A 71,867-nucleotide genomic window follows, 5' to 3' on the forward strand; every position below is an offset into this window, starting at 1 on the left:
TCCTATTGGACAAGCGGCGATACATTTCGTCGCGTAGATCAAAGAGGGAAGTGTTACCATGCAAACTTTCGAATCAAATTCAATATGCGATTATTTGATTCGCTAATTGAACGCTAAACGCCCATCTTTGCCGAATACCACGTGGTTGCGTAGTGACGTCAGAGAAGCGGTTGACATAACGGTCAGGTGTAATATATCCATCACTCCATCTTCTGCGTCCACGACGTCAAGGAGTGTGCGAACATCATCTGAAAATCAGAAGCAATGGAGTCCTTCCAAACTTTGAACTCCTTGTTTGATTTAATTGAGTACGATTTGCGTTGCCCTCCACCATCCAAATGGGAGGAATTTATAACCTCTCCTGCCCACGAACAGGTAAGAAACAAAAATAATTTGATATTGTAGTTGTAGCCAAAATTCCTGGAAAAAAAGAAAATATCTCACTTTTTGTGCCCAAAACTCCAGATGCCTTTAAAAAGAGTACAAGGAGACAGTTCATCTACTTGTTTTTTTTTTTTTTCCCAGTTATTGCTGATGCTCAGCATTGGAGTCTCGTTTTTTTTGTGAAAATGTAAAACGGTTCTCGGATTTGTGCTTTAATGTTTTCATAGCTGGCAGAATTGGTCAAATAAGTACCAGAAACATGAGAGTTTGCGCAAAAATAAAACCGGCATTAAAATATATTCATACATATGTAAGGAGTACACGCAGGTCCGTTGTGGAGCGTGGAAACCTCCCCGCCGATTCCTTCATGTAAGCACGCTAACGGCTGGGCCTTTGGGTTGAGCTTCTTGGCCCAGTGGTTACCGTCCTTGCCTGCCGAGTGGAAGCGTCGTGGCGCACGGTTTCGCGTCCCGGCCTGATCAGAGGGGGGAGCGGAACACGGGGCGGCGCTGCCACACCGGTTACACATATACTGTATATATGTATTAAGAAACCGTTTGCTCAAAAAACAAAGGATTTGAGCAACAGCTAATTCTGAATCATTCATCGACCCTTCGTCGGTTAATCATGGTAGCCTTATTTAGCAGACATTGTCCTTTCCCTCAATATGTGGCCCGTGTCAAGGGTGAGTTTGCCACCCCAGCAGTAGGTGAAACTTTCCACAATTTACAATATTTTTTGTTAAAATGTAGTCTTTGTAATATATGTGCCTTGGTTCCTAAATAGTTGGGAAACACTAGATGATATTAATTTTTCTGTTCTTTTTTTTTTTTTTTTAGCAGAATTTTGATGCTGGATCATGGACAGTGCTCCCAAATCCTGTTGGAGTGGACATGTAAGTAACATACTATTAACATTCAGACATACACGCTGCATTTCATTGCCTAATATTTGTTCTTTTTTTGTAGCCAGGGGCCTGTGATGCACATTACCCCAAAGTCCAACTATGGTGCAGGTCCTGAAGAAAAGTCCTCGCCAACCTTGTAAGATTCCTCCACAGTTCCCCACACATCTGCGCATTGGTAACGATGAGCTGACTGTTGTTTTGTTTCTATTTTTTTTTAAATAGGAAAACAAGGAAATCAGTGGAGCGGGGAAAAACCTATATTAAAAAGCCGCTGAATGCCTTTATGTTGTACGCAAAGGAGCAGCGCCCATTTGTAAAAATGATTTATGCCGATAAAGACAGCGGCACAGTCAACAAGCTCCTGGGACAGATGGTGAGATGGACCGTCGGCGCACTGCTGTTGTTTCTGTATGTGTATGTTTTTATGTGTTGACAGTCGTGTCATTTTGTCCACAGTGGCAAGCGCTCCAAGTCAGCGAAAAAGCAGTGTATTTTGAAGAGGCACAGCGACTGGAACGGGAGCACGTAATAAAATATCCAAACTGGTCGGCCAAAGACAACTATGTAAGTCTTTTTTTGCTAATACACTCATCCACCGTGGTGCTTTGAGGAACAAATGAGTTTTTTCAAAAGAGGTTGTCATTTTAGTCGATGTTTTAATGGCATTTCTATTCATTCAAATGGGGAAAAGACGATTTATGTGAAGTTCTGAGTAAAAGTGCACTGATTGATCGGGACAGATTTCATAAATTTTGGGGGATCAGTTGATTACAAAATATCTAATCGATCAAATCCACCCAACACGTCGAGAGTGAGTTAGCCACATTAGCCCACGAGCATTTGGTCACGGACATTCATGGTCAAATGAGCAATTAAATGAACTTGTTTGGCATGCTCATCCTTTCAGACCCTAACGTAATGTTTACAGTTGTGGAATCTGCTGCTTTTTACGATGAAAATGCATGAAACAGTGGGATTTTTATTGATGTTCCAAACCTTAAATCTCAAGGCACCACTGAATACTAGCATGCGTATTCTCACTAGAGCCTAGTTTTGATGTAATTTTTGTTTGTTTTTCCAGGGCAAATCAAAGAGGACAAAGCGTTCCAATGCAGCAAGTGAGTTCCTTTTTTAAAAATCTTTATTTATTTATTTATCTTAGTTTTGGAGTTGAATCTTTCCAAGAAAAGTCATTTGATCTGAGATAACAATTGGTACTTTAGTGTATTTGAGTGACACCCGATTAATTCTCTATAGGGCAAGTGACTCTGCTTGGTCATTTGCTAAAAAATAGTAACACAATCTCTTATCTTAATGTAGCAATGACAACAAAGCTATCCTATTCTATTATCAATTATTATTAAATGATTTCTTGTTTTTAGTGATAATGGTAATAACATATATTAATAATATAACAATAATGTTAATAGTATTCTATATAAGAATATAATTACAGTATTTTTTAAATAAAGATATTTTTCAATGTTTTGTTATCATTAAAAAAATATATATAAAAATGAATAGATGGTTTACTGTTGTTTCCTTTTTTTGTTTTTTGATTGAAAAAAAATAGAGAAAATATTTGTATAATGATACTAACAATAAATAAAGTTCAACACAGCTTTCAGAGCAAACTCAAAATTGTAAATAAAAAAGGAATCAATCTAAAATGGCTTCCAATAAAACTGTAGTTTCTTTTTCTCCCTCTTGTGATCAAATTGATTTGAAGTGTAGCGCCGTCAATGGCAGCCAGTGAGTTAAAACACTTGTCCTATAAAGGGTTAATCGAGTGAAACAAATTTTACCATTACAAAGGAAGAGGCATTTTTGTGACAACATTTGTATTTTTTTTAAGACTGGAGAATAAAGAAAGTCATATACTGTACTTGTGGGGACAAAATATTGCAATGTTGATGTTGTGAGAAGTAATCTGTGTTTCTTTTGTTCTCAGGTTGCACGAGCCATCACCCCACTGCCACTCTGGTCGCTGCCTATCCGGTGACTGCCACTCCGGCCGGTGCCTTTCCGATCGCTGCCTATCCGGTGGCTGGCTATCCGGTCGCTGGCTATCCGGTGGCTGCCCATCCGGTGGCTGGCTATCCGGTCGCTGGCTATCCGGTCGCTGGCTATCCGGTCGCTGGCTATCCGGTCGCTGGCTATCCGGTCGCTGGCTACCCGGCCGCTGCCTCTCCGGGCGCTGCCTCTCCGGGCGCTGCCTCTCCGGGCGCTGCTTATCCGGCCGCTGCTTATTCGGCCGCTGCCTTTGCTGTTGCTGCCAATCATGTCTCTGCCCCAGTCACCAATTCCCCTCCCTCCTCCTCGGACTTGGAAACAGAGCTCCCAATGCCGCCCAGCCTTGAGGAGGAATTGTCTGATTTTTTGGAAGACCTGGCAAATCAGCCACAGGATCAATGGCCAGATTTCCACTTTGATGCATCCCTCTTCGATTTGTAAATAGTCCTGTATATATTTTAAAATACTGAATTTTATTTGTGTCCTTTTTAGTGTTGTTTTTATCGTTTTTTTTCTTTTTTTTTTTTTTTTTTTTTTTTATGAAATAAATTTTTACTTTGTGAACTAAATTATAGAAGTGTTTTTTTTAGATGACATAAATTTGAATTACAGGAGTTTTTTTGGGGGGGGGGGGGGGGAGATGACACAAATTTTACATGTGTGAACTAAACCCGATTGTCGTACGAAATTTGATTGTGACTCTTCCTAATGGTCCAGTAACTTTGAATTCTTGTTTGCAGTCACCTTCCTCATATGTGTTTTAAATTACCACGTTCAAGATTTTTTTCAGTACTTGCAACAACAATTTTAACCAGCAGAGAGCAGGCGAAATGTTTGTATCACCCCAGTCAGCAAGTTGAAGGCATGAGTTGACGAACTATCAATCTTAAACCTGAGATAGTAGTCGGTAGGAGAGCTACTGCTATCGCTAATAGTCACTTGAGCTGCTTTATTAAAAAAGTAAAATTACTATAAACTCACCTAAAAAGGTTCCAGTAAGTTCTGCAGGGGACTACTCACGGAATCGAATTCTTTGGTGAGTTCCTTTTTTTACCTGTGCTATGCTAATGATGCTAAATTATGTTACCTAACTTCATGTCATTAATTAAATCAATTTGGGATTAATCAAACATTAAAACGGAATAAGTAAAGAACATTTGTCAATTTAGTAGTTCAACATTTGGGGTCCTCCAAAGAAACAATTTAAAAGCTGCTTGCTATCATTTTGCAAATGCCTTCATGTTCAATACGTCTCCACTCTAATGATGACATAAAATGTGTATTGATAAATTTAGATTCAAAAGTGCAAAAAAAAAAAAATATTAAAAAATTCAACACTTGTGGCCCAAAGAATGGCCTCTAGGTGATGCTGTCGTTCTGAAAACGGCAACCTTCAAGTTCACCATCATGCGTCTTTAAAAACAGTTTTACTGAATATAAAGCATCACTTCATATTTGTGTGACAGTGACAAATGTTACCAAATTATCCATTTAAATCGTCTCGGGATGTCCCCGATCCAATCATTCGATCGGAAATCTGGCACGATCAACTCATTTTCAGAGGATCGGTAGCCAGTAAAAAGGGATCAGGTTTCAGAAACGTTTTAATTAATTTTAATTTTTGAGTATTACCTCATTGGCTGCCATTGTCAGAGTTAAACATCCAATCCATTTTGACTGGGGGGGGGGGGGCTTGACGCGATCTTTCAATCGGTCACACATGGCTCACATGCAAAAATATTTGACTGGGACATCCGTAAACATCTATGAAGAATATAATTTTATGGTGCTTTTAAAGGTTTAATAATGGCTGCTGACATTTGTTGTTTTGTTTTCTTATCTTGGCAAGAGAGAATATGCAATGTCGCTTTAGCCTTTAAACGTCTGTGCTGAGTGATCATCACACACTAAATACATTAGTGCTGCAACGATGAACCGATTAACTTGAGTAATTCGATTAGAAAAAAAGCTTAGAATCAAAATTTTCTGCTTCCAGTATTCTTTTAATTAGAGTGCCATTGTAATGGCTTGTTTTGAAAGTGTTTGCATGTACCGTTATTTCCGGACTATAAAGGGCACCGGATTATAAATTGCACTGGCCAAATTTCACAATATTTTAGAAATAAATCCACATACAGTGGGGAGAACAAGTATTTGATACACAGTCAATGGGAAATCCATTGGCAGTGTATCAAATACTTGTTCTCCCCACTGTATATGCCGTAACAGACTATAAGCCGCAGGTGTCGATGTCCTAACATTCGATATCTACATTGATGTTACACAAAAAATTTTGATTGATCAAAAAATATTTATTAACTAAACACGCATCAACACGACCAATTCGTCTGAATGCTTATAAACAAACTAACTATAAAAACCAGCTCACCACAAAGATATATAATCCACTTGACCTTGCCTTCTAAACTTGAAGTGGATGAAATCCCCTTAAAAATGGTTAACGGCTAGCGTGAGGCCTCCTACAGCAGCTTTGTTGTAATATACTATGGAATAAAGTCCTCCAAGTGTCAGTTTAAAACGGCTAATCAACGCTACCATCGTGTTCTCTTGAGCTAGCAAATAGTGGATGCCCATCCATTTAAAATTGGTCTTTTGTAGCAGCATGTAGTATCAGATGGAGCCACATTCATCTGTAAAATCCTGAGTTTTTGAGTAAGTCTGACAAGTTTCTGGCAAGCTTTACTAGTGCATGTGTAGTGGCTGAGCGCTACAGTGTATCACAAAAGTGAGTACACCCCTCGCATTTCTGTAGATATTTAAGCATATCTTTTCATGGGACAACACTGACAAATGACACTTTGACACAATGAAAGGTAGTCTGTGTGCAGCTTAATAGAGTAGGAATAGAGTTAATTTATTTTCCCCTCAAAATATAGCCATTAATATCCCAACCCCTGGCAACAAAAGTGAGTACACCCCTTAGAAACTACGTACATCCCTACATTTCCAAATTGAGTACTGCTTGTCATTTTCCCTCCAAAATGTCATGTGACTCATTACAGGAGTGCTGTCAGCATTGCTGCAGAGATCGAAGAGGTGGGGGTCAGCCTGTTAGTGCTCAGACCATAAGCCACACTCTACATCAAATTGGTGTGCATGACTGTCACCCCAAGAGGAAGCCTCTTCTGAAGATGGTACACAAGAAAGCCCGCCCATCTCATCAGTCCATCCGACATGGTTCCAGTAATCCATGTGCTTCGTTGACATGTCTTCAGCAAACTGTTTGCGGGCTTTCTTGTGTACCATCTTCAGAAGAGGCTTCCTCCTGGGGTGACAGCCCTGCACACCAGTTTGATGTAGAGTGCGGCATATGGTCTGAGCACTAACAGGCTGACCCCCCACCTCTTCAATCTCCTGTCACGAGTCACATGACATTTTGGAGGGAAAATCAATTAACTCTATTATATAAGCTGCACACAGACTACTTTTTATTGTGTCAAAGTGTCATTTTGTCAGTGTTGTCCCATGAAAAGCTATACTTAAATATCTGCAGAAATGCGAGGGTTGTACTAACTTTTGTGATACACTGTATGTCATTACAAAATTTGGAAAGCCATTCATTTAAAATACGTATTTGCAATTTTTTATTTTTAACAAGAATATATGAAACTCGTTTGCCCCTCCCACCAGAAAAAAACAAAACAAACAACAAACAAACAAACAAACAAACAAACAAACAAACAAACAAACAAACAAACAAACAAACAAACAAACAAACCAACCAACCATTAGCCGCTTTCTAATAAAAAGCCGTAGGGTACAAATGGCGAGATAAAAGTAGTGGCTTATGTCCAAAAAATACAGTAGTTTTATTGATTTGGGTGGCTACACTGCTGTCTGGTAGCAAATTTTTTAATCCATTCGTAATTTAGTTTATAGGTATATTTAGCTGTTTATTGTGTTTGAACATTTTATTAAGAGCAGTGTAATAAAAAACGTTAGCATTTATAGCATTTAAGCTGGCGGACTTTTGCTATGCAAGTTAGTCAACTGTTCTTTTGTTGTACTTATATACTCATTTATTTCTTTTTTTTTTAGTACAGTTTGAGGCTAAGCTCAGATATTTTAATTTATTTTTAAATAAAAGTGCAATTCTTTATAGTTTGAACAAACTCAGGAATTCTATTTTGTATTCGCATTTAATGCTCTTTTGAAAGTGCAATCTTAGCAAGCCTTTGTTTTACATCTCCTAATTTTTTTTTCTGCAACGCATTAAATGTTCCTAATCTTATTACTCCATTATTCGAACTACCGTATTTTTCGGACTAAAGGTCGCAGTTTTTTTCATAGTTTGGCTGAGGGCGAAATTTATACTCTGGAGCGACTTATGTGTGAAATTATTAACACATTATGATATCATTTCACATATTATTTTGGTGTTTTGGAGTGACACTGATGGGTTGGTAAACTTTTTAGCATGTTCTTAATGCTATAGTTATCTGAATAACTCTTAATAGCTATGTTACGTTAACATACTGGCCACGTTCGCATTTTGTTGTTCATGCATCATATAACATTATTATACTTTACACTTATTCAGCATGTTGTTCCCCATTTTATTTTAATTTTAAATTGCCTTTCAAGATGACATATCTGTTCTATGTGTTGGATTTTATCAAGTATATTTTCCCCCAAAAAGCGACCTATACTACAGTGCGACTTATATATGTCTTTTTCCTCTTCGTTGGGCTTTTTATGGCTGGTGCGACATATACTCGGGTGCGACTTATAGTCCGAAAAATACGGTAACGAGTTGATAGATTAATTGACTACCAAAATAATCGATAGCTGCAGCCCTAAAATGCATCTAGTAGGGTTACTGTAATTTTCACGTTCACATTAGTAATTAGCGTGGTTAGCGTCTTAAACACTCAGACAACTTTTTTTTTTTTTTTGTACATACTGGTAGTTTGTAGCATCCAGGGAGGGATAATTAATTGGAAATAGTATACTGTTCCTTCTAAGTGTGTGTTATCATCACAAAGTTAGCGTTGTCCTTGTCAATGCTACAATATGTGCTCATCTGTCAATGTTCATTCAAAATTGTTTGAAACCTCTTTTAAGGGCAGGCATGTCCAAAGTGCGGCCCGGGGGCCAAATGCGGCCCGTGGTCAAATTTATTCTGGCTCCCAGCCTCTGTCATAAGATCAATAACGTCTGGCCCGCACACAAACTTAATAAATTGGTCAGCAGTACTACTACCAGCATATGAAGTAGCTTACACATTAAATGCTGATCCTCATTTACCCACTAAAAGGCAGCAGCCCTTCAAGCAACATTACCCCGTGTGACCCTTGACTTCCAATTTTCAAAAATGGCAACAATCAACGACAGCAACAAAAAAAGTTGACTGCGACGGCCGACGCTTCAAGGATAGGTGGAAATTGGACTATTTCTTCACTAAAATACGCAACAACTGTGTCTGCCTCATTTGCAGAGAAACCGTCGCTGTTTTTAAAGAGTTTAATGTGAGGCGATATTACCAAACAAGACACACTGACATGTACGACAAGATTACAGGGAAGATACGGAGCGAGAAATTGAAGAAACTTGAAGCTAGTTTAATTTCACAGCAGCAGTATTTCGCAAGATCCGGAGAATCGAGAGAGAACGCCACAAAGGCTAGTTGCGAGATTGTTGAAATAATTAATTAAAAAATAATAATAAAGCAAATGTGACACACAGAATGGCTTGCTAAAATTTGTTTAAATATATTGTTCTACATAAAGTACGTCAGCCGAGGTCGGCCCCCCATATTTTTACCACACCAGATCTGGCCCCCCATTGCAAAAAGTTTGGACACCCCTGATTTAGGGACTAAATCTATTGAATTTGACAGAAGTACACATATTGATTAATCGTCCACTAAAGCTAGACGAAAGTGACTAAGATTAAGAAGTATTTTCGTCCCCCAAAAATCAAAGGGCAGCCGCAAACGACACTGCTGCTGACAAATTTTCTTAACTGATGGTGATGTTAAAGGGATTGCTGACAAGGTGCAAAGTTTCTGCTGCTGCTGCTTGCTCCGCCCACTTGAGACCCTATAGGCGTTATTAGCACAGGAAGGAAGCTGTGGCACAGACTAGATACGCAATTTCTTAGCGGTTCACTTTCCTGGTGTGTTCTGGCCGTGCACCTTCATCTTCTCTATGTGTGCGTGCAAAGCAAAACCAAATGAGAAGAGTATCCAACTCAAAAATATACTTTAATTTTCGGACTATAAGCCGCTACTTTTTCCCCTCATTTTGAATCCTGCGGCTTATAGTCCAGTGTTGCTTATTGGTTGTTTTATTTGGGTTAACAGGTAACACTTTATTTGACGGCGGTGTCACAAGACTGCCATAAGATCATCGTAATTATAACTTGACACTACAATGGGCATGAATGAATGCTTATGACAGATGTCGTTAAGAATCATCTGACAAATATGATGTCACTAACTCCATTTATGTCAAGATCGGATGTTTTACATCTATTCAAAAGTGAGAATTTGCTACATGACACAAAATGACATCTATCATAAGCATTCATTAATGCTCATGGCAGTGTCATGTCATAGTTATGATGGTCTTATGACAGTCTTATGGTGTTTTTGTCAAATAAAGTATTACAAAATAACATAGCTAGCAATTAATGGAACAACTAGAACAGTAACTGAAGAAATAATTAGCACAGAACATGAATTTTGATTGTAATTTACATCTGTAGCGCTGCAATGCATGCTAGGAGACATGTTGGACGACAACAGTGTTGACTGCAGGTGACGGCAGTGGTTGACTGTCTCCCCCAAGGGAGAAGTGATGGACAAATAAAGATGATTGAAGCAATGAAGCTTTGCAGCCAATTGGTTCAAATGTGGTCTTAAAAGGTCTTAAATCTGGCTTGTTGAAACCTGCAGAGACCCTGGGGTCACATTCTGCTGTTTATGGCCACTTTCCAATTGTTACGAATCACTTTCTGTTAACTTTGGGACAATTCAACTTTTTTTTTCTTTCCAAAAATAATGACCACCAACTGATAAACACTAAAGGAGTAACATTTCATATGCTTTTTAAAAATGTATGTAGTATCGAATATGGCATTTTTTCGAGTATCGATGTCGAGTTCAAAATGTTCGTTTCGTGAAAACAGTAGTCACTATTAAATGGCAAATACTTTGAAGTGTTCATTTGCTGCCAACCTCCCAGTTCAAATGGATTGGACGCGTATTGCCGTCAGTGGCAGCCAATGAGTTCATACACAGCAGAAATCAAGAAAATGTTGTGTCTAGAGCCTGTCCATCTTGAATAAATAGAATGCTACACACATGAAATTAGTGTTAACAGTGTCTTTGACCACTGTGACATTCACTTGCGGTGTGTCCCTCAGATCTTGTAAAGTCCGAAAAAGTTGGCGTGGCTCGAGTGACTGAGAAATTCCGGGTGTGACACATTGACCAGCACGCTGTCGTTTTGTTGTAGGCTGAGCGCCGACGCCAAGTAGCTGTCGGCGGTCCAAGCGTGCCGTACGTTCTGGCGCTGAGAACAGAAGCCGACCCGGTTCGCCTCCAGCAGGGCGTTGTCGTGACCCGACGCCGACCGGACGAACACTGTGTGGAAGAAGGAGGACGTGGGCGAGCAGTCCTTGAAGATGAGCTCCACCCGTGAGTAAACGTGGTACAGTCCGCTCTGGTTGACGCGAAGGGCGCCGTTCGACACCTGGTAGGCCACGCCTCCGCCGGTGAACGCGCCGGTGATGTGCGAGTCCCAGCGAAGCATTTTGGGGAAGTTGCTCTTTTCAATTCTCCCTGTGATAGAAAGGAACATTTTAGGACTAAAATATAAGCAAAAACAAACTTTAAATTTTTTTTTTACCAAATTACAAAACGTGAAAACACTGCAAAATATTGTTTTTAAATAGATTCAACTTTCCATGCAAAAGTAATTTTTACAAAATGTATAAGAAAATACTAGAATAGAAAGATTTTTGTTTTGTATTTTCTAGTTTAAATTGGAAATGTTTTATAGATTTAAAAATACATATATATTTATATTTTATATATAGTGACCTTTGAAATGTGTAAAAAAGGAAATGGAATAGTTCCACCAAATGAGAAAATGTTTTTTTAAAAAACAAAAATGTTTTTTTTTCTACAAAAGATGCAACCATTTCACAAAATATTTTTTCCACAATTGTGATTTTTGTCTTAAAAAAATCTATACGTACACACACATACTAGTGCATACATACAATAGGAAATTGAATGATTTTTTTTTTTTTAACTTACAAACAATAAGTCCATTTCTCAAAATTACATTTTTTTCACAATTGTAAATTTTTAAACACCAAATTGATCTTGTATTTATTAATTTATTTTACCTGTCCTGTTCAGCTGCTTAGATCTTAGTACACTTATGCTATGAACAGTTTAAATGTATTACGGTACATGGGAGTTTGATATACAGTGATCCCTCCCGACTTCGCCCTTCAAACCTTGCGCCCTCAGTCCATCGTGGATTTTTTTTCAATTGAAAAAAAAAAACTGTCCCGAGCCGATCGCGTAGTTTCACTCCCGCTCCCTCCTTCCCTACCCTTGCTCTTTGATCGTCAGGCAGTGCACTGGAGTTGCTTATTAAAGTAACAATGACTGACAGATGCTTGGGTTTGAGCTTGCCAGACACGAGCTTCAAAGCGCCGCATGTGTCACTCATCGTTTAACTTGTTAAACCGCCGCTGTGGCACCTCATTGTGTGTAAGTGAGCAGCTTGAGTGGATTTGAGTGGACTCACTCATTGAAGTATTTAATAAAGCCAAGCATTTTTCTTCTACTTTATTCTTGCATTAAAATAATTCGGTGGGACAGTAACATGTCCAAAACATGTTTTTCACTTATCGCGGTGGGTTCTGGTCCCCATTGACCGTGAAAAACAAGGGTTCACAAGGGGTAATGGGGTGAGAAAAACAGGAGGAGAACAACCAACAACAAGAAGAAATTCATTATTACACGCCTATGCTACATAAAACACATTATAAAATTGGTACAAATGTAAAAAAAAAAAAAAAAAAAAAAGGTTTGAAGTATTTTAACAATTTAAGTAAAAAAAATGTGTGGAGTCTTCCTCAATACTTTGAAGAAATACTTTACCTATGACATGCGCTGCAGTCCTTTCGTCTTCTCTCTTCTTTTTTTCGTCTTTGTTCCGACCAGGTTCATCCTTTAAACCTTGAAGTCAATGCATTCTACCATCAATTGACACATGTGGCAACATTGCGGTGAAGGAGGTGACGTCAGCACGTACCGATTTGCTTCTGGGCTTTGCTGAACTCTTGCGCTTGCTTGAGCTCACGTGACATCTGCGAGAAACAAACCTGATGAATACCACAAAGTCGCATACGCTCTTTGAAATGATCCATTTGAGCATTGACCACACAAAGTCAACCTCACAGTTTTAATGTCGCACGGCAGATCTGCTTCATTTGAACATGTGTGGTTTGATGAAGTATGAAAAACATATTTACAAAATGTGTAAAAATTAAAATAGAACTAAAAATTTTAACTTACTCACTGCCAGCATAAGTATGCATTATGGGTAGCATTCACAGAGTATTTGTTGGGTTTGTTAACATAAGAGGAACATTTATATTAAAGCAACACGAGGTAACTTTTCAACCTTTATAAAATGTTTTCATAACAATTGTGATGATATGTCGACTGACAACTAGTTGAATGACGCCTCTTTCATATCTTGAGGGGGTCTTTCACCGACACTATTAACTTTGAGGAGGGTGGCAGGAAAACTACAAATGTGCTGACTGCTTTACGGCATATGTCATTTCCCCCTTCCCCCATTCGTTATTAAGGTGGAAGCCGCTGGAAACAGAAATGTTGTTTTAACTATCTGCAGGTGACCGGGAGATCAGGATTTTACAACACTGTGCGCTGGTCCTCATGGGAAACGCAGTCTTCCTTAAGGCAAAAAACTCCTGCTTTTGTCCACTTGCGTCGCTAAAATTGATCAAAACCGAAGTTACCTAGTGTTGCTTTAAAAGCACCTATTTACGGCAATAGCCGTCCAATCCATTTTGATTGGGAGAGGCTGCCAGCCCTCCCAGTCAAAATGGACTGGACATCTAATACTGTCAATGGCAGCCAATGAGTTCAGGCCAAAATGGAAAATGCTTTATTGTATATGAAAAGTTTTTTTAATTGATATTTTTTCACTTGTAGATGGTAAATCAAGTTTAAAAAAAAAAAAAAAGTTATGATTGAAATAGATAATAATTATGATAATAATAATAAATGATATCATACTAAACAAAAAGAAATAATAATAATAAATAACAATACATTTTAGGCATCAATGGGCTAAAAATAGAGACAATTTTCTACATTTTGATTTCTTCAAAATGTTAAAACCATGAGCTATATTTAAAAAATGTTAAATTATGTATCAAATTTGAAAACATTTGACATTTTGTCAGAGAATGTAATATAATGCATCTAATTTTTTTCAAATTTGAAAAAAGAAAAATATGAAAAATTCTCAAATATTATAAATTGTGATTTTTATATTTTTTACTAAATATGAATAATATTTAAAGCAAATTCACAACATTTCAACAGTGTACAAAGCCTGGAAAATCCTGGCGATTTTTTTTTTACAAAATGAATAAAATTATAAAGTAAACACACTAAAGCCAAACAAAGTTTAAACATTTTTTTGAAATGATACAATGATACAATGTGAAACATACAAAAGTAAAAACCGTACAAAATAAATATTGACATTTTGTCAAAACTTTACGAATTATAACAGAGATAATAAATAAAATGTGAAAAAAACGAAATGGCCAAAGTAGAAGTAAGAGAAGAAAATTTCATGTGAAACAAGTTGTATGGGGCGAGGAAGAACATCAACTGGTTGCATGCCCACAACATCTAATTTTTTTTCGCCGCCTCAATGCTGCCCATTATTGCTAATGTCTTGTTTCTTTTTGGCCAGGGGGTCCTTTGCACCACCTAGTGGCATCTTCAAGCATTTCAGAGATAGCATCAAAACAGCGAATAGGTGAGTTTCCACAACATATGGCCAAGTCCAGTGAGTTATTACTTTCTGTGATTAGCATATTAACTCTTAGAAGATATGCATCGGGGGTCCTTACCTTCCTCAAATCTTTCAGCTCCATCTGCATGTTGTACATTAGGTACCCGCCGAAGCCCAGTGCCGCAAACACCGTAAGAAAGAGCAGCAGGACCACAGTGGCCAACATGGGGATGCCACCGCCCACCTTTCGATCCTTCTGAGGCCAGACAGGTCCCAGCTGATGCTGCTGAAGTTGCCGCTGACCTCTGTCCACGAAGAACACTTGTTGGAAGGGGTAGCTCTGGTCACAGCTCATGATGCCGTTTCCTCCAAATGCGCCGCTTTGCATAGCATGTATTTGCCGTCGTGCATGTAACACAAGCACTCACAAATTCCTCCCTCTTGCACGTATGTCGTTGGTGTCTTCACACTCACGCTTTGAAAAAGCCTCAGGATATGAGTCACAATCACCTGTCCTAATTTGAGAGGACTGCGCCCCCCCCCCCCCTTTTTTTATCAGTCACGTGGTCACTAAGTGGGGGAGTAAAAAGATTGTTCTAAAGACTTTTAAAATGTGAAACAAAAGAACAAAAAAGATACTTTTACTAATACAAAACAAATTAGTGTTTTTTTTTAATTTTATTTTATTTTTTTTATTTTATCCAAACATAAGAAAGATGTGCTTCTTTTTCCTGTCAATTTAATTTATAAAATAAGAAAAAAGAAAAATACAACGTGTGTAAATATTGATTAATGGATTGCAACATATGAATCAATATTTAAAATTTGAACAAAATTACAAATGTAATTTTTTCTAAGAAAAATATGAAAGAAAGGACAAAAATAGAATAAAAAAAAAATACAATTTTAACCTTAATTGGAGCATGTCATAGACCTTTACACAAGAAAATTTTAAAAAAGCAAATATACAAAGTGTGAAAAATGTTTTAAAAAAAGTAAAAATGCACAAACTGTGTTCATGTATGTTTTTTTAAAGTCAATTAAAAAAAAAAATCTACAAAACTTAATAAATGCCTGAAATGTAAGAAGTTAGAGAACATAAAATTATAAAATAGTGGAAGATACAATTAAAAGACGTATTAAAAAGCTACTAAATGTGAAAAATTGTAAAAAGACATATAAAATGTGAAAAAATTTACAAATTTAGGGAAAGAAATTGAAAAACATTGAACAACTCTACAGCATTAGAAAAAAAAGTAAACTAAGTGTGGAAAAAATATACAAAAACAACCTTTTTTACAATATGATTACCAGGTAATCAAGTACAAAATTAACTACGAGCACAAGGCTCACACCCTAAACGTCTGATCATCCCAACATTATTAACACAACTAAAAAGCACACATGCCCTCTACCAGCTACCCCAAAATATCTTCAATTATTTTCATGTAATTAACCGATCTTCAGACAAAATAAAATAAAAAAATTGGGCTCCGGTTATTGATGCGAATAAATCCTTAGAATATATCTACCTAATAACGGAGGAATAGTAATTTCAGTTCATCTCCTCCCCAAGAAGAACAACGAGAACAAAGTAAGCGAGAACTTGAGAAGCGAGAACTCAAAACAAACAAAAGAGTGTATGTGTGTACAAAATAATAACCAGAATGTGAAAAATGTTTCTAATACAGTATTTTTTTTACATTGTTTCAGAATGTTGGTAAACATCTGATTAATGTTATGTAACTTTTGAGAGTCAGCCAGGCTGATGTCACAGCCACGTGATAAGCAAGATAGATACTCTGCATGAGATGTAACGGAAATACGAGTCTCTCTTTTTCTCAGTTTGCCTATCAAAAAAAAAAAAAAAAAAAAAAAAAAAAGAGGAACCACTTCCGGTGAGTTTCACTCCTACTCCTGATTCAAACTGAAAGTCACTCCCACAGGAGCTGTGGGAATGGCGAAAAATGTCTTCCTCTGCTTGAATCCCTAACGTATAAAAACCATCCTTTATAAGGCCAACCCTGACTCAAAATCTCACTTGAAATAAAAAAAATATAAATCTGAACATTCATCTTTATTTATTAAGAAGAAATATATATAGTGAGGACTGAGGAGCATAAGCATTTGCACCCCTTGTGAAGTTCAACCACTTAGAAAATAGGTCTGAAATTTCAATCATAGGTGCATTTCCACTCATAAGTATTTGTACCCCTGTAATTAGCAATAATTATGACATTAAAAGAGTTGTCAGTCTACCTTAAGAAAGTTCACCTTTACCCCATGAGTAACCACCCACCACCCGTTTGAGCTCAATATTGTCACCTGTGCACCCCACAGTCAGTCTTAATCCAACTGCTACCATGGGCAAGACCAGAGAGCTTTGGAAAGACACCAGAGAAAAAATTGTTGAGCTCCACAACCGCTATGGGACAATTGGAAAGCAGCTTGGTGAGAATAAAAAAAGTTGCAGCAACTGTTAGAAAATGCAAAAGGCTAAACATGACTGATAGTCTACCTCAGACTGGGGCACCATTTACAATCTCTCCTCGTGATGAGAAAAGTGAGGGCTCAGCCTAGAACTACAGCAGCTGGTCAATGACAAGAAGAGAGCTGGATGCACAGTTTCAAAGGCTACTGTTGGTAGAAGACTACGGTGCAATGGTTTAAAATCATGCATTGCTCGGGAGGTTCCTCTGTTGAAGCCAGTACATGTGAAGGCCCGTCTGAAGTTTGCCAGGGACCATCTGAATGATGCAGAGGGGTCATGGGAGAAAGTCATGTGGTCAGAAGAGACCAAAGTAGAGCTTTTTGGTGCAAACTTTACTCGTCGTGTGTGGAAGAAAAAGAGGGATGAATCCAAAGAACACCATCCCCACTGTGAAATATGGGGGTGGAAACCTCATGTTTTGAGGCGGTTTTTCGACAAAGGGGACAGGACGACTGTACTGTGTAAAGCAGAGGATGAATGGTGAAATGTATCGTCAGATTTTGAGGCACAACCTCCTTCCCCTCAATATTTCATCCGACCAATACACAAAAGTGTTTTTAATACAAAAAAAAGTCAACCTTCAATTAATTATATCAGCTATGCATGCACTACTTGGTCGGGAATCCTTTTGCAGAAATGACTGCTTCAATGCGGCGTGGCGTGGCAATCAGACTGTGGCACTGCTGAGGTGTTATGGAGGCCCAGGATGCTTCGATAGCGACCTTAAGCTCATCCACAGTGTTGGGTCTGGTGTCTCTCAACTTCCTCTTCACAATATCCCACAGATTCTCTATGGGGTCCAGGTCAGGAGAGTTGGCAGGCCAATTGAGTACAGTAATGCCATGGTCAGTTTCCCACCATTTACCAGTGGTTTTGGCACTGTGAGCAGGTGCCAGGTCGTGCTGAAAAATGAAATCTTCATCTCCATAAAGCTTTTCAGCAGATGGAAGCATGAAGTGCTCCAAAATCTCCTGATAGCTAGCTGCATTGACCCTGCCCTTGATAAAACACAGTAGACCAACACCAGAAGCTGAAATGGTAACCCAGACCATCACTGACTGTGGGTACTTGACACTGGACTTCAGGAATTTAGGCATTTCCTTCTCCCCAGTCTTCCTACAAACTCTGGCACCTGGATTTCCGAATGACATGCAAAATTTGCTTTCATTAGAAAAAAGTACTTTGGACCACTGAGCAACAGTCCAGTGCTGCTTCTATGTAGCCCAGGTCAGGCGCTTGTGCCGCTGTTTCAGGTTCAAAAGTGGCTTGACCTGATGAATGCGGCACCTGTAGCCCATTTCAAGCACACGCCTGTGCACGGTGGCTCTAGATGTTTCTACTCCAGACTCAGTCCACTGTTTCTGCAGGTGATTCAAGGTCTGGAATTGGCCCTTCTCCACAATCTTTCTCAGGGTGCGGTCACCTCTTCTGGTTGTGCAGTGTTTCCTGCCACATGTTTTTCTTCCCACAGACTTCCCACTGAGTTTGCCTCGATACAGCACTCTGGGAACAGCCTATTCACGCAGAAATTTCTTTCTGTGTCTTAGCCTCTTGCTTGAGGGTGTCAATGATGGCCTTCTGGACAGAAGCCAGGTTGGCAGTCTTGCCCATGATTGCGATTTTGAGTAATGAGCCAGGCTGGGAGTTTTTAAAAGCCTCAGGAATCTTTCGCAGGGGTTTTGAGTTAATTTGTTGATTCAGATGATGAGGTCAGTAGCTTCTTTACAGTACCTTTTCATGATATGCAAATTTTTTGAGATAGGGCTTTTTGTTTTTTCTTGACTTTTTTGCCAAAATCATAAATATTAAAACAATAAAAGTCTTGAACTACTTCAGTTGTGTGTAATGAATCTAAAATATATGAAAGTCTAATGTTTATCAGTAAATTACAGAAAATAATGAACTTTATCACAATATGCTAATGTTTTGAGAAGGACCAGTATATACATACACTATATATAGGTATATACTGTATATAGGTATATACTGTATTTATATATAATATATACGGTATATATATATATATATATATATATATATATATATATATATATATATATATATATATATATATATATATATATATATGTATAGTGCCGTGAAAAGTACACATAAATGTTACAGTCCATCAAACCAATTTTAATATCACAGAGACAGCCTAAGGAAATACAAAATGCATCTTTTAAATCAATATAAAAAAGAACACCAATCTAATCTTATCTGGCCCTATGTGAAAAAGTAATTGCCAACTTTAAATTAAATAAGGGTTGTGCCACCCTTGGCAGCACAAACTGAAATGAAGTGTTTACAAGAATTTGTGAGTCTTTTACAATGTTGTAGAACAATTGTAGCCCACTCTTCTATGCATAACTTTACAACACAGCAATAAGGTCACACCAAAGAATCTCAATTGGATTTTGGTCTGTGATTTGACTTAGCCACTTCACACCCTAATTTTTTTGGTTTTTCGTTAACCATTCAGAGCTGGATTTGCTGGTGTGTTTTGGACCGTTTTCCTGCTGAGTGATCCCAGGCATGAAAATGGGTCAGGGGTTAAAAAGGTGAGAAGGGTGTGGAGGAAATATGTTCCAGTACACTGTATTGTACACCCCAACAAAATATTGAGCTCTGTCGACCCACACTGTGTTTCAGCAGGGCCATGCAGAGACCGGTGGAGGGGTGGGTGCTCTAGATCAAAAGGGGCACATGAACAAGTATTTAATACACCTTAAAACAACATAACTTCAATTTTAACCAGCTTTAGATAATAATTGGCTGCGACTGTGACATACTTTAATTGGGAGGGGGCAACAGTGAATAGAAATCAAAACTGTCATCAACACTTTCTGGCTGTGACTCAGTCAGTCTGCCTCTTTTCTTCCTTCAACCTCTGCATCAAAACTTCCTTCCTCAACTTGTTCATCTGAGAACAAACCACATCAGATGGTCACTGAGCCACCAACAGCACAGTTTTCTTAAAACTATTATTTCATTATTATCCATACTTAACAACTCTAGCACCTAATGATTAATAAAGCAATGACATAAAAATCTTATAGAAAAATAACATTGTAATTGTGTTTATAATTGGATTTAATACCCGACTATCCTTGCAAACTTGTTCTTACCAGGTCTGCTATTCACCCAGCTGATGAGGTATCCACTGCCTTTAGCAGCCTCATCTAACTCCTTTTTTTATCCCTCAATCTCCCTTCCCTACGACGCATGTCTATGTAATGAAATATAAACAGTTAAAAAAAACAAACAGACTCCCCGGTGGCTTTTAGTTCTAAAACTTTCTTAATTTCTTTCTCACTCAATAACGATGGAGTTAGATTTGCGTTTTTATTATTCAATCAAAAAACAAAGTTACTTCTATCAAAAACAAAGTTGCTTCAATCAAAATACAGTATATACTTTTAATCCCAAAAAGTAGCTTCAAAAAAAAAAAAAAAAATGTTTTTGATTGCAATAATAAATTTGAGACAAAAAAAGCATTTGAAAACTATTTTTCTTGATTGAAACAAATTTTTCCATTTAAGTAATGTTTTGCGTTTGGGCCACATTTTGGCTAGGACATTTGTGCCTTTATTATTCAATCAAATAAGTTGCTTCAAACAAAAAAATATATATAAAAAGAAAAACTTTGCACATGTGCCAATCACCGTTCACCAAAGCCTGAGAGGGTTTGAGTAGACTCACTATGAAGCTTTTAATAAAGCCAAGCATTTTCTAACTACTTTATTCTTGTTTAAAAATAATTCGGTGGGGCAGTAACATGTTTAAAACTTATCATAATTCTTACATTTTGAAGTGCTTGAAAACCACTTATAAATGATACTTTAGTGAAAAAAGTGAAAAAACATGTCTTATATATATGTATCTTTTTTCCAATGTAAAATCTGAATAAATGCATTGAACACGCACAAAAAATGGGGGGGGGGGGGGGGGGGGGGGGGGGCTACTTCGCGGTTTTCACTTATTGCGGCGGGTTCTGGTCCCCATTAACCGCGAAAAACGAGGGATCCCTGTATTTCTGAAAAGCTTTAAGAAGCAGGACTCATTCCCACCACTCGTCGGGCCGCTGTTGTGCCGACACCGACCGTCAGCTCAAATCCAAGCCGAAAATAACGCGTCTCCGGCGGACGACGGGAGCGATGTGAGGCGCCCCCTCCATCCGAGAGAATGCCGCTTAATTTGACTCAACAGTGTGTTTCTTCGTTTATATTACCGCTAAATACACAAGCTTGACGCCAATTTAACGGGAGCTATTTTTTTTCATGGGAGATTTGGCTACCTCTGGCAGTGTTCAACGCAAGCTGCAACGAATGGCATTAACTTTTTTATATCGCAAAACGTGAAAACGATTGAAACCATTACTCACCAAATTCAATCTGCTGGCAAATACAGGCAAGTGTGTATGCTGCGCTCTGGTCTGCCCCGATGTGGATACGGCCTGCTTTTTAGCTTTGCAATGCAACCGAAGGCTCTCCGAGCACTCCATGTACACGCGTAAGGAGTGCGCGCGTTTGGAATCATGGAACGCAGCTTGGGCCGATGATTGGTTCTCGTCAGCGAAGCATCTAGAAGGATTTGCTGACTGTGTTCTTAAGTGCTCAGTTTACGTACTAAGTTAATCACATGATGATAATAATAATAATAATTAAATACAACCCCCCCCCCCCCCCCCAAAAAAAAGAATTTCTCCTCGGATCTACGCAATTCACGTAGGTCGCCCTTTTTGACTTCAAAACGGCGAATTTCGCCGAAAGGTGAGAGATTTTCATGCCTGTGAGTGATCCAAGAGTGCTTGAGTTTGAGGGCCCAAACGGATGGCCAAATGTTCTAGATGAAAATCTTCTGAACCGCTTATCCTCACAAGGGTTGCAAATTTTTAACTACTGTTTTTTGTTGTTGTTGTTTTTTTGTTTTCTTTTAACATTTATTACTATTTAAATAACTGATCTTTCTTGCCTAAATGGATGCCTCAATTCATTTGATTAGGTTTATCAAAAAATTACAATATTTTTATTTGCCATCGCAAAATACGTGTGGGCCACACCAATACTACAATTGGATGTCAAATTGGGGCGCAAAAATATTTTCCCATTGGCTGCAATTGGCCCCTGGGCAGCAAGTTTGAGATCCCTGTCCTTTGTGAAAGAAAATAAAAACATTTGGAAAACAAATTATTTGTCCATGACCAGTGTTGTTAATAACGGCGAGTATAACGGCGGTACTAACGGCGTTATTTTTTTCAGCAGTGAGTAATCTAATTAATTACCTTTTTCATCTTGGCAACGCCTTTACTGTTACTGAGGTTGTAAAGGCGTGCGTTACTATGCGTTACTACGTTGGTTGAATGACGCAAGAAAAGTGGGCGACGCAGACTCATGGAGAAAGCAGAGCGGGAGTGAGGAGGAAGAAAGGGAGTTCTGACGCCGTTGCAAACGCGAAGCTCGGTGGCTCCAATTATACCTGACTGTAGCCGATAGCCTACATACTACGCCCACATGATGCTAGATATCACGTTTATAGAACTAGATGTGAAATAACAGACATAGCGGCTGTAGCACATGTATAGAGAACTAGATGCGTTAGTAAACAGCCGCCATCTTAAAACAGTAGACTTCTCAGAAAGCCTCTGTTGTAGACAACCTTCCTAGCGAACCTAAGTAACTTTTTATCTAAAATACTCCTAAATCGGCAACATCTTGACTTGAATCTATCTTTAAATGATAAAACAGTTTTAAAACTTTCAAATGTCGAAAGTAGACAGACGGGAACTAATGCAATAATGGGAGCAATTTTAACAACTTTAACAACCTTAAGTAAAGTTACTTCCAAACATAGCAAAGGCTACTACATTTTTTTTTTTTTTGGAACGAAAAAACAAAACAAAACAAAACAAAACAAAACAAAACATTAAAGGTAACACCAGTTACTTTGCCAAGTAACTAATTACTCTTACATTCAGGTAAATGAGTTACTAACTCAATTACTTTTTGGGAGAAGTAATTTGTAACTGTAATTCATTCGTTTTTTAAAGTAACATTAACAACACTGTTCATTACAAGGATAAATCGCCAGAAATAGTCACTTGCCCTATAAAAGGTTAAAAATGTAAATCTATAGTAACACAAAACATTTTTTTCCTATTTCAACTTTGGTGCAACTAATATTGAGGTCATTGCAGTGCAATGCACAAAAAAAGGCATTGTATGAAAAGCTGAGACGCATTCACAGGCAGCATCGCATGCAAGCAACGTGTGAACACTTTTAAAGTCCTATTTACAATAACTGTCGAGACTTCCGCTGCAGCTCTTTGTGGTCTTTGAGTTGAGCCCCCTTGTCAACTCACTTCCTAGGGCACCTCAAACTTTATTCTCACACTCTATTTGCATTGGACATCCCAACTTGCATGTCTTAGTGCAAAACGTTCTAAACGTTGCTTTGTCTGACGTGTAATACTGAAACTGTTTTACACAGCTTGAAGGCCACAGTTAATCGGTCGAACCCCAGCGAGCATGTTGAGGCGCTTCGCGAGTAGACGGGGTTGATGAATCATGGCAGATTTCTGAAGGGCCTGTGGTCATGCTTAAGAAAATGATGACACGGAAAAAGGCGCCTTGACATTATTTCCACACCGATTCAGAGGTGCATGGAAAACAATGCAAATAAGGCACAATTGAGGAGTAACTTCCACAGTTTCATGAGAAGCGCAGATTAAAAAAAAAAGTCTAATGGAAACAGTCAAATTGCTAGTACAAATCTCTTCAAACGGCGCACGATTTGCCTTTAACAATAGAGTCTTTAATAAGAAAAGCGAAGAATCATATTCAAATAAATATACAAATAAAAGATCACCAGTAATCTAGTTAATAGAGATTTTGATACAGTTGATCATTTCATTTAAATGACCGGCTTACTTTGTTCAACTTTCATCTTGCGGTCAGCACAGTTAACCGCTACCCATCACTCATGGTCTCCACCAGCATGTGGCGTACCTCAAGGTTCAATTTTTGGCTTAATTTGACTTGAACACGCTGCCCGTTGGTCGAACAATGGAAAGTCTCTTTTCACTACTATGAAGATGGCACACTTGTGGGTATGAGCTACTGGATGGGACAAAACTTTCTCCAATGCAACATGAAATAAAAAATATAGAAAAAGGGGGCCTAAATCCGGGGTGTCAAACTCAGTTTTGATACGGGCCGCATCAAAATTATGGTTTCCTATGGACGACGAGTAATTAACAACTCATCAATTTCACTGGCCAACAATTGGTTTTTTTTGAGTTTCTGTTAAATTTGTTAAGCTGAATACATTCAATTTGGTCATTGATTTAAAATCTGTCATTAGTTTTTTTCTGTATGCTTTAGTTTTCATGCAGTCGGCATTTCCAAAATATTTTTTAATAAGTAGTACAGTTGTCCAATAATTAGTTTTTAACATAACCTGATATTGTCCAACTCCAAAAATGTGATACTAATACAAAACCTATACCAATATACGCCGTCATAGACTTAATATATTATGGCTAATTGTCTTGTGATGCTCCTCTCGATGCTTTACAAATGATTTATGTAACAACTTCAAAGTTCTCCAAATAAACGTTCTGTGAAAAATAAGAACAACTTCAACTGAAGTGATGGAAAAAATCCCTATATTGCACCACTATATTGTTGAAATCCAAATAGTGCCAACATCAGTTTTCTGGATGAAGTGCAAGTGCAAAGTGCCAATGAGGCACTTATTCTATTTTCAATATGTGTTTAGGTACACAAATCCACCGATGACAAACAAGTAAACTTGAATTGGTTTTACTGTTGTCATTTTTCTCTTGACAAGAGCACTGATACTTATTTGTAAAACTGAAAACAACAAAACATTGTGTCCATAATAAAATAAACAAAATAAAGTATACACCACGTGTCAATTTGAATAGCAACTAGTAGTACTACTAGTACAGCTTGCAATTAATGAAATAATGTAACCACATTTTACCACAAATGCAAACAAAATGAAAAATTCACATCACAGATATACTACATAACGCTCATGAATATAAAACAAATGAAGAATATAACTTGACACAAAGAATGTGGTGAGATGGGAAGAACTGCTATGGTACAATAGCTGCAGATGCTAGCTCGTCCATTTAGCTCTCTCGATTTGCAATAAGCTTGCATCAACATATGATTACATCAACACAAAGTGCTGGAACTTATCAAAACTAATTACATCAAAGCGCTAATAGGGGGCGACAAAACACTAGAAACACAGGCAGGCAATAAGTGAACATGACAGCACTGCCATATGCATATTGGCTGAAGTGAATGAATGAAAAACCTATGTCAATATTATTCAATACAATTTTAAAATGCTTTTGATCAATTCTAATTAGTAGTAGTTTATAAACAGGGGTGCACATAAGTGGTCCGCATGCGTGCATGCGTACCGGACGTAGACAAACGCGCTGGCCCTCAACGACTTCCATACGCTTTTGCGTACCGATGGCTGACCACCATATTTGCGGCGGACACGAGAAAATAACTTCTCAAAATGTCAAAGAGGCAGGCCACACTGAGTAATTACTTCCGTGTTCCCCCACCCCCGTCAAAAGACAGACAGACGACAGAGACGTCACCGGAGCTACCGAAAAAAAGGACTTTTGCTGAAAAGTAGGAGGTACCATGGCTAGAAGCAAATGATGCTCGCACGGAAATGCGGTACAAAATGTGCTGTGAGAATCCCAATGTCGCCGATAAGAGCAGCGCATTTCATGTAGGGTCAAAGAATTTCAGCCATCCAAACTTTGAAAAGCACGAAAAAAACAGAGAGCATGTGGCAATTAAGCAAACTATCGATGTCAAACAGGACCCAGCTCGCCCTATGGACAAGTGGCGGAATAAAGGTAATGAACAGCGACATGCACTGACAAACGTGTTTTTGCTCGCATTTTACAAAGCTAAACATGCACGTTCAATAAGGTCTTATGAGGAGGACATCCCACTTTTAAAAAGGCTTGGAGTTAATGTGGGAGCCGCATAATGCCCTTTATTTTGAATTGGTGCTTTTTATTTCTTTACATTTCAAAGTAATGGCAATTTTGTTGTGCCAGTTGATGTTAATCAAGCATTAATTGTTAATATAATTAATTAAAGTTAATTGGCTCTAAGTAAAGCTTGTCATAAATTTATCGCATCAGGCGGGTCGGCTCTCAAGCTCAATGAGGACCAAGTCACATCTCCAGGTCCTCCTCTGAGAACCTGGGCAAAAAAATTATGTGCACCCCTGTTTATAACGATTCTCTCTGTATTTTCACCCAATATCATTTGAACTTTTCATTATTTTGCATATTTATATGCAGTACCGTTTTCTGACTTTAGCTTGTCATAGTTGACTAATGATCACATATTGGAGCACTTTGGCAGCAGTGCAATACACCACATCGCATTGTCCCAATCGTTGGTCTCCTGTGTCTGTAGTTGTCTAAAACATGGCATAACGGGTATTGTTTTGCCTCATTTTGTTATAAATATCACATCGCAATAATTTTGCATTTCACAAAAAATGTAAATCTTGATTTGCAAAAAACATAACAAAAAAAAAACCACAGCTTAAAGAAAAAAACTAATGTCAGATAATGGATTTAGCACCCCAAAATTATGTAAAAACAAGTGATCAATGCAAAAAAATATACTTGTTGACCAGTTCATTAAAATAGCAACTATTTTGATTTTCAGATGTTGACTATAAAGTTGTCAAAACCCCCTTTTTTTATTTATTTTTTTAAAAAAAAGCCTTTTAATAGCAAATACTGTATTCTCTTACGGTTTTCATTTTTATATATTTTTAAATAGAAAACAAAATGTAGATTAAAAAAAAAAAAAAAATTCTTTTTATTAATTTAAAAAGGGAACAACTGTAAAATTCAAAGGTTTCAGTTAGTCCTCATTTTTATTAATTTACATTTTATTTATTTTTTTAGGAAAAGCGGCATCGAAAATGAATGAATGGATAAATGGTGAAAACAGTAAGTATTCAGATTTTTTTTTTAATAAAAAAAAAAAAAAAAGAATAAAATGTGAATATTCTCATATTTCTGTAGTTCATAGATGTTATTTTAGCGGGAAACATTAAGTCAATGCACATACTGGCCGAAAGTATTGGCAATTCTGTCATACTGCTCAATTTCTCCCAGAAAATGATTGCAATTACAATTGCTTTGGTAGTAATATCTTCATTTATTTTGCTTGCAATGAAAAACACAAAAGAGAATGGAATAAAAAATGAAATCATTATCATTTTACACAAAACTCCAAAAATGGTCCGGACAAAAGTATTGGCACTCTTTGAAAAATCATGGGATGCTTCTCTAATTTGTGTAGGTAACAGCACTTGTTACTTACCTGTGGCACATAACAGGTGGTGGCAATAACTAAATAAACCACACTTGCAGCCAGTTAAAATGGATTAAAGTTGACTCAACCTCTGTCCTTGTGTGTACCCCATTGAGCATGAAGAAAAGAAAGAAGACTAAAGAACTCTCTGAGGACTTGAGAAGCAAAATTGTGAGGACACATTGGCAATGTCAGAGCTACAAGTCCATCTCCAAAGACCTGAATGTTCCTGTTTCTACCGCGCGCAGTGTCATTAATAAGTGTAAAGCCCATGGCACTGTAGCTAACCTCCCTAGATGTGGACGGAAAAGAAAAATTGACGAGAGATTTCAACGAAATATTGTGCGGATGGTGGATAAAGAACCTCGACTAACATCCAAACAAGTTCAAGCTGTCCTGCAGTCCAAGGGTACAACAGTGTCAACTCGTACTATCCGTCGGCATCTGAATGAAAAGGGACTCTATGGAAGGATACCCAGGAATACCCCACTTCTGACCCAGAGACATAAAAAAGCCAGGCTGGAGTTTGCCAAAACTTTTTTGGATTTTTGTGTAAAATGATAATGATTAATTTTTCTTTCCATTCTCTTTTGTGTTTTTTTCATCTCAATGAAACTAAATGAAGATATTACTAACAAGCATTTGTAAATGCAATCATTTTCTGGTAGAAATTGAGCATTATCTGACAGAATTGCAGTGGTGCCAATACTTTTGGCCAGTACTGTAATTTACTTTTGTACTATAGATTAAGTCCTTCACTGCCATTTACAGTGATAGACATCAAATCCATTTAAACTGTGATGGCTGCGATTGAATGATCATGTTTCACTGCTACTGACGGCGGTAGAAGTCCAATCCATTTTGACTGGAAGGCGCTGGCACCGATCATTCGAAATGAGTTCATATGTGGACAACGTTAAAGCCTTTAGAACAGTAGAAAGGTTGTTAATCGCTTTCCTTAGTTTCGGTATTGAAAATGGGGATTTGACAACATTATTGTATGGTGAATGCAAAAATGGCTCCTTTATAAAGCTGTCACAATCAATGGCATTCAAAGAGTTAACTGCCAGCTTTTCCAGTCAAAAAAGATTGGATGTGGCTCGAGGAAAATGGCAGCAATTGAGTTCAGTAGAGGCATGTATAATTCTTATCAAAAATAACAAAAGTGTGCAAATGTCCAAAATGTAACAAACTATTCCTCAACATATTTTATGTCTTCTCCTTAGAAAATATGACATGTAATCAGCTGTAAAATCATGTGTCTGTCTCATCCTCAGAAGAATAATAACAGTCCAGCCCTAGCACATGTTCCATGGAGGATTTCCCGGCTGACTCACTCGCGGCATCTTTTTGCACGGCAACAGAACTCGAGTCTGCCGCTGCGTTACCCAGGTTAGGCAAGGAACGCTGAAGTATCCTCGCTAGGTTCTGTGTTTCTGAGACGCTCTGGTGATCTGGCACACCTCTAAATGCGGCAGCTGCCATCGCTAGGCGCATGCGGTCGAAAGCGAGTGGCTGGTCCTGGTCCGAGGTCACTTCTGTGGTCGGAATGGCAGCTGGCAAACTGCTCTCTGAGTGAATCAACCCTACGGTTGAGGCTTTTGACTTCTTGACTGTGACAAAAAACAAAAGAAGCAACTACAGTCATTTATGAGCAAGATAAAGCTAAGATGCAAAGACACTGACTCCCTCACCTAAAAATGTCATTAGTTTCCAATTCACTTAAGTTTTGTGCAATTTCTATAACAAATTGCTCCTAAAGTATTCATGTCACAGTCAGTGTGACTTTAATTCAGGGCTTGGAAAAAAAATGTGTGAAATGCATGACATTTATTTTGCGCTACAGAAAATCTTTGTTTTTAAAAATAGTTTTCTTAAACATTTATTTATCAATATATATTTGGTATAGTTAGCCTTTGGTTTGGATTTTTTAAAGGAAGAAGTTAAAATTTATGAAGTGAAAAAATTCAACATCCTAACATTCAATGTCCCGACTGTAGAAAAGTGGACCAGCTCTACACTCTTGGCAGGCTCCTTGATGGTGCATGGGAGTTTTCCCAACCGGTCTTCATGTGTTTTGTGGATTTGGAGAAGGCGTTCAACTGTGCCCCTCGGGGAGTCCTGTGGGGGGTGCTTCGGGAGTACGGGGTACCGAGCCCTTTAGTAAGGGCTGTTCGGTCCCTGTACGACCTGTGTCTAGAGTTAGGTCCGCATTGTTGTCAGTAAGTCGGATTCGTTCCCAGTGAGGGTTGGACTCCGCCAAGGTTGCTCTTTGTCACCGATTCTGCTCATACATTTTATGGACAGAATTTCTAGGCGCAGCAGAGGCGTTGAGAGGGTCCGGTTTGGTGGCCTCAGCATTGCATCTATGCTTTTTTCAGATGATGTGGTGCTGTTGGGAACTCTCACTGGAGCGGTTTGCTGCCGAGTGCGAAGCGGTTAGAATGAAGATCAGCACCTCCAAATCTGAGATGATGGTCTTCAGTCGGAAAAGGCTGGCGTGCCATCTCCGGGTCGGGGATGGGATCTTGCCCCAAGTGGAGCGTCTTGTTCACGAGTGAGGATAGGAGGGAGTGGGAGATCGACAGGGATCGGTGCAGCGATGTTGACTGTACCGGTCCGTTGTGGTGAAAAAGAAGCTGACCCAAAAGGCAGAGCTCTCGATTTACCAGTCGATATACGTTGCTCCCCTTACCTATGGTCATGAGCTGTGTGTCGTGACCAAAAGAACAAGATCCCGGATACAAGCGGCCAAAATGACTTTCCTTAGCAGGGTGTCTGGACTCTTTCTTAGAGATAGGGTGAGAATCTCGGTCCTCTGGGATGGACTTAGGGTCGAGCTGCTACTCCTCCGAGTTGAGAGCAGCCATCTTAGGTGGCTCGGGCATCTGGTTCAGATGCCTCCCTGGAGAGGTGTTCCAGGCATGGTACACCGGCGGGAGGCCCCGGGGTCGACCCAGGACATACTGGAGAGAGTATGACTCTCGGCTAGCCCGGGAACGCCTCAGGATCCCGCTGGAGGAACTGGTTGAAGTGGCTGGGGAGAGGGAAGTCTGCACTTGCCTGCTAAAGGTGCTGCCCCTGCGACCCGACCCCGGATTTAGCGGTAGCTGGATGGATTGACCTCAAGTAACATTCACAAAATAATTGAGAAAGATATTAGAGCATATGAATAAATTATAAGTATTTTGAAATACGGAGTTTGTTTTCAATCACCCTGTATTACAACAGTAGTTTTAAGTTAACTAGTGAATGCTAAAACTGCCATCAAATCATTCCTAATCGTGACACTATACTACTTTTTCTTATATTTCTCCTACACTGTAAAAAAAAAAAAATCATACTTCTTATTAGTCATGTTAACTTAGGATTTTAAGTGGACAAAAATCAAATTCTTAAGTTCTCTTCAGTAACTTGTTAGTTTGACTCAATTATCATGTTAATACCGTATTTTTTGGACTATAAGTTGCACCTGAGTATAAGTCGGACCAGCCATAAAATGCCCAACGAAGAGGAAAAAAACATATATAAGTCGCACCGGAGTATATGTCGCATTTGGGGGGAAATTTACTTGATAAAATCCAACACATGAAACAGATATGTCATCTTGAAAGGCAATTTAAAATAAAAATACAATAGAGAACAACATGCTGAATAGGGTACAGTATGATAATGTTACATGATGCATGAACAACAAAATGCGAACGTGGTCCGTATGTTAACGTAACATAGCTATTAAGAGTTATTCAGATAACTGTAGCATAAATAACATGCTAACAAGTTTACCAAACCATCAGTGGTACTCCAAAAAAACAAAATAACATGTGAAATGATATAATAATGTGTTAATAATTTCACACATAAGTCGCTCCAGAGTAGAAGTTGCACCCACAGCCAAACTATGAAAAACACTGCGACTTATAGTCCGAAAAATACGGTATTGTTTTTTTTTTTTTTTTAATAATTCTTTTTATTGTTTTCCAGTCACAAGTTAAATTTGACATACATTCCTCAGTAATGAAATCCAACTTACACACTATGTGACCTTGACGTATAAGCATACATACAAACCAAAAAACACATCCACACAAACAGCACCTCGTCATTTGTAAAATATACTATACAATAGGGCAATGTCTCCGCAGTTTAACAGCACCAGATAGCCCCACACAGTGAAAAAAAAAAATCAACATACAACAATGTATATATGAACTTTGGGTCCGGTGGGAGGAGCGGCCCCATACCTAAATACGGTATTGTGAACTTGAATTAGGCTACGTTCATACTACAGGTCTTAATGCACGAATCCGATTTTTTCGTGTTTTTCCGACTCGAGTGAGGCATTAACTTGACGGTCTGAACGTGACAAGTCGCATTTCAAATCCGATCTGGGTCACTTTCGTATGTGGTCTAAATCCGATCTGGGCTACATTTTTCCAGACTGTCGCGGCGGTCTGTACTGTCCAGTCCCGCAAATCGGATTTAATGCAGCAATTACGTCATCAAATAGTGAGAGAGTCGTTACCGTAGCGATGCAGCTGTGAGTTATTAGCGCCTAGCTTGCAGTGAACACGGCTTTTGGGGAAGGGCTGGGCTTTACAACAGTCATAAAAAATAAAAATGGGTTGAGGATAAGCCTGAGAATGTTCAGTTTTCTCTGTTCCAAGTGAGCAATATTTCAACATTGCCTACACGGCCGAGAGTCGGGGCAAACGTGTGTGTGACGTGCACGGACAGTGTGTGCATGCTATCGATCCATATAAACTTTGAATATAAGCCTAAACGGGGATTATTTATGTCTGTTATTTTTGTCCTCCTTTTGAAAAGCAAAATATGATATCCCTGGAATGACGGATGACGTGTGTCAATTGTTTTGATGCTTCTGCGCATGCCGGTCTTCTTGCTCAGCGCGTGTCAGACTGCGAATTAGTGCGCATGCGTAATACTTGAACGGTCTCAATGGACAAAGGCAGTCTGAACCGGCACGCCAAAAAAACGGATATGACAAAAAATCGGATTCGTGCATTAAGACCTGTAGTATGAACGTAGCCTTAGTTTGCATGATCAAGTTTGTGGGCCATAGTTAAATTTCGGAGTAAAATGAACATGAAATGATGACCTGTATGAAACGGTTGATGCCTCACTCCTGTTGCCTTCAAAAGTGTGTACTAGAATATGGATGTTTAGCTCAGTTGTCTGCGCGCACCACCAGCCAGCGGCTTGGGTTCGATCCAAATTACGGATGCAGCTATCGAATATTTTAGTAGTCGATTAATCGATGATGTAGTTAGTTCGAATAATCGAGTAATTGGATAAGGAACATACAAAATTAAAATACCTGAGCTGAGCCTCAAACAGTATAAAAAAATAAATAAATGAGGATCTATGTACAACAAAAGAATATTTGGCTAAAGTCTGCTAGCTTAAATGCTATAATATGCTAACATTTTTTTAAACAATGCTTTTAACAAATGGTCCAAACACGTATTCCCACAAAAAAACAAAAAAAAACAAACAAACACAGCCGAATATACCTATAAACTAAATAACGAATGCATAAAAAAAAACTTAAGCTCTAACAAAAACTTAGCTTATGTTGGTCTTAACAGGGAGCAGCTGGATTCAGCCACGTCAAATAAAGCAGACTAGAGGGCAGAGTATCCACCCAAATCAATAAAACTAAATGCAAACACTTTCAAAACAAATCATCACAACGCCACTTTAACTAAACAAATACTCGAAGCAGCAAAATTTAATTCGAATCTTTTTTTCTAATCGAATACTCGAGTTAATCGATTAATCGTTGCAGCACTAATCCAAATTATTATATATCTACTTAAACTGAAGACCAGTTTAATTAAAATATTGAGTTCAATTTCATGAAACTCATTTAACCTAAAATGTTAAATTGAAACTCCTTAGCTGAAGTCCAATTTATTTAGAATGTTCCAGTTACAAAGTTGGTATTTTCAGGTTCAAAGATTTTTTTTCACTTTCAGATCTTATTTTTTCCGTTATAATAAAAAAAAAAAAAAAAAAAAAAAAAAAAAAAAAATCAAATCTTTTTTTCGCTTTCAAATCTTTTTGCAGCGCCAGTTTGAGAACTTGAATCCTCACAATAGCGCTGCTGCGCTGCGTTTGTGTTCTCGCTTGGATTTCGGACACATCGTTTCTTTAGGTAAAGGTCAACAACCTGGCATATTTTCCAATTTTCATTAATCAAAACTGATCAAGAGTTGTCTAGAATGACTTACAAAAGTTCCCTCCCGCCCTTAGCATTACTTTAGCTACAGGTATCAAGAAAATTAAGTGGGGAGAGTGGGGAGTCATAATTCATCAAAGTACCCATGTTACTGAAGGCATCATCATTCGGGGTTGCTTTGATAGGCTGTCTCTCACAAGTCAACACGCCTCTCGTGGAGGCCGCGCCCCTCCGCGTTAATACACGGCCAAAAGTTTTGAAACTGAAAAAAAAAAAAGATCTGAAAGCGAAAAAAAGATTTGAAAGCGAAAAAAAGATTTGAATGTGAAAAAAAAAATTGAAACTGAAAAAAATCGAGCTGAAAGTGAAAAAAAAAATTTAAACAGAAAAAATAAGATCTGAAAGTGAAAAAAAAATCTTTGAACCTGAAAATACCAACTTTGTAACTGGAAAAAATAAAATGTTTTTTTCGCTTTTGAAAGTTTCAAGAATAAAACTTTAACATTCAGTTTCAAAAAAATTTTTTTCAATTGTTTCCTTTTTTCAGATTACAAAACTTTTGGCCTTGATTTAACACCATACGGAGCCCGAAGTGTAAACTTGTATGAATTCAGTGACAAAACATGAAACTGAATTCTTTATAGCTATTGATGCCACAAGATGGCGCCAGAACTATGTCTGGTCATGGACTCACGTAGAAGCTCAGGTGCTCTAAACTTATTGGCTGCCAATCCATTTTGACTGAGGTCGGGGGCTGCTCGCTGCCAGCCCCTCCGAGCCAAAATGGATTGAAGGTGAAGTCTAGCGCTGGAAGGGGCTCTGAAACATGAGCTTCACTGCCAATCCTCCCAGTTACAATAAATTGCACCTCTTACCGCTGTCAATGTTAACTAAATAACATTTGATTTTGGACCAAAGGCCACTGACCAATGCTCGTAGATCCTTGCACGTCTGCTCTCCTTTTACAATAAGCTCTAGGCGTCCACGGCTTGTGCTTGCAGGTGGGGTCAAGCACTCGTAACTTCGTGACAAAGCTTTTGTACTCTCTTTCCAAGGCCTCCAACTTAAGCTGGAACTCTGCTATTTTCCTCTCAGGGTAGTGTGTCAGTTGGGATTGCTGAAAGGGGGAAATGAACAATATAACAGATATTCTTCTACTTAAAAGAATTAACACGTAATTACCTGCAAATAATACTCCATGTCTGTCTTGATGCTTGGGATCCACTTTTTGACAGAGGATGTCGTGTTAAGTGTACACTAGGGAGGGATATTATAGTGAAAAAGTCAGGAAGTTGAAAAAGTAAAACTTTAAACAAGGTTCCACCTACAGGTTTCATCGACCGCAATTTAAGATTTTTTTGCCCCCTCCAATACCATCTAGAAAAGAATTTAATGCCAACTCTCCAAGAATGCAAGAACATGTCTCTGACACAATTTCATGATATGAAGCCCAACCTGACTAAAGGATTTTAGACGTATAAGTAAGGGCGTAGGTTTGGTCTCAATATTGGTCAGGACAATATAACAGCAGAATCTGCATGTACACTTTTTGCTGGGGACGGGACATATAATAAGACCAAACAAATTGGATGAACGGGGCTACGTCTCTCACCAGTATGAACCTAATAAATTTATAGGCTAAATGATTAATGAAAAATAAATCTGTATTGACATATTAACTTTCACACTGCAAATTTATAACATCAAAATCTGATATTTTTTCTTAAAACTAGTCAAATAATTTTCTCCAACTTGTTTTGAGTGTTAAAGGCTAGTTATCAGAGTAATGCGTCATATTCTTCCACTTACCGGTACTTTAAGTAAATATTACAATTTGTTTTTGTTAAGACCATACATCTAAAAGTTGGTCATTTTTCACCGAAAGCAAGAAAAAATGCTTTCAATTAATGTTTTGAACAATATCTATTCTTGAATTAAGAACGTTCGTTTGTGACAAACAAGTTTTTTTTTTTAAAGATTAAATATACTAACCTTTTGTTTAAAATAAGTCTGTTAAGCTTATTTTCAGCTAGTTATTTTTCTTATTTCTAGAAATCTGCGTAAAATTGACTATAAGCACTGGCAGATAGTTTCTCTTATTTCTAGTATATTTACACTGAAAACAAGGGAAGTTTTTTTTTTTTTCTCCCAGTTTTAAGGAAGTAGGTTTTTGTTTTTGCAGTGCATATGCATTGGTTCAGGTGATATACCGATTCGAACCTTTGATTTTAAAAACTACTACAGAAAATTTTTGAAAACTTCCAGAATAAATGTCTGGATTTTAATAGTAAATTTAAATTGCAATATTTGAACACAAATTATATTAACATACACAAGAAATACAAATTTATTAATTTCTTGACCATCCAGGAATGCAAAAAAATAAACATTTGTCTTAATACCACTCAAAATTGTCAGTGTAAATAAATTGAATATGACCCCCCCCAAAAAAAAAAAAAAAAAAAAAAAAACCCATCAACTTCTTAATCACTGAATAACAAAAATAAATAAAAATAGAGCTTCTTTCAGGTAAAACACTACTGCTTTTGTCCACAAGCACAGCCAAACTTAACAAAAAAACAAAGCTTAGGGCTGGTTTAAGACCACATAGATAAAATAAAAATGAAAATAGGGGGTAGCAGTGAGTAAACCTTGGTTCACTACATTTCTCGCAGTTTAACGCTTACAGTAGAAAACACATACAGGAGGATATTTCTCTCAAAGCAGCTTCTTCCTCGAATTCGAGAAACTGATGCAGGTTGGACATTCAGTAGCAAAATTAGTGGTGTGTTTTCCACCTCAACTACATTGACGTCTCTTAACATTACTTACAGTGGCTGCTGCTGACGAAAAAAAAAAAAAACGTCGAATATCCCTCGTCTGCGAAGGGGGTGGTGGAGGGGCACGTTGTATTTCTGTCGAGCTGTGAATGCGTGTGTGTGTGTGGCCGGTGTGGGTCAAGTGATCAGCCAATCAAACGTGCGTTTGAGGGACATTCAGCAAGTGAAAAGGGGTCAATGTAAGTCTGAACATAATGAAAGTAATGTACTTCATTTAATAATGGTAGGGTCAATTATATCCTGACAACATATGGGAAGACAATCTAAATTACCTATATATCTGAAGTCATTATGTAATGCAAATAAGGTTGTTTAAAAATTAGTGGGGACAATTTGAGCATCCTGAAAAGTTGCTAGTGTTATGTCCTTACCGTCCCAATGCAAACATGCGCCCTTGCTTATAAGGCTTAATTCAATATCTTAATCAAGATGAGTAAATTGAATACGTTTCAAGTCCCAAAGTAAATTCATTACCAGCTTGGGTCGTCTCTCCTGGACATCTTTTAGTCGACCCTCTGTCATGAAAATAGTGGAAAATAAATGCAATTCATTACGGTTTATGGCCGTTGTACACTAATTTCATCTTCCAAGTGCTCGTGTTTAATGTAAGCTACGTTACCTTCTCTCTCTTTCTGTAGCCAAAGTCTGTTTAAGCGTCCTTGTTGTTTTTCTTCGTTTCGAGCCATTTTTCAAAAGCGATTGATTCTCTCGCCGCAGAAAGCGACAAGGAAGTAAACAAAATCACGTGATGCAAAAGCCATGTGACCCTTGCGCGGCAGTATCGCGAGAATAGCATGAACATGTCAGGAAATGTGAGAGGGAAATGTAGGTTTCCTCATATTTTAAGTGCTTAAGGCTTCCTAAAAAGTATTATTAATACGCATGACTAATGTATAAATGCGTGTGCATAAATTTTGATTTTAAAAATGCCTGTCCGTACATAATAATTCGGAAAAGTACCATTAAATCAACCAATACATATCCAGTTCTGATGTTTTTTTTTTTTTTTTTTTTTTTTTTTTTTTGGAGTAGTGTTTGAGACATTTTATTAAGGAATAATTACAATTACAGCCCAGTGCTGCCATTAACACGATATAAAACCAATATTAAAAACTGACCAAGTATCAAGTAAAAACATAAACGGTAAATAATGAGGTAATGAATGTGTATTTTTCAGCAATAGGCAGAATTACGTTTATTAATTTACACGTTCTGTCCTGAATGTCAGCCTTTGACAAAGGTCTCGGGATTTACCGTATTTTGAGGAGATTACCAAAGTGGAGTCACTTCCCGTAAGTCACGCCCCCTTTTCGTGACGTTGACCGTCCGAGCGACCCCTCTCCATATATGGTAAAGCTAGGACATCATTTTCCGGAATGATGTCATCTGGTCCACGTTTCGGCAATCGGATCAGGATAATAATTAGACTGACGGATTAGAAAAAGATGCTTAAATGTGGATAAACTGCATGCGTACTGGTATTTTCTTTCATTTTGGTGTATTTAGATATCGAGAATAATTTAATAAAAACTGAACATTGACAGTCCTTTGGTAGGTGTTTTAGTTTAGTGGGCCTGTGTCGCCCTCTGGTGATTAATTGGGGGCACAGGCACGTCATAACTTTTTAAAACTACAGTTTAACCATATTCCCCTGCTGTTAATAATAAACATTATGGCGTTAAAACTAATGGAGGGATTTAATAGCTCATTTAGAAAATAGTTAACTGATTGATTGCCGTATACAGGAATACACGTCCAATTAATTTGAACTGGGAGAGGCTGGCAGCAAATTAAAGCATTCACCTGCTGTTAAATAAACTACAGTGTGAAAACTAAGATGAGGCATTGTAATAACTAATTTGACATATGAAACATTTACAGCAATAAACGTCCAATTAATTGGAATTGGGAGAAGCTGGCAGCCTTTCCAGTTCAAATGAGTTTATGTTAATGTTTGAATTAATTGCCACTTATTCTTTGTTGTGGATATTTTCATAACATTATTGGCAAAGTTTGTGATAGAATTGTCTCTTATACAAGTTAACAAAAACTAAAGAGGATAAAGTTCCTGTAAAATATAGTGTTTTTTTCTCGTCATTTCATGTAACTGTCTCTTTTTTTGTTTGTTTGTTTTTTTTTGTATTTGCATTACAAGGCAGGAAATAGTATGGAATGTGTGGTGCAATAACCTGAAGGCTTGCCTGTTCAATTCCACTTTTGTCAAATACCTGAGATGCCACAGATTTCATAACTGAGGCTGGCAACTTTTTTGTTTCAGTTCTCAACATGTGAAGTTCAAGTGAGCTTTCTTGGCCTGAAGAATACTTGGACTAATGGAATTTAACCAGCAGGTACTACACTTCACAGTTCTTGCGACATGTTGCAACATGCCTTATTGTTGTATGGCACACCCACAACCAAGAACACAGAGAGGCAGTAGATTCATTTTAGACAGTTTATTTTCTTAAATATGGATGACTTCCAAACATAAAAAAAAAAATTACACTTATTACAAATGGTAAACATAAGTACTCCGAGTTGATCTTATATACATATAGCAATGAGTGAAACCCCATTAAACAAAGTCAATCTTGAATTTTCTTTCTAACTTCTTACAATAAAGAAAAAGTTGTGTCAGAACTCAAGAAGTCAGACAACGTATCCCCCCCAAGAACTTGTGTCCAGATGCTTAGAATGAGCTGCAACAAGAAAACAAGTCATTTGCATGATTGCAGGTTCATATCAAGTCAGTAATACTGAATGTATTCTCCACAGATCCAAAGCAAGAAAAATAAGTCTCTTGTCCAGTTTGGCTACTAAACAGAATGGAATTCTGTTTTGTTGCCGTGTCCAGAGCAGCCCTCGCCGGGACCAACCTCATGGCACTGGGCTACTTTTTTTATGTGTTCTTTTTTGCACGGCCCTTCGGTCCTTCCTGCCAGTGTGCCGCCACTTCATCCCGAACCAGGATTTTTTGGGGTTCAATTCAAGTCTTCTTTCCTCCTCAGAAGGTCTGGAGCTGCTGCGTCAACATGAGTTGACATCCACTGTTGACGTGGTTCATCACTTTCTGCTTAAGTTGCGCCACCTGCTCTCGCAACATGTTAGCTGTAGACGCCAGTTCAGAGTTTTGCGACTTGAGGCTCTTGACTTTGTCCTCCAGCCGCGAGATGCGCTCCAGCTTCCTCTTGCGGCACTTGGAGGCGGCGATGCGGTTGCGCATGCGCTTGCGCTCGGCCTTGATGCGCTCCTGGCTCTCCATGTCGATGGGGGATAACGGAGGCGTCTCACCCGGCATCTCGGGCACTGTTTGCGGCTCCTCCTTGAGCGTGGCGAGCAGTGGCAGATGGGAGGAGGAAGTGGATGAAGAGGAGGAGGAAGAGGATGGCTGGGCGTAAATCGGGAAGGACGCGCTTGGGGCCGTGCTGCTATAGCTCAGAGCCGTGCTGGTGTAACTCGGGACCGATGTGGTGTAACTCGGAGACGACACGGTGCTGATAGCAGGCTGGAAAGTGTTTAAATCCTCATAAACCGGCGAGTCCGAGCGCATGCTGCCGCTATACACGGCCACCCCGGCTACGGACGGCGGCGCCGCCGAGGGGACGCTCACCCCAGGCATGTGCTGGTGGTGGAGCTCAGCCAGTGCGCGCACGAAGCCCTCGGCGAAGCCCTCCTGCTCGTCGGTGACGTTCTTGGGGCACAAGAACTGAGTCGGCGTCGGCGTGGTGGTGATCAGCCCGTTACTCGACTGGATGATGAGTCGCTCCAGCTCCGGAGAGGCTAGCTTCAGCAAGCCCACGTCCGGGGAGGTGAGCAGGTCGCTGGCCCGGGCCCGGAGGTGAGGCTTCAGGCTACCGGCGGGGTCGGACAAGTTCAGCGTCATGTTGTGTTTCAGCGCTTTGGAGCCGCTGTACCCGTAGCCGGCACCGTTGAGCGAATCGTCGTAGAAAGTAGTTTCCATCTTCGTATACATAGAAGTGAAACCGAAAAAAAGTTCAAATAAACGACTTCCTGGTTAACAGCTGACGTCCCAAAAAGTCCCAGCCAAAGTTTTCAAAACGCTCTTTCGATACGAGAATCAACACTGACTATTCACAGTGTTTTTGTTTCAGTCAGCTTCAAAGAAATATTTCCAACTCTTCTTTACAAGAATCCGGTGGGAGTGTTTGTCCACAATTTCTGTAGTTTCTCTGAGTGTTGGTGTTTCCCCAACGCGGGCATGTATATACTCTGTCTGGGACAAGCGTGGAGGCAAACCTTATGCCGCCGAAGCCTCTCCGAAAATAGCCATGATGTCACGAGAGGGCTCTCCCATTGGCTGGAGGGCGTGTCAGAAGGTGGAGCCACCACGCGTTGCCATAGGGACCCAATCCTACCCGCCCAGAAGTTTCTGATATTCGCGGTGCATTGTGGGATGAGGTAATATTGTGGAAGAGCGCCTGCGCGGTGCATTCTGGGATGACGTATTGTTTTTGAATATCTGGTTACCCGCCCTTGCTGTCAGTGGCGGGACGGCTAGCGTCCGTGATAGTAGCGGGATAGTTCTTCCATTTAAACACTTACTAACACATTAATAAACACTTGAATGCGCATTTAAAGTTTAACAAAACTACTGTACCGTCAATTTACGTCGGCAACACTGATTTGACATTTGGACACTACGTCAAAATAGTCCAGGAAAAAAAACACCTGGACTATTTTTGTTTTTTATTGTAGAATAAGATAATGCTTAAGTACATAAAATTGAAAAAGTTTGTTATTTTACTGCACTATGGAATAATCAATGAACAAACACAGAGCAAAACCACATTATAAATTGTCAGCACAAGTACATTTATTTCAACATAGGTTTTAATTTTATAGTTTGTAAACAATCCCGATATTGGTAGTTTGGATTTCAAGTTCATTCAAACTAGACCATATATCATAGACCATAGATACCAATCCTCTCCCTTTTCAAATCCAGACTCAAAACACACTTGTTTACTCTTTCTTACCTACCATGATCCTCGTCTCAGTTCTATCTTGACATCCTAATTTTTTAAATATACTATTATCCTGCTTTTTATTTGATTTTATGATCGTTTTGTTATTATGGTTGTTGAGCTACTGTGTTTCCATTTTTCTTGTGAAGCATCTTTGTGTGGCATGAAAACGCTTTAGAAATAAAATGTATTATCATTATTATTATTATTATAGATGGGAGATCAAAAGTTTAAAGTGAGATTTTAAGGGAAGAAATATGTGATTTTAAAAGTTATTGTGTCAACAAATCTAAAAAATGTTGGGACCAATAGCAATGAGAGGCTGGAAAAGTCAAGTACACATGTATAACAAGGATCTGAAAGACAAATGACTACTAATTAGGTCCAATTGCAATATGATTTGAGTATAAAAAGAGCTTCTCAAAATGGCAGTGTCTCCCGGAAACCAAGACGGCTAGAAGGTAATAATACATTTTAATAATAAATTTTATCTATAGAGCGCTTTTACCGATGCTCGAAGACGTTTTACAGTTGAAACAAAGAAAAGGCTCACACAATGTGAGCAGTACAAAACAACAGAGAAAAGAATTATAAATTAAAAGCTACTTTAAAAAGGTGAGTTTTTAACAACTTTTTAAATGTAGGAAGATCTGAACAGGTGCGGATGGGTTTAGGGAGTGAGTTCCAAAGGGAAGGGGCAGCAACAGAGAAGGCTCTGATCACCACTTCCCTCAATGTAATGTCAAAAGATAATTCGGCAATATCAGAGAGTTGTAGTGGAAAACTACTAAAGTTATCATCATCTACAGTGCATGACATCATCCAAAGATTAAGAAAATCTGAAACAATCTCTGTGTGTAAGGTTCGAGGCCGAAAAACCGTACTGGAGCCTGTGATTTTCGAGCCATTAATTGGCACTATACCACAAACAGGAATGCAGTGGAAAGGAAATCATAGAATGGGTTCAGAAAAACTTCCAGAAACCATTGTCGGTGAACACAATCCACTGTTCAATCCACTGCTGCCAACTGAAACTACATTGCAAAGAAGGAGCCATTTCTAAACAGAACACGGAAGTGCAGGCGTTTTCTCTTCGTCAGGGGTCATATAAAATGGAGTATGGCAAAGTAGCAAACTCTTCTGTGGTCAGACCAGTTACGATTCAGAATCAGGACCAGGACAAACCAAGTTGTTATCAGCGCTCAGTTCAAACGCCTGCATCTATGATGTTATGGGGTTGCGTGAATGCGTGTGGCATTAGCAGTTTGCACATTTGGAAAGACACCACCATTGCAGAAAAGTACAGTATATTCAGGTTTTAGAATAGGGGTTGGCAAACTGGATCGCTGTGCATCCTGGTGTTTGTCCCAACAGATCCAGCCCAGACAGTGTAAGTTTTCTGCAGAAACAAGAAGCACCTGACTGCAATCAACTGATTTAACTGATCAACTGCACTTATATGACACCAGATTGGTGAAAAGGTGTCCTCTTGATGGGTTGGAGCAAAAACTTGCACTTACTGTGACCCTTTGTGAAAAAGTTTGTCTATCCCTGTTCTAGAACAACATATGCTCCCATCCAGACGTTGTATCTTTCAGATAAGACCTTGCATTTTTCAATATGATAATGCCAGACCACACGGAGCATTAATTTCAACATCATGGCTGCGTAGGAACAGGTTCTGCGTATTGAAATGGCCAGCTTGGAGTACTTTCACTTATAGAGAACACATCATAAAGAGGAAGAAAGAAGGCCCAAAACAGTTGGACTGTTAGAAGCCTGTATTAGACAAGAATGGAGCAGCATTCCTATTTCTAAACTTGAGAAACTTGTCTCCTCGGTCCCTCGACATTTGAAGACTATTGTTGGAACAGAGAATTCCTATTTGTTGACACCAATGAATTTAAATTCACCATATTTCCCTCTAAAATGGTATTTGATCAACTTACAGTGCCTTGCAAAAGTATTCGGCCCCCTTGAATCTTGCAACCTTTCGCCACATTTCAGGCTTCAAACATAAAGATATGAAATTTAATTTTTTTGTCAAGAATCAACAACAAGTGGGACACAATCGTGAAGTGGAACAACATTATTTGGATAATTTAAACTTTTTAAACAAATAAAACACTGAAAAGTGGGGCGTGCAATATTATTCGGCCCCTTTACTTTCAGTGCAGCAAACTCACTCCAGAAGTTCAGTGAGGATCTCTGAATGATCCAATGTTGTCCTAAATGACCGATGATGATAAATAGAATCCACCTGTGTGTAATCAAGTCTCCGTATAAATGCACCTGCTCTGTGATAGTCTCAGGGTTCTGTTTAAAGTGCAGAGAGCATTATGAAAACCAAGGAACACACCAGGCAGGTCCGAGATACTGTTGTGGAGAAGTTTAAAGCCGGATTTGAATACAAAAAGATTTCCCAAGCTTTAAACATCTCAAGGAGCACTGTGCAAGCCATCATATTGAAATGGAAGGAGCATCAGACCACTGCAAATCTACCAAGACCCGGCCGTCCTTCCAAACTTTCTTCTCAAACAAGGAGAAAACTGATCAGAGATGCAGCCCAGAGGCCCATGATCACTCTGGATGAACTGCAGAGATCTACAGCTGAGGTGGGAGAGTCTGTCCATAGGACAACAATCAGTCGTACACAGCACAAATCTGGCCTTAATGGAAGAGTGGCAAGAAGAAAGCCATTTCTCAAAGATATCCATAAAAAGTCTCGTTTAACGTTTACCACAAGCCACCTGGGAGACACACCAAACATGTGGAAGAAGGTGCTCTGGTCAGATGAAACCAAATTTGAACTTTTTGGCCACAATGCAAAACGATATGTTTGGCGTAAAAGCAACACAGCTCATCACCCTGAACACACCATCCCCACTGTCAAACATGGTGGTGGTAGCATCATGGTTTGGACCTGCTTTTCTTCAGCAGGGACAGGGAAGATGGTTAAAGTTGACGGGAAGATGGATGCAGCCAAATACAGGAACATTCTGGAAGAAAACCTGTTGGTATCTGCACAAGACCTGGGACTGGGACGGAGATTTATTTTCCAACAGGACAATGATCCAAAACATAACGCCAAATCTACAATGGAATGGTTAAAAAATAAACGTATCCAGGTGTTAGAATGGCCAAGTCAAAGTCCAGATCTGAATCCAATCGAGAATCGGTGGAAAGAGCTGAAGACTGCTGTTCACAAACACTCTCCATCCAACCTCACTGAGCTCGAGCTGTTTTGTAAGGAAGAATGGGCAAGAATGTCAGTCTCTCGATGTGCAAAACTGATAGAAACATACCCCAAGCGACTTGCAGCTGTAATTGGAGCAAAAGGTGGCGCTACAAAGTATTAACGCAAGGGGGCCGAATAATATTGCACGCCCCACTTTTCAGTTTTTTATTTGTTAAAAAAGTTTAAATTATCCAATAAATTTTGTTCCACTTCACGATTGTGTCCCACTTGTTGTTGATTCTTGACAAAAAATTAAAATTTTATATCTTTATGTTTGAAGCCTGAAATGTGGCGAAAGGTTGCAAGGTTCAAGGGGGCCGAATACTTTTGCAAGGCACTGTAACTTTGAGATGTCATCTATGTTCTATTCTGAATAATTTCATTGCATACAATTTTCGTTCACAATATGTTTTGCGTCTTTTTTGGAATCTGATTTGTACTAGTAAGTGGAATTAAAGTAACATTAAATGATGCAGGTGAAAGTAAAATATAATATAGTATGTATATTAGTATGGCCATACGTATTGCTCTATGTAGGACAGTCCTTCATTTAAATGCTGTGTCTTGCACTGCCTCAAGCAGCCGCTTACCACGTTGCACTCAGTGGTACTTGTTGGTGCTGGACCTTTTTGTCTTTTGATCATCTTTGTAAAATGGTTTTATTCGCAATGTAAAAAATATATACAGTATATCTATATGGCAGAAAACACTCAGATGGCTTGAAGTTCCACTCTGAGACCCCGAATTTGGCCAGATTTCATAATTGTCCTATATGCATGTGTTACATCATTGGAAAACTTAAAATGTGAATTTTTGGGGGGAAGAAAAATTTTGATCAGGAGGGCATTTAAAAAAAAATGAATAAATAAAAATAAACCCCTAAACCCTAACTTGAGGTGAGAGCATTAGAGAGCATAATTAAAGACACTATGATTTTAACGAGATATTATCGCGTACTTACCTTAATTCGATCAAAAAACTGCTGTGAATGGCCACAGCTGGACTTTTGGGGGATTTTATGGTTGAAACACGTTAATATAACAAAGGGTCGTGATGCAGAAATCGCAGACATCAAGGAGTGGTTGAGATTTTCTTTTTCAAATATTTACCCTTTTAAACGTTTTTTTTTTCCAATTTCTCTTTGTTTGGATCGATTATTCATAATCTAAAATATTGGGGAAAATGCGACAGTAACAAGAAAAATACAATTAAGCGATAGTTATGAGGTAGATATCCGTGACCTATTTACAGTCACAATTTTTTTCATTTCTCAATTCTTAATTTTCTTAAAAGTTCAAAATATGCGAGTGAATAATTTCTTAAAGTTGTTGTTGTTTTTTTTAAGTAAATATTAGACATCAATTACCTGAGTTGAAACACAAGCGGTTTCTCGGTGTCTGTAAACGGGGGTCTCCAGGGTAAAACGGACAAATTAGAAATAGTTTGGGGGCTTAATGCGCCACGAAACTGCTATGGCAGCCTATAGACATGGTGTGACATTGGTGGTGCGTCCCCTCTTCTCATCCCTGACGGCCGGTTGATGGGAGGAGGGATGGGCTACGCTGCCCCCCCGCCCCCCCCCCCCCCCCCCCCCCCCGAGGGCTGGCTGGGTGCTGTGGCCCTGGGGTGGCGCGTTTCCGCATGTCTGCTTGGCTGTCGAGTGGTAGGGGTCGCATGCGGCTGGTTGTGATTGGGCGCACTTGGGTGGGGAATCCTGGTGCCGGGATTGGCTGCGGGTCGGTTGCCAATGGGCTTACACTCACAAAGGATTCACACGATTACTGGGTTCTAGATCACAGTGCTAATTTGTGTAAACTCTATCCCTCCCCTTATAGTCTCTCCCGACCCCCCTCCCCTTCTTTCTCGGGTCAACAGGCCCCCCCACATAGTGTCTACGGGAAATACATCTAGCTGACGATAGCACCAACATATTAATAGTTAGTGTAGACGTTCAATATGTTTCTTGTTGTTGCTTTTCTGTCTTTCTTTTCTTGTGTTTCTTTTTTTCTGTTCCCCCATAACCCTTTCCTGTTCGCTGCTTTGTCATAATAATGTTAAATATAATATAATGTTGAATGATCACGATGTTGAATGATCACAATAGGAGTATATCATACTCTCAATGTGAATCATTAAAACTGTTCAGACCAACCGGACACTTAGACTTCCATTCTCCGTGTCAAACAGCTGAACAGCACAGGTTTAAAAAAATAAAATAAATTACGTTATAAATATTTAACTTTTTTTTACTCTGTCTGAAATGGTTAAAAGGCATTTCAATTCATTTTGGTGGTGTGAGACGATGTGCTTGATCAGTGGTTTGTTTTTTGATTGATTAGAATTTATGGCTGCCCAACCAATTGATATATCAGTACATATATCATAAGGCCCCTAATATTTTACACATTTGTTGCCATTGACATCGATCGATGCCCAATCCATTTTGATTGCGATGCCTGGCAGCTGTCGTTAAAAGCGACTTACTTAAAACCCAGACAAAAACAACATCTTGCTGGACCGTAGTGTTCTGTGAGAGCATTTGGTTGGACTCACAAATGCCCATAAAATATATATTAGTCGTAAACTTTTATTAGATTTCAACATGATATTTTTTTTCATAAATTTCTTCTTGCCCCTCGTAGGAAGAAGCTTCTTCACCCCTGCTCTCATTCTGTACATTTTCGTTTAGGAGTAATAGAGTTACAGATATACTGTAAGCCCCCGCCTGTAAAGTGCAAGTACATCTGCTATTATCCGTGTCAGAGTGTGTAATTAGTGTAGTGCAGTCCATTGTCCCCCTGGCCCTTTGTCAGAAATCAGCGCTGGTTTAATGGCGGAAGGTTAACTCGTCCACTCCATCTGTCTGGGTCATCTTACCGGTCGCTATCTTCAGCGCGCCGCATCTAAATATGTCCTCCCTCGCCTCCTGGCTTGACGAGTAAATCAGTCCCCTGGCGCTGGCTGGCTCAGGGAGGCACCGAAAGAAGGATGAACCGGATCGTAAAAAAACAGCACTGCCGTCTGAATTTTTTTTTTTTTTTTTTTACGGCTGTTAATGTGGTCTTTACACGCCGCTGTACAATGTCATAGTTGCGATCAATAAAGTCAGGTATAGTCTGATCTAATAGTTTGGAAAGGCAATTATTATTACCACCGCCATAGTTTTGATTGCTCGTTGGTTGGTTAGTTGTATGATGGTACAAATTACATGAATTATAGCATGCATTCATTTTCTTTACTGCAGTATGGAGTAAAAGTGTCATTCTGGAGAGGACGGCAGTCCATTGAACTGAGGAATCAGAGCGAGGCAAATGACTTGGCACAAGTCCGTAAGTTACCTATTTTCTCTTGACTTTCACATTTGACTTTTTGTTGTAGCAGCATAATTTAACATTGACTGCCATTGACAGCAAAAGACGTCCAATCCGTTTGAACTGGGAGGGTGGCATCCCTCAACCTTCAAATGGATTGGACGTCTACGAGTGATAAACTCTTTTAAATTCACAGCAGAAGGATGAAAAGAGCCACATGATTGGACGTCCAGGAGTGGAAGAGTTAAGAATTAATGATTCCCTCTTGTCCTCATTCATCTATTCATGACTTCTTCACATATGAAATGGTTATGAGTGAATTAGGCTGTCATACAGTGCCCTAAATTCACCAACCAGCTTGGGTATACAAGTTATGATGTCATTTCAGGCCTGGCAACAATCATCAGTGTCTAATGCGGAGGCCTTTACGCTTCAATATGTGGTTATCCCTCTGAATGGCGGCCATGTTTAAAGTTACAGTAACAGCACAGTCGTTTGCCAAAAACATTTTGCTGTGTGGAGGTGCATGGGTAAAATTAGCTCGGGGGAGTCCGACAGATCTTTTTATTTAGAGCAGACTGTAGGTGTAAAAATAGGTTAATCTTTAAAGCAATAGTAATCATTCAGTGAATGACCTTCATGTGAAAAATGGTTGCTCAAATCATGAATTTCATAGAATTATGATAACAGAGAAAATAATGTTTTTAAACGCATAAAATTGGACAAAATGCATATTCTCCTTTTTATGCATCGTTTTTGTTTGAGCAAAATTAGTGTACCGGTATGTAAAAACCATAGAAGTGACGACTTGCATGAGACAACATTGACATCAGAATAGCCTGGGAAATTTTCGGTGTATCTGACGTCACGATTGATGTCGAACTGTCTGAAATAGCCACATTTTATTGGCTAAAACCATTCTGGCATCTAAAAATGGCTGCTCACTACAATTTTGCCCACTTCCTTGGCATTTCTCTCCACTATTAATTAGCAGGAAAATGAAAATCTGTTATTTTTTAAAAATTCTTAAACGAGATTCTTTCGGCTGTGATTTACTTAATCAATAAGATTACAATTCTTTTAATGTCAAAGGCTAAAAAGACTGCCTTGTTACTGAGCATGCCTCAAATTGTACAATCCCTAAGTCACCCCCATTTTCTTTTATTACAAGTTAAAAACATCGGAAATCTTTTTATGAGATTTTCATTGCAAGGCCGTATCACCCAGCCCTTTCTCTGGCCACCGGTTCACCCTGTAACCATAGCGACATAAATACACACATGGCGAGAGAAAGCAAGAAGCATCTGAGATTTCAGCGGCGAGAACTTTTTCAAAACAATACAAGTCGGCCCACAGCCTGTTTCCATCACGGGGGAAATCCGGCCGCCCTGACAGCCGCTGATAGGAGTAAGATGAGAGGTAGTGGAACGAGGGAGAAAAAAAGTGGAGGAGAGAGATAAGAGAAAGACAAAGTGTGTGTGTGTTGGGAGAGTGGGGGGAGTAGACTAAGGACAATACAGAGGGGAAAGTCATCATTGGGATGGAAGGAGGCAAGGAGAGTGCAGGGAGGAGGCAAGTGAGGGAGGGTCAAGATGAAAAAGTGAGTTCAGTGAGAGAGGCATGATGGGAGGAAAAGCTGCAGAGCAAATCAACTCGGGTCAGGATGCAGCTGAGCAGGAACGCAGAGTCTCGAAAGCAGGGGGTGGAAGTCTGTGTGTGTGTGTGTGTATGTGTGACAGTTAACTTCATCTCAGGAATGAACCAAACTGTAAAAGGTAAAAACTCTTCACACAAAAAGTGCATGTATTGAACAAACCCTATTAAACCCTAACCCCAAAAATAGGGGACTCCATTTTGAAACCCTAACCCTGAATTAAAATCCTACTTCCAAACCTAACACATTAAACCTCTCATCTCTTTCAGTGCCATTTACAATAATCAACGCCAAATCAGGGGCCTGCAAGCTGCGGCTCCAGAACCGCATGGGGCTTTTTTCTGCCTCCTGCAGTGATTTTTTAAAAATGACTTTGTCCCTACATAGGAGTCCAATCCATGTTCGTTTGAAGCATACAGTGGGACAAACAAGTATGTAGTCAACCACTAATTGTGCAAGTTCTCCCACTTGAAAATATTAGAGAGGCCTGTAATTGTCAACATGGTTAAACCTCAACCATGAGAGACAGACTGTGGAAAAAAACCCAGAAAATCACATTGTTTGATTTTTAAAGAATTTATTTGCAAATCATGGTGGAAAATAAGTATTTGGTCAATACCAAAATTTCATCTCAATACTTTGTTGTGTACCCTTTGTTGGCAATAATGGAGGCCAAGCGTTTTCTGTAACTCTACACAACCTTTTCACTCACTGTTGTTGGTATTTTGGCCCAATCCTCCATGCAGATCTCCTCTAGAGCAGTGATGTTTTGGGGCTCTCGTTGGGTAACACGGACTTTCAACTCCCTTTACAGATTTTCTATGAGGTTGAGATCTGGAGACTGGCTAGGCCACTCCAGGACCTTAAATTGCTTCTTACGAAGCCACTCCTTTGTTGCCCTGGCTGTGTGTTTGGGATCACTGTCATGCTGAAAGACCCAGCCACGTCTCATCTTCAATGCCCTTGCTGATGGAAGGTGGTTTTCACTCAAAATCTCTCGATACATCGCCCCATTCATTCTTTCCTTTACACCGGTCAGTCGTCCTGGTCCCTTTGCAGAAAAACAGCCCCAAAGCATGATGTTTCCACCCCCGTGCTTCACAGTGGGTATGGTGCAATTCAGTATTCTTTTTCCTCCAAGCAAGAGAACCTGTGTTTCTACCAAAAAGTTCTATTTTGGTTTCATCTAACCATAACACACTCTCCCAGTCCTCTTCTGGATCATCCAAATGTTCTCTAGTGAACCGCAGACGGGCTGACGTGTACTTTCTTCAAGGGGGACACGTCTGGCAGTGCAGGATTTGAGTCCCTGGTGGTGCATTGTGTTGCCTTTGTTACTGTGGTCCCAGCTCTCTGTAGGTCATTCACTAGGTCCCCCCGTGTGGTTCTGGGATTTTTGCTCCCCGTTGATGTTATCATTTTGACGCCACAGGATGAGGAGGGAGTTGAAAGTCCGTGTTGCCCAACGACAGCCCCAAAACATCACTGCTCTAGAGGAGATCTGCATGGAGGATTGGGCCAAAATACCAACAACAGTGAGTGAAAAGGTTGTGTAGAGTTACAGAAAACGCTTGGCCTCCATTATTGCCAACAAAGGGTACACAACAAAGTATTGAGATGAAATTTTGGTATTGACCAAATACTTATTTTCCACCATGATTTGCAAACAAATTCTTTAAAAATCAATGTGATTTTCCGTTTTTTTCCCCCACATTCTGTCTCTCGTGGTTGAGGTTTACCCATGTTGACAATTACAGGCCTCTCTAATATTTTCAAGTGGGAGAATTTACACAATTAGTGGTTGGCTAAATACTTATTTTTCCCACTGTAAAACAACATTTAAACACTAACCTTAGGTTGAAACTTGATTCTAAACCTACTTGAAACCCTAATCTGAACACCTACAAACCAAACTAGCCCACTTTCAAACAATAAATTTAAATTCTAACCATACTTAAAGACTGAGACTTCTAACTTGAAGTCCTAGCTTTGTCGTTTAACCCCAGTTTTCAAAACTGACTTTCCTGACAAGAAAATGCTGCCCTTAATCATGACTTAAAAAGTCATTCTGGAACCTTAAATTTAAGGTCCATCACTAAATGTGAAATAAAAAAAAAATCTCTAATCCCATTCATATTGAAGAGTCTGACCTGGGTGATCCAGATTTTTTCCGATACCGTTTTTTTTCATACACAACGGTATACACCTTTCAGATTCTAATCAAGCTTGTTTTATTCTAAAACATTGTACATCACCTTGAAACAAAACTGTTTTTTTTAACTTGCGCATTCAGTAGTTCTGTAAAAAAACAACAACTGAAAAGTAAAAAAACCCTCTAATTCCTAAATTTTTATACTAAAAATACAGCAATATTTTGCTTGAGAAATTGAAAAACACAAGGTTTAAAAAAAAAAAAAAAAAAAAAATTCTGGAGATGAGAACTACTAAATTATATCAGGTCTCCAAGTATGTTTTCACATCTTAATGTGAGCCAAATGTGAGCATTCACTAAACTTTCTGACTGTAGTCGCTTCCAAAAGAAGGACGGAGTGATTATCTTGTGGCAGCAAAACATTAAACACAATGACTACATGTATTGCCAATGCAATTTCCATTCCTTCCCACCTGAATGTGGCAAATAACAGCATACCTTACAATGGTAAACATGATCTTCTCACCGATCACTAATCCCCTTTATTTTGAAAAGCCGGACCTTGGTGATCCACATTTATGCAGATCCTGATTTTTTTCATACACTACAGCATAGACCTCTAATATTCTAATCAAGCTTGTTTTATTGTAAAAAATTGAACATAACCTTGAAAGAAGACTGTTTTTGTAACTACACATGCAGTCGCCCCCCCCCAAAATAACTGAAATATAAAAATAACTGAAATGTAAAAAAAAAAAAAAAAACTCTTTAATTTCTAAATCCTTTTACCAAAAATACAGCAATATTTTTCTTGAGAAATTGAAAATCACAAGGTTTAAAAAACAAAACAAAACAAAACAAAACAAAACAAAACAAAACAAAACAACATTTTCTGGAGACGAGAGCCACTAAATTACATCAAGTCTCTGAGTATGTTTTCGCATCTTAATGTGAGCCAAATGTGAGCCTTCACTAAACTATCTGACTGTAGTCACTTCCAAAAGAAGGACGGAGTGATTATCTTGTGGCCGCAAAACAAGAAACATGATGATTACATGGAATGCCAATGCAAATTCCACTCCTTCCCACCTGAAAGTTGCAAATAACAGCATATGTTTTGATGGTAAACATGATCTTGGGTTCACAAAACTATAAAAATACCAAAACAGTACAGTTATATTCATATTAATGACCATAAATGTCCGAGACCATATGCTAGCGGGCTAATGTTGTATAACTGACTCCAGTTGCAATCACCAAACAAGATAGTTATATTTTTAATGATCAACTGATCATCAATCCCCCAAAATTTATGAAATCGACCTCGATCAATCGGCCAACCCCAGTTTAAAACTCATAACCTGGACTGCAGACCCTCTTTTAAAGCCTTAACAACTGTAATTTTAAGTCCAAAGGGTGCACCTGACTATAAGCGGCACCCACCAAATTTAGCTGGGTCCAAAGCTTGGCATTTAGTTCACAAATTACAATAGCTAAACCCCTGATTTAAAACCCTAACTCTGACTTTAAAACCCTAACCCTGCTTTGAAGTCCTACCTTTCATTCCCCATTTATCCTCTTTGTTCGCTATCCTTCATTGCATTGTGTCTGCCCTTTAGACAGACTTTACTTGAATTTGAAATGAGACACACGCACACATTAACAAGACGTGCTAGCAGCCATTTTATAATGAAAAAGCCAAGGCACGGCCACATGACAAATGTCTGTCGTTACCTCCCAGATTTACTGTGATAGCCTAACGACGGGAATCGCTGTGTTTGATTATCACGTGCACACACATGAAGGGCTGATATCTTATTGTTCCGCCCTTCAGTACGAGTGAGCGACAATCGTTCAGTGCCCGGCGAGGTCCCTTCTTCTTCTTTTTAATTAATTAGCTCCATAAAAGGCGGCAGCTCCAAAGACTTTATTGGTGTTGGCGATTAATCGTCGCTAACTACCCAGACTAATCAAAATGGGGGATTTACGGGCGAGGATCACGTCGGAATATCGATTGGCCGCTTAGCCGCTCTGTTTGCTGTAACTCAATGGGGCTATGACATCACTAGGACCTGCTTTGACTGGCTTTTTTAAAGCTTTAAAAAACAGCTTCAATATTAGCTAAATTTTTAGAAATTAGAGTTATGGTAAAAGGTTATGATTTCAAATTGGGGTTATGAATGAGGCTGAAGGTTTTCAAAACATGGTTAGGTTTTTGCGTCATACAGGTTTAGGGATTCACATTAGTAAATAACCCTTTGTATGGCACTCATTTAAATCATTGGCTGTCTGGGAGGGGCGAATGGATGGATGGCACTGAAACATGAGCATTCAAAGCCTGTCCTCCCAGTTTACAGTTTTTCTCAATTGCTTTGGTACGTTTCTTAGATCGGAATTGAACTTCTCACAACTACGTACTTGTTCAATCCTCACAACATGTCACACACGCAGCAAAACAACATGGAATACCTGCAAAAGCCAGTTTTCTGTGCAAAATACGTCGCCTCTCGCTCAAAATTAAATTTCTGTGTCAATGAACATGTCACTGCTGTCAGAATGATAAGTCCTTGTTTCATGGTGTATGGACAAGACAGTCAAATGCTGAGTTATGCTCTCAATTGAACAGTTACTTAGGTCGAAGGCTCTGATGCTGAAGATGGTGTACGTAAGTTTTGATAAAAATCGCAAGTTACACCTTTGTGTGCGGGAGATTGATTGCAAGAGTTTGGACAATATTCAGTTTACACTTTTACTGTTCTTACAACCTTTACAGACCACGTCATTGCAATACTGAAAGCAAAAGACAGCATTGAGTATTACAAAGAAATAACATAAGAGCAAAATTATAAATGTGAACATAAGACAATCAGCACAACTATACTTCAAATGCTGTCAGGATTATTCACCCATTCTTTTTACACATCTTGGCATTTCTCTCTGTTTGGCCACAAATTTTCATCCACGTCACAACGGACGTCCCCTCTTACTATACAGCGTGGAGAGAATCTTCTTGAATGCTTTACCCAGCCTCTGCAGGCATCTGCTGTGATGTCATTGGATGCTGCATTCATGGCATCCAGGAGTCATCTGATTGTGGGGCTGGCGATCATAAACTTGCCATCTCCACGTGAAGCAGGCACGTGCAGAGAGGGGGGTGCGGAGGGTGCTTGAGCACCTGCCCCTTTGCCCGTACATGCCCAAAGTGCCCCTTTTGACTGGGCTTTTTTTGTGCGTATGTGTGTGCTGGCCGACTGTGCAGGCACACCACCGAGTACTTGAACACCAAAAACACCTTTAAAAAAAAAATTCTGTCTGTGTGCTGCTACGCATTGCAAGTCTGATCTGAGAAACGTATCAAAACATTTATGAAAAACTGTGAATGAATTGGATGTTGATTGCTGTAAATGACAGGCAAGGAAGTTGGCTTCAGACTGTACTTCTTTTACTTTGTAATGTACAATTTTTTGTGGTACCTTGACATACGATCGATTCGACACACGATCTTTTCGACATCCGACGTAAAATTTGACTCGCCATTTGTTTCTACATCTGATGACATGCTCGAAATACAACGATTTTTGACAGCACCGCAGTTTCTTTGTTTTGCCGGAAGACGGACGCACGGCTGATTTTCTTGTGAGAGAAATCAAAACTGGATCCAAAAAGGTTAGTGCAGGTGGAGAAAAAAAACAAAAGCAAAACCATTGAAATGAAGATATAAATGATAGCAAAATATAAGCATGGTGTGCTCATCCATGAACTGGGTCGACAATAGGGCTGTAGAATGTCGCCAGTCTTTATAAGTTAAGATGACAAGGTTCTTATTGTGGTAACATCCCCGAAGAAATCGCCAGCTTCGTCAGGTGTCTAATCAATTAATCCATCAATTTGTGCAACACAACGCCAGCATCAAAACAGAGAGTAAAATAGAACCCTGCTCTCTTAATCACCGTCACGTCAGCCCCATGGTGCTTTCAGGTACAGCAACAAAAGTCCACCACATTAGAACCCGATTCGTTACATTATTATTATTATTATTATTATTATTATTATTACTAGGGTTGTTCCGATCCTGATCGTTTTAGTTTGAGTATCTGCCGATCCCGATCTGATAACTTTTTTTTGCTCCCGATTCAATTCCAATTATTCCCGATAATTTTTCCCGATCATATACATTTTGGCAAGTCATTAAGAAAAAAATGAATAAAACTCGGACGAATATATACATTCAACATACATTACATAAGTACTGTATTTGTTTATTATGACAATAAATCCTCAAGATGGCATTTACATTATTAACATTCTTTTTGTGAGAGGGATCCATGGATAGAAAGACTTGTAATTCTTAAAGAATAAATGTGACTTTGTATATTGTGACTAAATATTGCCATCTAGTGTATTTGTTGAGGTTTCAGTAAATGATACTGCAGCCATTTAACTTCTGCCCAAATGCATGATGGGAAGTGCTACCATGACTGCGCGTCGGGGCACCAATTGATATATCTTCTATGCGTTGGGAAAGAACATAGGGTGTTAAGAAAATGATCAACTACTACCTTTCTTTCCCACATTGCCTCCCACGTTATTTTTAATTGCTGAGGGAGGTATTGTACGGCTTTAGCCACATAAAAAATGGCTCCAACAGCTATCAAAATTCTCTCTACTCATTATACGCTGCCTTTTAGCGCTATCTATAGATAAAACGGCGCCTTCATAGATTGAACGCGACAATGTGTGAGTGGATCGTGCAGTGCATGCGTTAATTATTTAACGTGATTAATTGAGAAAAATTCATTACCGCCATTAACGCTATAAATTCAATAGCCCTACTTTAAGCTAAAACTACTTTGGATGAGTGTAAGACATTTTGTCTGTAACGTTGAATACAATTAGAAAACGATTTAACAAAAAATAAAGAAAAATATATTAAAAAAAGGCATGTCCGATATTTTTTTGCCAATTCCGATACTTTGAAAATGACGTGATCGGACCCGATCGATGCCGATCGATCGGACAGCTTTCATTATTACTATTATAATACAAATTTGTATTCAAAATTTATTTGTTTTGCTCATTTTAATTGCTATTTGCAATAGTAACAGGAATATTAAAGATTTTGGGCTGTGGAACGAATTAATGGAATTATAATGTATTCTTATGGGGAAATCCTGCTCAAAATACGACCATTTCGACTTACAAACAAGGTCCTGGAACAAATTAACTTCGTATGTAGCGGTACCACTATATTTTGTTTTTTCAAAATTGCCCTAAATTTATCAGCTTTTAGTACTTGGTATCAGCGACTCCTCCAATGTAAGTCACTCGGTTGAAAAAAGTGCTATCTGATCATCCCCATTTCCCGTTCATCGCTGCTCACGGCTTTAACAATTATTATTGTAAATTAAATGTAACAGGAGACAGCTTTTCCCAAAGAGGGTAAAAGATGTTTTGAATCTATTTGTTGTCCCAGTGTCATTTAATCTGTCGGAGTGCGTCTGGGCCTCATTATGTAAATGAAATAAAAAACCAAAGGCTGTGAGCCATGCGTACTCACACATACATACACACACACAGGGTAAATGGCTTTTTTAGACTGCTGCACTTAAGACGCGCATGTGTGTGTGCATGCGTGAGTCCTCATCTGGTTGTAACAGGGCGGTAAGTGTGAGTGTGGCCATCGGGGGGAATGATCGATCGCTATTAAAACCCAGCGGTGCCTCGCTCCAGATGGAGGCCTTTTTTCTGTGTGTGCACGAGAGTTCTGTGTTTGGACAGGTGGGAGACTGTATGGCAGCAATGCTAACCTGTTCCACTCCATTTAGCTCTCCAAAGCTAGGGGGAACCTCCTCAACTCAGTTCACTCAATGTGTGTGCGAGCTTTTTTGTTTTGGCACACATGAGATGGGGGAGGGGGCTCGATGTGCGTTTGTGTTGTTTTGTGTGCGTGAAAAAAAGTGCGCCTGGCAGCTTGTCAGCATCTGTTTGGACTTGCTGGTTATTCCAGCCAGGCCTTTCGGAGGCAATCGAGAAGTCAAAGTTATGTGGAAGAAGAGGAGCGTAGAACCAAGTGAGGAAACGTAGTAGATTGTTCTTTGTAAGTTTTAAATGGACACCCGAAGCTGTTATAGTTTGACTTACAGTGGGGCAAATAAGTATTTAGTCAACCACCAATTGTGCAAGTTCTCCTACTTGAAAAGATTAGAGAGGCCTGTAATTGTCAACATGGGTAAACCTCAACCATGAGAGACAGAATGTGGGAAAAAAAACAGAAAATCACATTGTTTGATTTTTAAAGAATTTATTTCCAAATTAGAGTGGAAATAAGTATTTGGTCACCTACAAACAAGCAAGATTTCTGGCTGTCAAATAGGTCTAACTTCTTCTAACGAGGTCTAACGAGGCTCCACTCGTTACCTGTATTAATGGCACCTGTTTTAACTCATTATCGGTATAAAAGACACCTGTCCACAAACTCAGTCAGTCACACTCCAAACTCCACTATGGCCAAGACCAAAGAGCTGTCGAAGGACACCAGAGACAAAATTATAGACCTGCACCAGGCTGGGAAGACTGAATCTGCAATAGGTAAAATGCTTGGTGTAAAGAAATCAACTGTGGGAGCAATTATTAGAAAATGGAAGACATACAAGACCACTGATAATCTCCCTCGATCTGGGGGTCCATTGCAAGCTCTCACCCCGTGGCGTCAAAATGATAACAAGAACGGTGAGCAAAAATCCCAGAACCACACGGGGGGACCTACTGACTGACCTACAGAGAGCTGGGAGGTAACACAATGCGCCGCCAGGGACTCAAATTCTGCACTGCCAGACGTGTCCCCCTGCTGAAGAAAGTACACGTCCAGGCCCGTCTGCGGTTCACTAGAGAGCATTTGGATGATCCAGAAGAGTACTGGGAGAATGTGTTATGGTCAGATGAAACCAAAATAGAACTTTTTGGTAGAAACACAGGTTCTCGTGTTTGGAGGAGAAAGAATACTGAATTTTATCCGAAGAACACCATACCCACTGTGAAGCATAGGGGTGGAAACATCATGCTTTGGGGCTGGTTCTCAGCAAAGGGACCAGAACAACTGATCTGTGTAAAGGAAAGAATGAATGGGGCCATATATTGAGAGATTTTGAGTGAAAACCACCTTCCATCAGCAAGGGCATTGAAGATGAGACGTGGCTGGGTCTTTCAGCATGACAATGATCCCAAACACACAGCCAGGGCAACAAAGGAGTGGCTTCGTAAGAAGCAATTTAAGGTCCTGGAGTGGCCTAGCCAGTCTCCAGATCTCAACCTCATAGAAAATCTGTAAAGGGAGTTGAAAGTCCGTGTTACCCAACGAGAGCCCCAAAACATCACTGCTCTAGAGGAGATCTGCATGGAGGAATAGGCCAAAATACCAGCAACAGTGTGTGAAAAGCTTGTGAAGAGTTACAGAAAACGTTTGGCCTCCGTTATTGCCAAGAAAGGGTACAAACAAAGTATTGAGATGTACTTTTGGCATTGACCAAATTCTTATTTTCCACCATGATTTGCAAATAAATTATTTTAAAATCAAACAATGTTATTTTCTGTTTTTTTTTTCCACATTCTGTCTCTCTTGGTTGAGGTTACCTATGTTGACAATTACAGGCTTCGCTAATATTTTCAAGTGGGAGAACAATTAGTGGTTGACTAAATACTCATTTGCCCCACTGTATGTGTATGCCACCTCATAAGATTTTTGAGTAACATTACATCTCTTGGTCGATTTGTGTTGTTGTTGTTTGAATAAGAAAATTTGAGTTATAAGTGAGCCTTTTATGTACACTCATTTGAATGAAGTAAAAAAATGGAGTTAACCCAGATAATGACCACCAACAGTGGAGCAACACATGAAGACAAACAGTATAACAATGCTAAGAGACATAAATTCTTAATTCTGGACAAGTAGCAATTAATATTTCAGAGTCAGTCATGAAACTTTTCTTCATGTGTATTTCTATGTAAAGTGGTACCTCGACTTACGAAATTAATTGGTTCTGGAAGTAGTTTCGTAACTTGAAAATTCTGTAAGTAGAGACGCGTTTTCCATGTAAATGCCCTAATCTGTTCCAAGACCCCCAAAATTCATATATGAATCTTTTATAATGCATAAAAATGCATCAAAACATGTAACAAATACATGTTACAATTAGCTTTTTGCAATATAAACATAAAATGAGAATTGTGCCTCATGTAAAAAATAAAGAATAAAAGTTAACATACTCACATTATGTTGTCGGAACATGGGTGGCAAATGAAGAGGATGCCGGGATATATACATACAGTAAAAGTCCCTCTTAGCCAATTGGATGCCAGGAAAATGCTAGGCATTAGCCAATGGCAGAGCAGCTACAAGTATTTAACGTTCAGTAAACTTGGAGTTGCGAGTACCAGCCATTTTTCCCTTTCTTATCCTGAAACTTTTGTCGTAAGTAGAGGCAATATTTTCCCGTTGAGTTGTGTCTTGACCTGAAAATTCTGTATGTAGAGATGTTAGAGTAGAGGTACCACTGTACTTAGTAAAGTGTGCAATGCAGAAGTGGCAGCAAATTGTTAATTAATTAAATCAATCATATAACTACATATTTTTGCCCTTTTACTTTGAATAGGAAATGGAACAGATTAGAGGAGTTTTACTTACAGGGAAAGATTTTAGATTGCACTATTTTGAATTACGATCAAAATAAACTCTGAGGTTACTGGATCCAAATGGCTTTGAATTCATTTTTTTGAGGATGAGTTCATGTCATAGCGTGGCTTTAAGATGGCTCTTATTGGATTTATGAGAGTTACAAATAGGACAGCAGCCTATGAAACATTAGACAAGCAACTCCTGACTCGGCTTTCTCTTACTTACACTTGTATGAGCGCACCATCGTCTTCGGCATCCTGCCCCTTTTCTCTGAGGAGGCCATGAAAGCTGATCTGAGATCAATATTGGGTAGTTAGTGGGAAGGGAGGTGGCTTGCATGCAGATGTTAGGCCTATGAAAGCAGACATGGAACTAATGACTGGATGATCGTGGTCAGTGCTAGTAACTACGATGGACGGCCAATCCAATTTGACTGGGAATGTAAATATGGATTGAAAATCCCACGCCGTCAATATACAAATAATGAAGTTTATGAGTGCAACATTGCACGGTGAGTAAACAAGCATCTTGCTGGCAATAACCGTAATTTTCGGACTATACAGTAAGGCACACTTTTTTAGACCGTAGGGTTTGGGCTCGAAAGGTCACTCTCGTTGTTGTTCTCCTCCTGCTGAGGACACTAACTAAAATTGCTACTATTTTGTTATTCGAGAAAGGCTGTAAATGAAATTTGAAAAGTATTTATTATAGATGTATACACTTCGATCCTTTGAAATTGATTTTTGATTTTTCTGTTCCAGAGCTGATTAATTTATCATGAAATGTTAGCTCAAATGCCTTCCTTCTGGGTGGTCGTTGTTCATTCGATTTATACGGAGGTGTGACTTATATGTTTTTTTTACACAGTTGCGAGAAGGGCGCTCTCGGCAAGCTGAGTTGGCTGACTTGTTCAGAAGATGAAGACTTCAATGGATTTTGTAGTGATTTGCAGTTAGATCGAGTTTAACAAGGTATGAGAGGACAAGTTAAGTTGTTTTGTTCAGGCTTTTGTTATCTAAATAACTGTTAACCCTTTAACACCTAAGCCTATTTCGGCCGAATTTGCATGCCTTTGATGTTGCCTTTATATTTCAAAGGAAATTTTTTTCACACTGGACAGTTTGGGTCCCTTTTTTCAGGACACCATAACTTTCATGTCCAATTTGTTGTTTTCTTCGCTGACCAATTCTAATCAACATTTTGGGCCCAAAAAGGAAAAAATCCCCAAATCTTTTGTCAAAATTTTTAATGTTGATGTCCCACTGACAACCAAACATGCTCGACCAACCATTTTGGATCCTGATAGTATTTATTCAACTTGATAGGATGAACATTCAACAGAAAAAAATAAGACTAAATAGGTTTATGATTGAAAATTGAACACATACAGCAGGTATGGTCATAGGCGTTTTTGGCCTTTAACATACTGTACAGTACTATGGTCAAAACGGGTAATACATAGTAGACCGACAGTGCAAAATAGTGAAAATATATATAAGTCGGAAAACACTCAGGTGACTTGAAGTTCCGCTCTGAGACCCCCAATTTGACCAAATTTTAAAATTGTCCTATATGCATGTGTAATACATCATTGGAAAGCTTAAAATCTATATTTTCTGGAGAAGAAAATTTTTGAAAAGGAGGGCATTTAAAAAAAAATTTAAACAGCAAAACTCTAACTAGAGGCGAGAGCAGAATTAAAGACGTCATGATTTTGACGAGATATTATCGTGTACTTGCCTCGTTCCGATCCAAAAACTCCATGTAGCATGTATCATTGAGTGTCAAGACACAGATGTGAATGAACACAGCCAGATTTTTTCATTTACTCTTTCGTGGTGCTTTCGCTTTTGAAAAAAGACAAGAAATGATGGAAATATGGACATAAACACATGGTCCATGCAGTGTTTTAATGCTTGTTTAAGAGGGCAATAAAACTATAAAACTCAAATTACATTATCTCCTGTTTCACTTGATAGATCGACTTCTTGTAAAAATGGCCGTGGACCTCAACTTCCGCCCTTTCAAATGTGACCAACCAGCGGCACATGGGTGACGTAATTTCCGCGTGTTAAGGCTTCAAAGATGATATGCGTTAAAATGTTGCCGCCGACACATTCGGCGTGTAAGGGTTAAAGACTGAGTTAAACTCCCGTGTTGCGGTGACGGCGCAGCGACTACGGCGTCATTCGACATTTGATAGTTCTGCGGTGAGGGAACGCATTGCTCTGTAATTCACCGCCAAGCCACTAGAGGGATGTGGTGTTATGTTTGTACGGATTTGGGGCATGCTTGTTGACTCCCGCTAGTCGGAGAAAAAATAAACAATTCAAGATGGAACTCTTGAAAGTAAATATTCTGCTCATCAACACTGAATAAATATTGAACATACAAATGTTGAGGGGCAGGCGACGCAGAAGACGGTCTGGCCAACTTTTGATGCCATACAGAGAGTATTAGACTCGTGGAGAGAGCTAGCTGTGGCGACTAGCTTCAAACTGGCGTCGAGCACTGCGTTCAAGGTCCGATTTGTTTGCCGTGTCCTACAACCAGCCAGTGGGAAGCCATAGCAGATTTCTGGCGTCTATGGAACTTCCCAAACTGCGTTGGGAGCCTTGATTTAAACGTTATCATAAAAAGCACCGAGGCACTCTCAATCATTGATGATGTATTCAATTCAATTTTATTTGTATAGCCCTAGATCACAAAAATGTTGTCTCAAAGGGCTTTGCAGAGGCAATATGATACACAATCAGGAACAGCAAACGAAGCAACAAAGATGAATAAATAAATTCAAGTCCTGGGTATCCCCCATCCTTAGACCCTCCATGTCGGCAAGGAAAAACTCAAAAAATTCCAGAATCTTCGGGAGAAAACGAGAAACCTTGGGGAGTACCACAGTCAGGAGAGATCCACTCCCAGGACGGGTAGACAGGAAGCCCCAGGACCGCTAATGGGAATTAGCAGGCGAAGTTACAGTCAGTAAAAAATGCGGTGGAGTAAAGGAACAAGAAGAGGTCCATCTAGCCAGATGAGATGGGGGTAGCAACGAGGACGTCCATCCAGCTTGGGGTCCGGATAGTCAGGAGGCTGCAGCTGAAAAATAGCCCCTCCCCAGAGGGGAGGGGGGAAAGGGGACACCGGGTGACTAGTGATGAAGAGACTAGACAACTAGATATTAACATTAGAAAATAGAAATAAAGTAAGATAAGTGGTAGGTAGAGTGAGAAAAAAGGAGATAGAACTCAGTGGCTGTACTTCCCCCAGCTTTATAGCTTCTAGTGCAGCTTAGACTAAACTTTGAGTCTACTCTGACTTCAACTAGCCTGACCATAAGCTTTGCTGAATAGGAACGTTTTTAATCTAATCTTAAATGTGCAGACTGTCTCGGCTTCTTTAATATTAGCTGGAAGCTGATTCCATAAAACGGGCTTGGTGGCTAAAGGCTCTAGCTCAGACAGTACTTTTAGAAACCCTGGGAACTACCAGTAGACCTGCATTCTGAGAGCGGAGTGTTCTGTTGGGGCGGTATCGTGTATCGTGTGTGAACTGTCTGTTATTGAAAATTAAAGATCAAAACAACTCTTTTGACACCAAATCTGTGCTTTATTCTTCATATACTTGAAGTGTGACACGTAAATAAGTCACAGACTCACAGCAAACATATGTACACAATAGATGATGAAGTGCACCAACCAAAAATACGACATAAAGTAACAAAAAAGTTGACAGTTTTTGGCCGACTGGGTCATCGCTTCGTGTGGCCACTTGATTCCGAACACACACGTCTCGGTGGTTCTTCCATTTTTTTTTTTTTTTTTTCCCCAATCGCCGACCTTGCCATTTGGCAATCACAATAATGTCTTGACGAGACTTGCTCTTCGATGATACTCCCGTCGGCTTGGTCCATTTTTGAGTGTAGAAAATAATGTTTGATTCTATTCTACAATGGCAGTGGGTTAGAAAATTCGAGAGGCGCGCGTCAGGCTACGGCACAGGTCCGTAACTCGGGTCTTCCTTGACGGCGCAGGTCTGACACGGAAGTATAACTCGGCCTTAATACTGTATGTTATGTTGATAGAGGCCTATTTAGATGGTTGTTGTTCATTTTATTATTACTCTGTGTTTGTTCTTGGTCTCTGATAAAATAAAATTTCAGACAAAATTGCAACATTTTTTTCCCCCTTTTTATTCAATTTTTGACTGGTGTTGGTTATACTGAAGTGCGACTTATAGTCCAAAAAATATGGTCACTTTAATTTTTTTGACTGACAAGGTACGTGTCGGACATCCATCTTTGTGTTTTCATGTCCTTTTTAAAATGCTCCCCAGTGTCGTCTGTCTCCGGGGTGTCCTTGTGACGCTCACATTGACTCGCGCACTGAAAGCAGGTGAAGGTGACCATAAATCAGGTTTTTTTTCTCGTGGCAAGAGGCCGCAATGCGTCTGGATGGTTGTAATTAGCGTCTCCTGACATTGTCTTCTCCCAGGGACACGCTAAAGACAAAAGTAGGCTCTGTCTTCGAGCATAACTTCAAGTCAAGGTTGTAGTTTTGTAGAAAAGTGACAGCTGACCGTATATTGCGTGTGCGTGCACGGGTGCGTATTTGTTTGTTTCCCTCACAGCTCTTCTTAATTGTCCGCATTCCTGTCATTTCGCAAAGCTGCACGCTCTTGAGAAAGGATCGGATTGTCCCGTTGCTGTGGCGACCCTGTAACAAATACTTGCAGCTTCATGTGGCACCTTACACCAACATTCCAGCATCTGCTATTTTGGAAAAGTTCCACCGTCAGTTGATTTTTTTGTTTTGTTTTTTTGTTCTGGCTTCTTCTCCCGTCCTCCTCCTCCATTCATCCACACCTCCCTCTGTCTCTGTCTATCTTTCCCTCCCTATTTCACCGTCTCTCATCTCCTCAGGATAAATGCGCTCTTTGTCCTCTGCTGTTGAATGAACTTTAAGTGTCTCGTTTGTTTTATTTACACTTTGCTCGGCGCTTGAAAGTCCATTTATCTAATGTGGACTTTTCTGGACATTCTTCAAAGGTTTTGAGTCAGGGTCAACATTTTTAAATTATGTTTTTGAGTCAAGGTTAGTGTTGAAAGTCATGGTTAGAGTTTTAAGATGGATTCAAAGTCAGGTTTCAAGTCAGGGTTAAGTTCCCAATTAGCTCATTGGCTACCATTGACAACATTAGACGTCCAATCCATTTCAACTCGCTGTACAAATAGATTGGACATCTATTGCTGTCAATGGCAACCAATGAGGTATAATTTCAAGTGAGGGTTCAGGATTCTGGTTTTGTTTTGAAATAGTTTTTTAAGTTTAGGTTTGAGTTCAGAGTTAGCCTTCAAAATTTTAGCTGAGGTTAAAGGGTGAGACAAGATTTAGTACAAATGATATTCATATAAAAGATCGTTGCTTAAAGTATGCAATTTGTGAATTTCTTAGACCTCTAACAATAATGGTGTTAATTCAAATTCCCTTTGACACCGTTGTTTTTTTTTTTTTTTAGCGCATGATAATTTATGGCCCTTCCCACACTGCATAGTTTAATGAAAATACACCTTCGGACTTGAATGCACCATCTCTCGTGGCTGCCAGAAATAAACTGTGTTCGGCCACGATGGCCCGGAGAGTCGTGGTGAAATCCTGGTTGCAAGGGAAAATTTAATTTCTAACTTTAATGTCCAAAATGTGGCACGTTTTAGTGGGGTAACGAGCATTATGGTAGTTTTCAAGCATTTTTGGATGAAAACACATCTCCAGATTTCCAGACATTTTTCTCTGGTCATTGAGACACAGTATTTTCAGCCACACTGCACGTAAGATTGTGTAAAATCCTCGTTCTCCTGCGAAATGTAACTTCAGCTTTTTCACCCAAAATTTTTAGCCCACTCTGACATGGATTGACTTGGGCCCCCAAGCCACCAAGCTATTAGGCGCTGACCAATTGTCCCATTTATTAAACATGTGCGGTCACTGCCTTGTTCAGGAGATTGGTGATGCATTTTTACAAGTTCATTTATTCACTCACATCCCGTGCTGCTCATCCTCACGAGTGTCACATGGGTGCCGGAGCCTATCTAATCTTACTGTGGGTAGTAGGCAGGGTACGCAGTGAATTGGTTGCCAGCCAATCACAGAGCACAAAGAGACAAAAAACATTTTTGCTCACACACATGGCTAGGGAGAATTTTAGAGCATTCAGTCAGCTTACGTGCATGTTTTTGGATGTGAGAGGAAACCACGCACCCAGAGAAAACCCACACAGGCTCAGGGAGAACATGCAAACTCCACACTGCAAGCCTGGGATTGAACTGTTGATCCCAGAACTGTGAGAACGTGCAAACCACTCTACCACCATTAAGGCCGAGTTATGCTTCTGCGGCAAACCTACGTCGTCAAGGCAGACCCGATTTACGATCCTCCGCCATAGCATGACGTGCACCTTCACAGATTCCTGACTGGGCATCACGTCAACGCATGTTGACGTGACACAAATGGCCTGTGATTTGTCCGCTCAGACTGTTGTTTCCGGTTCAGTGCCAAGTCATCGCCATTTTCAAACATTGTTGTGCTACACACAAAAATAGACCAAGCCGATGGGAGTATCATTGAAGAGGTTGGCAAGTACGACAACCTCTACAATGTCTGTATGTGTGTGTTCGGAAGCGAATGGCCACACGAAGCGGTAACACAGTCGGCCAAAAACTGCCAGCTTTTTAATCACTCTGCCATATTTTTCGTTGGTGCACTTTATCATTTATTGTGTACATATGTTTCCTGTGACTTATTTACATTTTACATTTAAAGTACCCTATTGGCCCGAATATAAGACGGCCCTGATTATAAGACGACCCCTCTTTTTCAAGAGTCAAGTTTGAAAAAAGACTTTTTGAACACCATACAGAAAATAATTACAGTACATCCGAAACAAATGATTATAACAATATGTTTGAGTGAAAAAGCATGTTATTTTGCCTCATTCAAATCTTAATATCTGAGCATTTAAATATGTAAACTAAAGTGCAATCACATTCGTAAATGAATGGCTTCTGGTTTTTGAAATGTAAATAAACCAATCATTCATTCATTCATTCATTTTCCAATCTATTGTGATAAAACAACAAAATTGCAATAACTGCATTAACCATCAAAGTGAAGTCTAACTGGAACTGTAGTCTTGAAACAAATCTGAATAAGGAAAAACATTGCAATAAAATAATGCAAACTGGTTAAACTATTAAGAGTAGCTGAGATCTGTCATGACAGAACATCGCTTCAATGATATCTGTCGCCATCTAGCGTCGTGAATGGGGAGAGTAGCTGAGATTTGTCATGACAGAACATCGCTTCAATGATATCTGGCGCCATCTAGCGTTGTGAATGGGTATAATGTCTAGACCGCGAATATAAGACGACCCCCTCTTTTTCAGTGTTATTTCAATGCAAAAAACACCGTCTCATATTTGGGCCAATACGTTTATATGTATGAAGAATAAAGCACAGGTTTGGTGTCAAAAGAGTTGTTTTGGTGTTTAATTTTCAACAACAGACAGTTCACACACTTGATACATCATCACTGATTGAGAGTGCCTCGGTGATTTTATGATAACGTGTTTACCATCAAGGCTTCCAACGCAGTTTGGGAAGTTCCATACCTGCCAGAAATCTGCTATGGCTTCCCACTGGCTAGTTGTAGGACATGTAAAAGAAATCGGACAAAACGGTGGACAACGCAGCTTGCTGGCTTCCACCCGATGCTAGAATTCGTAAACTGCCAGTCTCTGTGCGGGATCAACAGTCAGACAGACCACCTCCGCAACTGTCTTCTAGGTCGCCTGCACCTCAACATTTGTATGATCAACATTTGTTGTTCAATGTTGATGAGCTGAAGATCCACATTCAAGCGTTCCACCTCTGTTGGCATTGTTGTGTAACCGGAAGAAAACTAGAGGAAGTTGACAAGGATGCACCAAAACTGTACAAACACAACGGCACACCCCTCTAATGGCTTGGCGGTGAATGCAACACGTTCCCTTGCCGCAGAACTATCGAAAGCCGTAGGGTCTACATTGTCGCTACTCCGGCACCGCAACGCAGAAGCATAACTTAGGCTTTACGCCATTTTGACAAATCATTTGGGAAAAGTCAAACGTGAGTATCCCAGATTGCCTGCCCTTCCTCGTTACTTCATTCTTACTAATTATTATATGCTCGTGTTGTACCAATAACGATATGAAAATTGGAAAGGGCATTGATACGACACTAAAATTCTGGCATTGGTATCAGCGAGTACAAACAAATAAAGATGCTTATGCCATATCCGCTCTTTGGGATTTCACTGCCAGCTGCTATAAATCCACAAAAGGAGAAGAAAAACTCTTCTGTTGGTGTGTAGAGTTGTACAGTATACTAATGTAATGTGTACTAAGACGTAACTGGTTGTAACCAGATCGAATAAAAACTTTCTTGTATATTCTTTTCAAAAGTAACGGTACTGGTACAGACTCGGCTGATATCGCAGAGTTGTGTATTGGAATCGGTATCGAGTTCCAAAAAATGTTGTCACAACAATGCTATCACATGCATCTGTGCTCAAAGCTGTCCATGTGTATGTGTGCGGGTATAATTTAGGCCTGAACGATATTGAAAAAATGTATCAATTGTGATTTTTGTGGGGTTTGCAATATATTGCAATATTAAAACTGTAAGAATTTTTTACCAGATCACTTGAATAGCTCTGTTTGGGATAGGCCTGGACGATATTAGAAAAGATTAACATTGCAAAATATATTGCCAAGGCTCCACACTTACATTTTGCATCAGTTGCACTGGTTGCACCCAACTTTTTTCTTAAGGTGCACCCACACATGATGTAGGTGTACCAACATTTTTCATTGCCATACTTAATGCCATACTTTTAATCACAAAAATTCATATAATTCATTCATTCATTCATCTTCTGAACTGCTTATCCTCACCTGGGTCACTAGAAGGAATCTATCCATCCTCTTTTTAGCTTCAACTGTCTGACAGACGGCCTCAGGTTTTCCTGCAAAACATCCTGATAAACTTTTGAATTCATTCTTCCATTAATGATTGTAAGTTGTTCAGGCCCCGAGGCAGCAAAACAACCCCAAATCATGATGCTCCCTCCACTATGCTTCATGGTGGGGATGAGGTGTTGATGTTGGTGAGCTGTTCCATTTTCCCTACACACATGCAGCTGTGTGTTACTCCAAACAATTCAACTTTGGTGTTATCAATCCACAAAATATTTTGCCAAAACTTCTGTGGAGTGTCCAAGTGCCTTTTTGTGAACATTAAACGAGCAACAATGTTTTTTTAGACAGCAGTGGTTTCCTCCGTGGAGTCCTCCCATGAAGACCATCCTTGGCCATAGTTTTACATATAGTTGATATGTGCACAGAAATACTGGACTGTGCCAGTGATTTCTGTAAGTCTTTAGCAGACACTCTAGGGTTATTTTTTACCTCTCTGAGTATTCTGCGCTGAAGTCTTGGAGTCATTTATGGTGGACGGCCACTCCTTGGGACAGAAGCACCAGTGCCAAACTCTCTCCATTTGTTGACAACTTCTCCGACTGTCGATTGATGAACATCCAGACTTTTCGAGATGGTTTTGTATCCTTTCCCAGCTTTATAAACTCAACAATCCTTGATCGCAGGTCTACAGACAGCTCTTTTGATAGAGCCATGATGCATATCAGACAATGCTTGTCATCAAGACAATTACCAGGTGTGTGTTTTATAGTGGGCAGGGCAGCTTTGAACCACTCATAGGTGATTGGGCACACACCTGACTTAAATTGTTTGGTAAAAAATTGGTTTCAGTTGCTCATTAAGTCTCCTTAGGCAGAGGTATCACTTACTCCCCCCCCCCTTCTTTCATTGTTTGCATGCTATCTTCATTAAAATATGAAAACCTATAAATGTTTGGGTGGTTTTAGTTCATGTCATGTTTCCGGCCTCTCTGGTTCACTCACCTGCCTTTTCCTGCCTCTCGGCTTGGCACAGCTGCTACTGATCATCGTTAGGGGAGTATTTAAGTGGCAGGCTCACGTCACTTCACTGTCTGATCGTTCCAGCACAAAGCTTCACGTCCTGAGACCTCCTTCATATGAAATCCTGCTTGCTCTTCTTGACGGACACGCAACCACGCCTGTCTTCAGTAATCCGGTCTGCCTCTTTTTGCTGTTCTTACACTCTGCTGTTGATTGCAATAAACAGCCTCCTGGCCAAACTCTCAAGCTTGTTGCCGAATCTGCATTTTGGTTCCAACCCACACCTGGCTAATCATGACAGTTCAAGCAGACACTGTGTTTTCATCTGTGTGATTTTGCCAAAGATCACATCACATTTGAGGGTGATTTTATGCAGAAATATGAGAAATTCCAAAAGGTTCAGATACTTTTTCATACCACTGTAAAAGGGAAAAAAGGATCTGCACACTTGCTACTTTTATGAAGTTTTCAAAAAGCTAACATGTTAAAAAAAACGAAAAACAATTGCACGTCCTGCGATGTGACTGTTACACATGAGCACATTGCGATGGCGATGTTCAAATGATATATTGCGCAGGCCTAGTATAACTGATGTCACAAAACGGCTGTGCTCACACTTGCGTCATTTTTTATGTTTAAGTCATTCACTAACAAACATATTACAAGACATCCCCTTCTTGCCACAGAATATTTTGTTCTATGGCTACATGAAGAGAGAACTTACAAAAAGAAAAATTAGATTCCCATCTTTCATCATAAAAAGTTAGTTTCGGCTGTTTTTCATTCTCTAGGTATGAGCAGTTGACCTTTTTTTTTTTTTTTTTTTTTTTTTTTTTAATTTTTGTTTTGTAGTGAATGAGTTTAACTATATTTTATCTATCATCAGAGGTCTAAAGACTTCTCCATTTGGATATTCAACTTCTTTTGAACAAACGGCTTTCCCATGAAGTTTATTTTTACCATGTGTTGTCTGTCCCATTAAAAGTTTACTTTTTCTTCAGGATTGCATTCCAACGTAGGTTTCAGTCTTTCTCTGGTTATAAATGTGCTTTTCCAAGTAGGCCTGGCCCATACAGTTCCTAGAGCTGTTTGGACTGTGATTGTTGACAGAGGGCTGATGCGGCTTCATGTCCACATGGCATCATGTAAAGCACACACAGTACGGCAGTGCTCGCAGCCTCGAACAAGCTAGTTCACCCCCGACACTATGCAGTGTTGCTCTGTCAAATCTCCACAACAAACTCAGCTTGGCGTCCACACTCAATCCACACCACGCCCGCATTGAGCAAGAAAGGCAGGAGGAGGGGGCATGACAATCAAAAGCAGAATACCCAGAAAAAAATTGTTTTCTAGGCAGGGCTTGAGTTTCATGGTGTGGTTTAAAGGCAGGGTTAAGGTTTCAAGGCAGTGTTAGGAATTGGTGTTAGGTTATACAGCAGATTTAGGGGAGGAATTTTTGGGTTTTAAATGATGTTTCACGATTGCAAATCATGGTAGAATTGTAAATTGTTCATCAAAATCAGTCTTGTGTTTTCTAAT

General features: G+C 39.3%; 4 protein-coding genes and 1 long non-coding RNA gene across 5 annotated transcripts; 2 read left to right on the forward strand and 3 right to left on the reverse strand.

Moving 5' to 3' along the window:
* Positions 1-1,247: 1,247 nt before the first annotated feature.
* LOC130918478 (transcription factor 7-like 1-B) lies at positions 1,248-3,790 on the forward strand. Its single transcript, XM_057840199.1, has 6 exons — positions 1,248-1,279; positions 1,353-1,427; positions 1,514-1,664; positions 1,748-1,855; positions 2,373-2,409; positions 3,243-3,790. The coding sequence occupies exons 2-6, from the start codon at positions 1,366-1,368 to the stop codon at positions 3,743-3,745; spliced, it is 861 nt and encodes a 286-aa protein (XP_057696182.1). The 5' UTR covers positions 1,248-1,279; positions 1,353-1,365; the 3' UTR covers positions 3,746-3,790.
* Positions 3,791-4,204: 414 nt separating this feature from the next.
* On the forward strand, positions 4,205-16,642 carry LOC130919196 (uncharacterized). The gene is made up of 4 exons (XR_009063903.1): positions 4,205-4,340; positions 10,786-10,967; positions 14,308-14,373; positions 14,510-16,642. It is a non-coding gene; the product is annotated as an uncharacterized LOC130919196 (long non-coding RNA).
* On the reverse strand, positions 9,442-14,805 carry faslg (Fas ligand (TNF superfamily, member 6)). Its single transcript, XM_057841710.1, has 4 exons — positions 14,468-14,805; positions 12,604-12,658; positions 12,450-12,527; positions 9,442-11,111 (listed from the first exon to the last, which is right to left on the reverse strand). The coding sequence occupies exons 1-4, from the start codon at positions 14,735-14,737 to the stop codon at positions 10,690-10,692; spliced, it is 825 nt and encodes a 274-aa protein (XP_057697693.1). The 5' UTR covers positions 14,738-14,805; the 3' UTR covers positions 9,442-10,689.
* A 7,866-nt stretch (positions 16,643-24,508) lies between the features above and the next one.
* On the reverse strand, positions 24,509-37,049 carry si:dkey-86e18.1 (uncharacterized protein LOC557342 homolog). Its single transcript, XM_057840118.1, has 5 exons — positions 36,908-37,049; positions 36,763-36,803; positions 34,631-34,705; positions 34,376-34,565; positions 24,509-28,859 (listed from the first exon to the last, which is right to left on the reverse strand). Exons 1-5 carry the CDS (start codon positions 36,972-36,974, stop codon positions 28,501-28,503), a joined length of 732 nt encoding a protein of 243 aa, XP_057696101.1. The 5' UTR covers positions 36,975-37,049; the 3' UTR covers positions 24,509-28,500.
* A 1,680-nt stretch (positions 37,050-38,729) lies between these two features.
* On the reverse strand, positions 38,730-40,550 carry jun (Jun proto-oncogene, AP-1 transcription factor subunit). Its single transcript, XM_057842321.1, has one exon. It carries the CDS (start codon positions 40,259-40,261, stop codon positions 39,293-39,295), a length of 969 nt encoding a protein of 322 aa, XP_057698304.1. The 5' UTR covers positions 40,262-40,550; the 3' UTR covers positions 38,730-39,292.
* Positions 40,551-71,867: the final 31,317 nt, after the last annotated feature.

The sequence above is a fragment of the Corythoichthys intestinalis genome, chromosome 7 (genome assembly GCF_030265065.1).
Source record: "Corythoichthys intestinalis isolate RoL2023-P3 chromosome 7, ASM3026506v1, whole genome shotgun sequence".
Taxonomy (NCBI): domain Eukaryota; kingdom Metazoa; phylum Chordata; class Actinopteri; order Syngnathiformes; family Syngnathidae; genus Corythoichthys; species Corythoichthys intestinalis.

Excerpts from the sequence above, each read along its gene's own strand:
- LOC130918478 (XM_057840199.1), top strand. The coding sequence starts at position 1,366 with ATGCACATTACCCCAAAGTCCAACTATGGTGCAGGTCCTGAAGAAAAG. Across the intron at positions 1,428-1,513 it reads GAAAAGTCCTCGCCAACCTT|GAAAACAAGGAAATCAGTGG; the intron begins GTAAGATTCCTC and ends TTTTTTAAATAG. Across the intron at positions 1,856-2,372 it reads GGTCGGCCAAAGACAACTAT|GGCAAATCAAAGAGGACAAA; the intron begins GTAAGTCTTTTT and ends TTGTTTTTCCAG.
- faslg (XM_057841710.1), bottom strand. The coding sequence starts at position 14,737 with ATGCAAAGCGGCGCATTTGGAGGAAACGGCATCATGAGCTGTGACCAG. Across the intron at positions 12,659-14,467 it reads AGCTGAAAGATTTGAGGAAG|ATGTCACGTGAGCTCAAGCA; the intron begins GTAAGGACCCCC and ends TGTTTCTCGCAG. Across the intron at positions 11,112-12,449 it reads GACTGCAGCGCATGTCATAG|GGAGAATTGAAAAGAGCAAC; the intron begins GTAAAGTATTTC and ends TTTCTATCACAG.
- si:dkey-86e18.1 (XM_057840118.1), bottom strand. The coding sequence starts at position 36,974 with ATGGCTCGAAACGAAGAAAAACAACAAGGACGCTTAAACAGACTTTGG. Across the intron at positions 34,706-36,762 it reads AGGAGAGACGACCCAAGCTG|TGTACACTTAACACGACATC; the intron begins GTAATGAATTTA and ends ATCCCTCCCTAG. Across the intron at positions 28,860-34,375 it reads GCAAGGATCTACGAGCATTG|TCAAGAAGTCAAAAGCCTCA; the intron begins GTCAGTGGCCTT and ends TTTTTGTCACAG.
- jun (XM_057842321.1), bottom strand. The coding sequence starts at position 40,261 with ATGTATACGAAGATGGAAACTACTTTCTACGACGATTCGCTCAACGGT.